Genomic DNA, 71,567 nt, shown 5'->3' with positions numbered 1-71,567 from the left:
TAGAGGTGCCTTCATGAAAAACGACTCTATTATTCTTCACCTCTCTTTTCCTCCTTGGTGGCCGGCCCTAGCTTCTTCCTCTTCTCTTCTTCTTGTGGCCGGCGGCAACCTCTCTTGGAGCTCTTGATGGTGGTCGGTTCAAGCTAGGAGAAGAATGAGAGAAAGGAGGTTTTTGTTTCTTGCATCCCTTGGAGCTTGGTGTTGGTGGCCGAACCTCTACTTCTCATGGAGAATTCTTGGTGGCCGAATCTAGCTTGAAGAAGAAGGAGTTTGGTGGTTCTCATCTCGGAAGATCATTGCCCACACAACGTCCGAGATAAGAAGAGGAATACGGTAGAAGATCAAGAGGTTATTTTGCTTTAAAAAAAAAAGTATAACTAGTAATTATTTTCCGCATCATACTAGTTTTTCTTTGTATAGTTATTTATGGAAATACCAAACACAAGAGGCATATGATTCTAGAGTTTTCGAAATAGTTTTTTTCGAGTTTGTGTTTTCTTCTTTTTTGAATTTGTGATTCGATTATTCTTTTTGGTTAACCTAGAGTTATTTAAGGAAATAAATATTAGCTTTCCTTAAAAGGCTTTGCCTAGGCGGTGGTGGTTGCTCCCATATCCAAGAAGGTCATGTGCCTCGCCATACAGTCCTGGAAGCCAATTTTGGAAATTAATATTTATGGAATTAATAACTTAGGTAGATTTGAATCAATAGTGTTAAGTTCCGCTTGCGATTCAAATCTAAACCATTAAGAACAGATAAGTTAAATTTGGAATCAATGATGTTAAGTTCCGTCTGCGATTCCTAATTTAACTTCTAAGGAACACAATAGGTTATTTATGTTGGTGCAATATTCCCTAGGTCAAGGTTGACCTGGTTAACCAAGCCTGAGTCTTGGTTTGGGTTTCGATATTTGACAATATATTGGGTTTAGATGATATGGACAATGCAGGTGCAGTTGTTCATTTAGGGAGATTGTTGATACAATTCCCGTTTGGTCAAAGTTGACCAGTTAAGATTGTGAAGGAAAGTCAAGTAGGTCAAGGTTGACTGGATACTTGACTGAAAGACCTAGTGAGTGAAGCTAGGCATTTGGGAAAATCTTGGTGAGTGAAGCCAGGTGAAAGACCTAGTGAGTGAAGCTAGGCAATTGGGAAGTCCTAGTGAATGAAGCTAGGCAGGAGGAAAATCCTGGTGAGTGAAGCCAGGTGAAAGACCTAGTGAGTGAAGCTAGGCAATTGGGAAGTCCTAGTGAGTGAAGCTAGGCAGGAGGAAAATCCTGGTGAGTGAAGCCAGGTGAAAGACCTAGTGAGTGAAGCTAGGCAATTGGGAAGTCCTAGTGAGTAAAGCTAGGCAGGAGGAAAATCCTGGTGAGTGAAGCCAGGTGAAAGACCTAGTGAGTGAAGCTAGGCATTTGGGAAAGTCCTGGTGAGTGAAGCCAGGCAGGAGAAATCCAGAGGGGTCAAGGTTAACCAAACATCTGGTGAGAGTCCAAGTATGTCAAAGGGATTGACCGGATACTTGGCACGAGGAAGAAAAGTCCAAGTAGGTCAGAGGGATTGACCGAATACTTGGCAAGAAGAGAAAAGTCCAGGTGGGTCAAAGGGATTGACCAGACACTTGGTGAGAGAGTCCTAGCTGGTCAAGGGTGACCGGATGCTAGGTCTTATGTACCAACAAGTCATGGTTGACTAGATGTTGGTTTAGGGGGCTTTGGACTTGGTTTTGGGCAAAAACCAAGATCTGGATTGATCAGCCGATTGATCCAGCAGACTTGGATTGATCAGCCGATTGATCCAGTAGATCTGGATCGATCAGTGGATCGATCCAGCAGATCTGGATCAATCAGTGGATCGATCCAGAAGATCTGGATCGATCGGCCGATCGATCCGGTGAGTCCCCGCGAACAGAACCCCTCTAGATCGATCGGTGGATCGATCCAGAGGTCCCAATCGATCAGTGGATCGATTGGGAGCTGCTGTTTATGCGCGATAAGCCCTGGATCGATCGGTCGATCGATCCAGGCTATTCCAGAGAGCACAGAGGCGCTCTGGATCGATCCTTGGATCGATCCAAAGCCTCCCCGATCGATTGGGAGCAATCCAATCGATCGGGATCCGACCGTTGGCGTCGATTTAAGCTGCAGGCATTCATTTCCTTCGGTAGAACTTCACGATTTCATCTCAAATCAACACAACGACTTCTCCACACTTCTCTCAAGCTCAGATCGCCAGTTCTTGAAGGTTTTTGGAGGTTTCCCAAGTCAAGAGGCGGATCAAAAACAAGAAGAAGAAGTTAGGGTTAGGGTTTTTATTGTACATCTTGTAAGCTTTTGCTTATCTTGTATTTCCCTTTCTTCTTCTTGTATTGAGAGTGTTGTAGGGCTTCTCCACCTTTAGTAGTTACCATAAAGGAGTGTTATTCATAGTGGAGGGTGCGTGAGTAGGTGTGGATCCTTGGACTAGTCACCTCTTGTGAGGTGGATACCAAGTAAATCATCCTTGTTAGCGTTGTATGCTTTTGTTTCTTATATTTCCGCTGCATACCATCAAAGAAACGAGCAACGCCAACGACGAGCACGCGAAGAGCTATTCACCCCCCCCCCCCTCTAGCTACTTTTCGGTCCCAACAAGTGGTATCAGAGCAAGGTCGCTCTTCACCGGAATCATCGCCGGAAGGGTCAAACAAAACAAGCAAAGCTAGAGGGTGAAGAAGTTGAAGCAAATTCATCAAAAGTCAAAGATTTCAAGAAGCTCAACTTCAAGATGCAATTCCAAGATGGACTTGGATTTGACACAAGGGTGGCTCCACCGTACACATCCACAAAATACTCCAAGGGCAAGCTTCTCAAGAAAAGCAAATGGAGCTTGGAGCAAATTCAAAGGAGCGAGGCAAATGATAAAGTGACCAAGCTTTTGGTCAACTTATTGCCTAGACACATTTTGGCTCAAATCGGAGAATTCAACGATGCCAAGGAGCTTTGGAACAAATTGGCAACAATCCATGAAAAACCCTCCACTGTACCGAATCAAGAGGAATCCAAAGAGGGCGACTCATTGGAGCAAGATCAAGAGGAGGACTCTGAAGTTGAGAGATGCTCAACTTCCGAAGAAGAGGAAGTCTAAGAAGCTTCATCCTCAAAGGAGTGCAATCAAAAGAGCAAGGAAGGAACATATTCCTTGTTTCATGTACAAGAGGATGAAAAAGAAGGTGAAGCCTCCACCTCTAGGATTGAGGGGGAGCAATCTTCATTGACACCGGAGCAAGAGCAAGAAGAATCCTCCACATCCGGTTCAAGAGAAGATGAGGATGAAGAAGCTTCCACCTCCGCAAGTCAAGCAAAATCGAATGGAGGAATATCTTCGGATCAAGAGGAAGTTTCTACCTCCGGATAAACATTTCAATTAATAATAAAAATCATATCATATGCTTTGAATGTAGGGAACATGGGCATTACAAAAGTAAATGCCCTAAATTGGTCAAGAAGAAGGGCCAAGTGGTACAAAAGGGCAAGGTGAAGCCCAAGGAGACCATCCCCAATACAAAGAAGAGCAAGGAGCATATTATATGCTTCTCTTGCAATCAAAAGGGGCATTACCGAAGTCAATGCCCCAAGGGGAAGAAGATGGTCAAGGCTCAAGGAGGAAGCTCAATTCAAGGGGGAGCCTCTAAGGTAAAAAAGAAAGATAACTTTCATTGAGCCTATTCGCTTGCATAATGGTAAAAAGCATGCTAATTCACGTTTATATCATTTTAATACTATTTACCATGAAAATAGGAGGCATGATAAAATTAAAGAAAATCATGTAGCTTATCATGCTAAGACTACCACACATAGGATTAGGAAGATAGATAAAAATCTAGGCAATCACACTAAGGACCATAGTTATAAGTCTAGAAACAAAAATGCTCATGGGTGTAATGAAAAATCAAAATCTAAGGATTTAATGATAGAAAATCAAGTCTTGAGGTCAAGGCTTGATAAAATGGAAAAGACCCTAAAAAGGATGGAAAATATCCTAAAAGGGCAAAATGAGCATAGCCTAGGTCTAGGAGCACAAAGGTCATCTAATGGCCATAGAGGTTTGGGATACAAACCCAAGGCTAAGAAGGATGTGCCCTCTTACCATAGGGGTCCATATAGTTATGGAACCAACCCTAGGTCTAGTGGTCAAGTCAAAAATACTAGGAAGGTTATTCCTAAGAGTATTTTTGCAATAAATGTGACTAAGACTTCTAAGAAGTCTAAGAAAGTCACTAACAAGGTCACAAGGGAAGCAATCCCTAGGGTTGATCTAGAAAAAGTGACCAAGGCTTCTAAGAAGCCAAACAAGGTCACTAGGAAGGTATCTAGGGAAGTTATCCCTAGTGAATACCTAGAGCATCCAAGGAACACCAATAGGTTTTGGGTTCCTAAGAGCATCTTCTCTACCCCATAGATGGGTTAGAGAGTGTCAACTCTAAGAAGAAGGGTAGTTAACCCAACTTTGAAGAAATTGACACTCAAGGAGCATTTTCAAAGTTATTATAAACTTTTGAAAATGAAATGGATTTATGATTTACTCCTTAAAAGAGTAAAATGTGCCAAATTTGAGAAGTTTTGGTTTTATTTTAAAATGACACATATTGGAAAATCATAAGACCTACCAAGTTGGGATTTTGGTATGTTCTTAGGAAATTAAAGGTAATTTGAGCCTTAATTTAAAGTGCTACTCTTGTGGGAAAATGAAATATGCCAACATTTGTGGAATAATCTTAATTTCAATTGGCATAAATTAATCAAGAGAATTAGAAATGCCCATTTAGGTTTTGGCATTTTCTTGAAGCACTTTTGGGCAATCTAAGTTTAATTTTTAAGTTAGCTAAGATTAAGGATACTTAGATAGGTAATCTAGATAATTTTATTTATGCTAAACCTTGCCATGTTATGTTTGTCCATCACATGTCATAACACCGTATTTAGTTTTATATTTTTCATTCATGACTTATTATGGAAAATACAAAAATACCATGTCATGTCATGCATACATCATGTAATTATAGGAATCTTTCTTTTGAAAGCTATTTCATTTTGATGTATGCCATAACATTATCATGCATTATGTTTAATTCCTTAAAAGCAAGGACAAATGGCATTTATCAACAAGTGTTGTCAACAAGTGGTATTAACAAGTAACATCCTAAGTGGATGTTCAATATCCACAAAATACCTAGATAGATATGCATGATCCCTAGATTAGGGCAAAACCAAACTTTATATCTCACAAAGACCAATAAGATGACTTGTATGTGTTTTAGTACACATTAGATACAAGTGAGATGTTAGGATGATGAACAAAACTCAAGATGTTGATTTAGTGCATTCTTTTGAGTTTTAAGTTCATCAAAACACATAGTTATGTGTTTTCCCATCATTGGGAAAGCTAATGTACAAGTAATGTGCATTAAGCCCAAGGAATATGGTGGGATATTGGTTTTGAAAATGTTTTTAAAATAATTTTGGAAAACCTTGGTGAAGGCTATCTTTTGATAGTAATCATCATTGAATAGTTAGACACAAACTTGAAGAAAACACTAAAGTTTTTGTAAGTTCTCAAGTTTGTGTCAATCTTTGAAAATATGATGTATTTTCATAGAAAACTATTTTTCCATGATAAATTATACCCTAAATAATGTCTACACAAATTTTTACGATTTTTGGAATTTTGTAGGGGTTTCTGAAATTGGCTGAAATTGAATTTAAGCAATTTCAGGCCTTCAATCGATCAGTGGATCAATTGGAGTGCCTCAATCGATCAGCCGATCGATTGAGAAGGCATTTCTCGCGAGCAGAAGCTCGCTGGATCGATCAGCCGATCGATCCAAGAAGACTGAATCGATCAGTGGATCGATTCAGCAGGGTTCAATCGATTGGAATCCAACTCTAATCGATCGAAGATGCTGATTTTGGCTGGGAAGGTCTGATTTCAGCATCTTTGAACCTATTTTAGTCTAGGTAACCATTCCAAACCCCTGAAAATACATTTATATACATAAAAAGGGTGTTTTCGTATGGAAAACAAGGATAAATTGGTTAAGGAAGGCTAAGTTGAAGTTTAGGTTGAGGTTTATTTCAAATTTTGAATATTTGAACCTCAAAACTTCTAAAATTGGGTTTCCTAAAGTTTTAGGGATTCCAAGTCATTGTTGGTGCAATAACAGAAGTTACCACCATGTCTTTAGGGGGAGGGACTCTTTAAAGACATGAAAATTATTTTTCATGAACCTTGGAAGGTGGTTAACCTTCCGTTAAGAACATGCTCAAGGTTGAGCGTTTGAACTTTAATGGGGAGTGGATATCCTCATTGTTCAAGTGGTTTCAAGTGGATAATGCTCAAGGATGGGCATTTGCCTACATTGGGGGAGAATGTAGGGTTAAGGATAATGAAGGGTATGGGATCTTCATTATCGTGTTGATCACAACGAGTGAAGTTGTGAACAACGATGAGCAACTCTTCAGGGAGAGAGTTTTCAACAAGTGAATTTGTTGATGTGTGCCCAAAAATGGGGCATGGTTTGATGTGTGCCAATAGGGGGAGAATAAAAGGGAGTAAGTTAGGATTTCATTACCTAGAGGGAGTTTGCCCTCTTAGGGGGAGAATGAAGAGCTTAACTTATGGATTCATATATTGACATGAAGGGAGTTGAGGCTATGGGAGTAGCCTAATTTCCTAACTTAACAAGAGGTATTGTCAAACATCAAAAAGGGAGAGATTATTGGTGCAATATTCCCTAGGTCAAGGTTGACCTGGTTAACCAAGCCTGAGTCTTGGTTTGAGTTTCGATGTTTGACAATATATTGGGTTTAGATGATATGGACAATGCAGGTACAGTTGTTCATTTAGGGAGATTGTTGATACAATTCCCGTTTGGTCAAAGTTGTCCAGTTAAGATTGTGAAGGAAAGTCAAGTAGGTAAAGGTTGACTGGATACTTGACTGAAAGACCTAGTGAGTGAAGCTAGGCATTTGGGAAAATCCTGGTGAGTGAAGCCAGGTGAAAGACCTAGTGAGTGAAGCTAGGCAATTGGGAAGTCCTAGTAAGTGAAGCTAGGCAGGAGGAAAATCCTGGTGAGTGAAGACAGGTGAAAGACCTAGTGAATGAAGCTAGGCAATTGGGAAGTCCTAGTGAGTGAAGCTAGGCAGGAGGAAAATCCTGGTGAGTGAAGCCAGGTGAAAGACCTAGTGAGTGAAGCTAGGCAGGAGGAAAATCTTGGTGAGTGAAGTCAGGTGAAAGACCTAGTGAGTGAAGCTAGGCATTTGGGAAAGTCCTGGTGAGTGAAGCCAGGCAGGAGAAATCCAGAGGGGTCAAGGTTGACCAGACATCTGGTGAGAGTCCAAGTAGGTCAAAGGGATTGACCGGATACTTGGCACGAGGAAGAAAAGTCCAAGTAGGTCAGAGGGATTGACCGGATACTTGGCAAGAAGAGAAAAGTCCAAGTGAGTCAAAGGGATTGACTAGACACTTGGTGAGAGAGTCCTAACTGGTCAAGGGTGACCGGATGCTAGGTCTTATGTACCAACAAGTCATGGTTGACTAGATGTTGGTTTAGGGGGCTTTGGACTTGGTTTTGGGCAAAAACCAAGATCTGGATTGATCAGCCGATTGATCCAGCAGACTTGGATTGATCAGCCGATTGATCCAGCAGATCTGGATCGATCAGTGGATCGATCCAGCAGATCTTGATCGATCAGTGGATCGATCGGCCGATCAATCCGGTGAGTCCCCGCGAACAGAACCCCTCTAGATCGATCGGTGGATCGATCCAGAGGTCCCAATCGATCAGTGGATCGATTGGGAGCTGCTGTTTATGCGCGATAAGCCCTGGATCGATCGGCCGATCGATCCAGGCTATTCCAGAGAGCACAGAGGCGCTCTGGATCGATCCGTGGATCGATCCAAAGCCTCCCCGATCGATTGGGAGCAATCCAATCGATCGGGATCCGACCGTTGGCGTCGATTTAAGCTGCAGGCGTTCATTTCCTTCGGTAGAACTTCACGATTTCATCTCAGATCAACACAGCGACTTCTCCACACTTCTCTCAAGCTCAGATCGCCAGTTCTTGAAGGTTCTTGGAGGTTTCCCAAGTCAAGAGGCGGATCAAAAACAAGAAGAAGAAGTTAGGGTTAGGGTTTTTATTGTACATCTTGTAAGCTTTTGCTTATCTTGTATTTCCCTTTCTTCTTCTTGTATTGAGAGTGTTGTAGAGCTTCTCCGCCTTTGGTAGTTACCATAAAGGAGTGTTATTCATAGTGGAGGGTGCGTGAGTAGGTGTGGATCCTTGGACTAGTCACCTTTTGTGAGGTGGATACCAAGTAAACCATCATTGTTAGCATTGTATGCTTTTGTTTCTTATATTTCCGCTGCATACCATCAAAGAAACGAGCAACGCCAACAACGAGCACGCGAAGAGCTATTCACCCCCCCCTCTAGCTACTTTTCGGTCCCAACAATTTAAGGAAAGGTTCGACACTTGTACAAAATATTTTTGTACAGTGGAACCGGTACGATTTTCTTAGGACTAACCAACAATTGGTCATCACAATGATAGTGTGAGCGAAGAAATAAGGATGGAGCCTCCGGGCAACGAGTACCAATGCAAATGTGAGCTTCTCAAGACCGGTTTAGCAAGATTTAACATCCTTTAATATATGACTCAAGAAGTACATGGGTTGTTCTTCGCCACCCAACCGAACCAGCGCCGAGCCGACATCGTGCTCGGTCGAAGACAGATAGATCCGGAGTGGTTCACCGGTAGTAGGCTTAGCTAGTATGGGTAGCGAGTTCAGATACGTCTTGAGTTCCTCGAAGGTCTGGTCACACTCTTCGTCCCACTGAAACTTGGTGGCTCGGCGTAGAATCTTGAAGAAAGGAAGGCTCCGGTCGGACGACTTGGAGATGAACCGCGATAATGCTGTTATCCGGCCGGTGAGGCGCTGATCTTCCTTCAAGTTTCTTGGTGGTGGTATATCTTGAAGTGCCTTCACCTTGTTGGGGTTTGCTTCAATGCCCCGTTCGGTGATGATATATCTCAGGAAGCGCCCACTTTTTGCGCCGAACAGACACTTCTGAGGATTTAACTTGATTCTGTACGCCCGGAAGGTCTGGCAGGTCTCCTTGATATCTGCAAAGAGATCGACGGCTCAGAGAGATTTAATTAGTATGTCATCGACATATACCTCCATGTTGCGGTCGATCTGCCGCCGGAACACTTTGTTCATCAGCCTTTGGTGGGTGGCTCCTGCATTCTTTAGGCCGGACGACATTACGTTGTAGCAGTACGTACCATCGGCAGTGATGAAGCTGACTTTCTCTTAGTCTTCATGGGCAAGCGACACTTGATGATACCCTTGATATGCATCCAGCATGCATATTAGCTCGCACTCGGCCGTGGAGTCTACCATCTGATCTATCCTGGGCAAGGGATAGAAGTTCTTTGGGCACACCTTGTTAAGATCCCGGAAGTCAATGCAGACCCTCCATTTATTGCCTGGCTTGGAGACCAGCACCACATTAGCGAGCCAGCTCGGGAACTGAACCTCGCGTATGTGGCCGACCTCCAGTAGCTTCTCAATCTTCGCCCGGATAATCAAATTCTGCTCAGCACTAAAGTCTCTCTTCCTTTGCTTCACCAGTCGAGCGTCCGGTCGGACGTGGAGCTCATGCTGCACGACGCTCGGGGAAATACCGAGCAACTCATGCGTTGCCCATGCAAAGGCATCGTGATTCTGCCGAAGGCATCTGATCAGCTCGGCCTTCTGCTCGACCTCCAGGTCAGACGCTATGAAGGGTGTCGCCTCTTCTCGGTCCGGATGTATCTGTACTTCTTCCTTTTCCTCACAAACTAAAGTAGGAGGCTTCTTGGTTATGACACATACTATTGGACCCCGTGGGTATTTTGATGTGATCAACCAAATTAGTTAGGTCCTACTTTGTTATTTGATCCATGTGTCTAAGTGTGCAGGAACTTAGGAGTGCAGGAAGTTGAGCGGAAGGCGCAGCTAGCGAGAAGGACGACACGGGAATGGAGCCGACCGGCTCGGTACGTCCAAAGGACGAGAGAGCTGCAAAAGAGTATATCGGTGGACGAGAAGAACGTGCACGGCGTTTGAGGAATGAGAAGCCGGGTCGGAAGCCTGCTCGAGGAGAAGGCTGAAAATTGGGTTCGGGTGAGCCCTATTTTGGTTGGCCGGAATCACCCAAGCGATCGGAGCTTTAGAAGAAGAAGAAAGAGAAGCTGGAAGCTATTTATACCATGCAGAAATTGGGTTATTTATACTATGTAGAAATTGGGCTATTTATACCATGCAGTCTTGGAGGCCCCTCCATCACACCTTGAAGGCGCCTTAGACTTGGAGGCACCTCCATCACCTTGAAGGTGCCTCAAACCAGTCCGAGGTGCCTTGAAGAACATTGGAGGCGCCTCAGACCCAATTTTCTGACCGTTTGCAATAGGATAGAGCTTTATCCGGTCAAACTGCTTGGAGGCACCCTCAACCCTCTTGGAGGCACCTTCAACACTCGGGATAAAATTTCTATGAGCTATATAAAGACCCCTGGAGCTAGGAAATTAAAGCAATCAACTCAGTATCAAATTCCTAACAACTTGTAAGAGCTTTAGTCTGTAAAAGACTTCTCCGCCTTCAGAGAAAGGAGACTTTTTTTTAGTACGCTTTCCACCGTCTTGGATTAACAACCTTCTTGGTTGTAATCAAGTTAAATTTCCTGTCTCTATTTATTTTCTATTATTTTAATCTTTTTAATTATTGCTATTATTTTTTGAGTTGAAAGTCTTGAGGAGGGTATCTTTTACTTGCAGACAATTCACCCCTCCCTTCTTGCCAGCTCCGCTGCACCAACACTTACCTCCAGCCGGGGCGTCTTCTGAGCAGACTTTGCTTCCATCTTGACCATTTCGACGTAGCAGCGTCGAGCGACCAACTAATCTCCTCTTACTTCTCTGACCTGATCCTCCACCGGGAACTTGATTTTCTGGCAGAAGGTTGAGACGACCGCTCGGAATTCATTGAGGACCGGTCGGCCTAGGATGACATTGTAGGCGGAGGGAGTGTTTACCACAATGAAGTTTGTGGTCCTCGTCCTTTTGAGTGGCTCCTCCCCAAGTGATATGACTAACTTGATTTGGCCGATCGGTTGGACCTCATTGCCTGTGAACCCATACAGTGGGGTTGTCATCGGCAGCAGCTCTTCGCGATCGATTTGGAGTTGATCGGACACTTTTTCGAAGATGATGTTGACCGAGTTACCAGTATCAATGAATACACGGTGAATGGTACAGTTGGCGATTACCGCTCGGATAATGAGGGTGTCGTCGTGCATCACTTCAACTCCTTCAAGGTCCTTGGGACCGAAGCTGATCTCTGGTTCGCTCGCCTTTTCCCTGTTGCAACCTACAGCATGGATCTCCAACCGTCAAGCATAAGACTTTCGGGTCCAGTTAGAGTCTCCGCTGGTCGGTCCACCAGCGATGATGTTGATTTCACCTCGTGTGGTGTTACTTCTATTTTCTTCCTCATGAGCGGACGGTCTGCTTTGGTCGCGTGTGGCTCTGGTCGGATCGGTGCTTCTCCGACGAGGTGGTTGCGGGGATCTTCTTGTGTCCTCTTGATGACCGGAACGATGGTGCTCGTGCCGCCGGTTAGGGAAGGGGGACCGGTGACGATAACTCTTAGGCGTTGGTTGGGCGACCGGGTTGAATCCGCGACAGTCGCGGGTATTGTGAGTTGTAGACTGATGGAATGAGCAGAACAAAGGGGTTCATACCTTCCCTTAGGGTCTCGGCCGCTCAGCGACAACATGCTGAATGGTGTGTGACCTTGCTTCCTGGTGTGGGCATACTCCTTCGGCTCGAGGCCCTCTCGGAGGTTGATCGTTGATCGGTGGCCTTCGTTCGGTTGCCGAGGGCGGCTCGGACGGTGCCTCCTTCCTTCTTGCTGCCTGAGCTTCCTCTACATTGATGTACTTGTTGGCCTTCTTCAGCATGTGGTTGTAATCATGGGGAGACTTCCTGACGAGCGATCGGAAGAAGTCTCCGCCACGAGCCTTTGCGTGAACGCATTCATCATGGTCTCGGACGAGACCGAGGGGATATCCATCACCACCTGGTTGAAGCACTGGATGTAGGCTTGGAGAGTCTCCCTCTGGCCTTGCTTCATGGAGAATAGGCTGAGCTTGTTTTCTGATAGTTTCTGCTGCTCGTGAAGTGGTGAAGGAACGTCGTTCAGAAGTCTTTAAAGCTTCTAATCGACCCGTCGGACAACTTCTGAAACCACCGTTGCGCCGAGCTGAAGAGAGTGGTGAGGAAAACTCGATACTTGACTCCATCTGTGTACTGATGAAGGGTAGCTGCATTATCGAACTTAGCAAGATGGTCGTCCGAGTCGATCGACCCGTTATATTCTCCGATCGTTAAGGGAGCATAGTGCCTCGACAGCGAATCCTGCAGAATAGCCTCAGAAAATTGTCGGTTGATCCGCTCGGGTTAAGAATCAGCTCGGGGCGCTTTGCCCTTTCATGCGTCCCAAACGGGAGCCTCGTCTGAAGAAGAGCCCCTGTCCTGGTTGACCTGAGCAATCTCTGAGGGCGTCTGAAATAATGCCCGGTGAAACGGAATGGACACTGGTGGAACCTCTCTTGGAGTGCCAGTCAACATCTTGTTCTGTCCCCATATGGAGAGTTGCTCTGACAGGTCTTCATGCGCCGCCCGACCTCCAGAGGCCGACGTCACTTGTTGCGCCAGCCGGTCGGCTAGTGCCTTTTGTTGCTGTTGCTCGGCTATCTTTGCCGCTCGTACTTGAATGAGCGCATCGAGCTCCTCTAGAGTGAGCGCCACGGTGTGGAGACATCTAGTTTCCTCCATCTCCTCGGCTCGGATTCAGGTGCATTCCCACAGACGACGACAAATTTGATCATGTCCAAGAGCAAGTCGACAGACGCTGGGGAGGTGGCGCTCACGCTGACTGAATGTTGACTGAAGATGACGTGGACCTCCAATGAGCTAAGCTTGCAACCATAAGTCGTTAGTGCCGAGCCGGGGAAGGGTTCCTAGGCGATAGCCCTCCGACGCTCAAGTTAGCTACCGGCGGCAAACGAACGAAGTAGAGAAGAAAGGAGCAGCAGCGTAACTGTATCTACAGTAGTGAACATACCTCCGTCGAAACTGGGGGGGTCCTTATATAGGGCTACTAGGAGTTGCGTGCACGCTTCCCGAGGCGTGTACGCTTCTCAAAGCATACTTGGAAAAGACGTGTCAGAAAAGCGTGTCTGACGCCATACCCGAACAGCCCGAGCATATCCCTGACGTGACAGTGGAAGCTTCCACTGTACGATTCTCTGCCCGACCATGTCGCGACCATGCAGCCCGTCGGTGACACCGATCCCTAGGAAGATATTGCCAACTGCTCATTTTGTCTGTTACTGGGCCGAGCAGGAGGGTCGCTCGGCCAGTTTGTCGTCTGGGTGGTACAATGGTTGGGTTGAGAGTCCGCTCGACCGATGACCTGCTACTCGGCTCTGCCCTGCCGAGCGAGGGAGCCCTGTCTGTCGAGTCGAGCTTGTGTCCACTGCTTAGCCGAGCGGGGAGGCCGCTCGACCTTCGTCCCTCCTTGCTGAGCTTTGTGAGCGTCGAAAGCTCGGTGTCTGACCGAGCTGTCGAAGTGTCAGACCAGCTACTCTTCCTGCTGATCGGGAAGGTAGTTCGCCCAATCGGGCGCCTGCCTAGGACTTTGTCCTCCTGCCGGGCGGGCCCCACCTTACCACCGGATCAAATTGATTAATCGAATTCAATCGATTGAAGAATCGATTAAATACTGGATTCACTATGCCGTGAATTTAATCGATTCAATTTCCTTATCAATTGATTCAAATGAATGAATTGATTGAGCAATCAATTAAAACAAAACAAATTGTGCACTGTTCTTCTTCTCGCAACAAACGCGAGGCTTTCCGCGGCTAACTTTCACCGGTATTTGAACACGGTTGCTGACGCTCTAATGCCACGATTTATGCTGCTGAGGACTACACGATTTCCATGTAGCCGGCGCGATCACGGATGAACCGAAAAGCTCTTCGAGTTTCACGAGCCAAATCCCTTTCCTCTCAGATGTTCTCATTTGCTCACTATCGCTTCCGCGCATACTGATCACCGTCGCCTCTTCCTTTTTTTCTTGTCGATTGTTCTTGAACGCCATTTTAAATAGTAAGCAAACATCGATTACTAACCGATGCTTTGATGACTTTCAATGGAGGAAGATGAAGGTGAATGGGCACCCCTTCATCTTCTTGATGTTGCAACTGATGCAACGCCCAACATTTATAGAACATTCTCTGCTCATGGTGTTGTCAATCCTAAGATGTGAGACTAAAGATAATATATATTTTTAATATAAAACAATAAGAGAAAATTACTATTAAATTTTAAAATTATTTTTAGTGTGAAAAGGAAAAAAATATTAACTTAATTTCATTTTAGCTTTATCAAAATTAATTATTAAAGCGTCCAAATTCTTAATAAAATAATAAGATATACAATTAAGCAGAGACAGAGACAGAGACAAAGACAAAGGGGGAGTAATGGCGACAATCACCTCTCCTCAATTTTTAAGTATAAGAAGTATATGTGGTATAGGAATAGGGGGTGAAAGAGAGGTAAATGGAAGACAATGATATGGTCGCCTCCCCTCAACGTAAACTTATACATTTCGTCCCCTCGATATAAAATTCCTGATTCAGTCTCTGCAACTAAGATAAAATTATAGAAATGACATCGTAATATTATGAAAATATTATTTTTCTAATCTCGATTACTTCGTAGAACTTTCTCAAAACACATTTATGGTAAAGGTGATGTACTCACCTAAGCATCCCTCCATGCCCTTTTCGAGACATTTAGGAGGAGATAATCATGATACTTAAATGACATTTCTTTATATAGGAGATATTTTATTCCCCTAAAAACTTAATTTTAATTTTAATTTTAATTTATATTTATATGACAATCTAGAGTACCAATTTAATTATGCCTCCATGTACTTCTCAAAGCACTTTTGAATATGTTAAGAGTTCATTTCTCCTTTCTTTCTAAAAACAGTTTATTGTGAGTTGCAAATGATTATTCATTATCAATGTTTTCAATTTGATTCGGTTCGATTTTTAATTGAACCGACCATGAACACCGATCCATCTAGACCGGAGAGATGCCTCGAAGCCCTGCCCTCTATAAGAGCCAAACCCTGTTTCGTTAGGAGTTCTAAAGTCCGCGACAGCGTTCCTGGTTCGGGAGGAAAACCTCAAGCCTCTTCTCTGGACGACTGGCGAGGATCTGCCGAGGTGGAGGCGGGATGGTGATGAGTTTGACTACCTACTCGATCCTGGTGCTCGTCCTCGTTCTCGCGGTCTGCGTGGAGCTCGGTGACGCCGCCACCGCCGTCGACGCGTACCGGCTGATCCAGTACGATCTCGATGGCGCACCCTACGGATCTCGGCTGGCGGCCCTGAATCATTTTGCCGGAGTGGCTCCCTTTGCTTCCGGTGTTGATCTCTCACGCACCGCCGTCATCCTGCCTCTCCGGGATCTCAATTTCACCCTTCTCCACGGTGAGCCGCAGTCGCTCTTGCTCCTAGATCTATTGGGGACGAACCCTTGTGTGGGAAAGTTAAGATATTTTCGTTGCTTGATTGTCTGTGCATCCCGCTCGAGACATGTTAGCGCAGTAAACCTGAATAAATCTCAAATTTCACAACGCGTTTTTGCATGATTAAGCAATGGTTTGGCGCACATGTATATTTCCTTTTCTAATTGACAACTGATTTGAACTAATTAGACCTTTAGTTTCTTTTCTTTTCTGCAGGTCTTTTGTATGCTCTTAATTGTTTCCCCTATTGACTTTTGTTTTTATTTTACTTGAAGAGTTCATAACCGGGAAGCAGCAATTAGGAGGATTGCTATTTTTGCTTCCTCGAGACACTGATAGCGCGAGAAAAGATACAGGGCCAATAAGAACCATATTGTCTAAGCTGGAACATTTGCTCATTCATGCCAACCTACCCGTAAGTGAAGCTTTAATTTCTTTTTTAATTTATCAATCAATTCTGAATTCCATTGTCATCTGTTCCTCGTAATTGCCCTTCACATTATGTGTTTTTCCATAAATCGGTCATTTTTGTTCTATTAATAATTTATTTGTTAATCCAAAACCTTGAAGTTTTATTGATCATTTTTGTTCTAGTAAAAATTTATTTGTTAATCCAAAACCTTGAAGTTTTTATTGGTCATAGTAGCATGAGATGACTGGCAAAATCATTCATTAGATGGTTTTTTGTTTTTTGTTGCTTCAGCAGTTTGGATGCTAATTGTCATATCTGCTATGTATTGATCTATGCCACTTTCCAAACTGTGGTCAACATCATATCTTCTAATTCTTGGACTGGATTTCATTTTGCAAGTTTTTTTTTTTTTGATCAAGTACCTATTTGTAAGGGTTACTGGAGGAGAATTGTTAGGTTTATGACTGTCTATAATCAAACTTAGCAAGAAGATCTTTGCATTTCGGTATGTTAATGGTATTAAAGTGATTGCCATTCAGAGAAAATTGCTTTGGTCCTTTTGTTGATTCAAGAGATTATAAACCTTCTTCACTATATATATAAATGTATATTTATTGACAATCTTAAACAATGTTCCTTCAAAGTCGTGGTTGGAAAAACTTGGCTAGGATTCTATATGATAAAAAGTCCAACAAAGAAAAGCAACGAACATTAAAGCTGCAAACAGTTTCCTGTTAGGCTAAGACGTGTTGCATTAATAAGGGTGCTGTCATTGCCTGTGCGAGTAAATAAGGTCGATCATGGTTATAGGATTAGCAAGTCAGAATATAAAAATTCTTTCAGAAAAAAATATTCTAACATGAAACAAGATAGGTTGGAGACAACCTAGAGTAGTAGGCATAATAGGTACAAGATTCTAGATTCTAGATTCTTAGATTCTAAGACACACAATATATGCACTGGAGTTTAGATTCTTAAATTATTGAAGATCCTCTCCATTGTAAATTTAGAAAACTAAAGTACAAGAAATCGGCGCATCTGTTTGGCCTTATGCCATAAGCCTTAATTTGGCTTAATTCATTGTATTGCCTAGAATAGTAGACAACTGTTCTCTGCCACATGTTCTGATGTGCCTATATCCTTGTATTCTTATCAACTATTTATGTCGATCCTTGCAGTATCCAGTTTACTTTGCTCACGAGGATGACAAGATAAATGAGGTGCTACCTGATGTTCAACGAGGTGATGGTACAGGTCAACCTGCTTCAGCAACCACTGGAGGGTCAGTTAATCTGTGACTGTTATAGCTAATCAAAACACCTGGACATTAGACATTTTAGGCTTGAATTGATGACCCATAGGTATTCTTCCCTTCATTCTGTGCCAAAACAAAAAAATTGAATAATTGACCAAATGGTGAAAAACATAGGCTATTATCAAAAAGAAATTTATTATACACTATCATTCATGTTTGAAATCTTTTATCTCTTACTATATTGAGTGGCACGATTGAAATGTATCATTTAATAGGATTATTGAAATATAATATTAATCAACATGAGTAATCTCTGTTGTGCCGTCTACGCGGATCATGATGACTATCGTATTTGGTTGACACTTGACACACCTTCACATGTTGTGACACGTGTCAACATAAATTGAAGTAATATTTGATAGTTCTTTTTTTCTAAAGTTTCTAATCCTTATAGATTTATAAATAAATAAGTTAAGTGGAATAAGATTGTATGAGTAAAACTTACATAATTTGTCTTGGCATGCATTAAAAAAATCATTTTTAATTCCGTTACTAATTCATATGTGTTAATAAAACTAAAATATTTAAATGTAAGTGAATCATATGAGTAAACTCGATTCAAATTCATCTCGATTTGCGTTAAATTTGTTGAAACATGTCAAATATTAATTGTCTGATTATTAATCTTATTTTGCAAGGAAATAAACTAAGTGAAAACTATTATAGAAATAAAATTCAACGAAATTACTCTCAATAATACTTTGATACATGCCAAAAATGTGCCAAGTGTTAGCACAACACAGTGCATCTCAGCCAAGGATGGAAAGTCCCTTGCCCTTGCCTTCTTTTTCTTTGTTTTTTTGTTCTTCCTAATTTTCTTACTCTCTCAACCTCTAATTTGTCATTAGCATCATACGTTGACACTTTGGCACAACACTAGTTGTCCTGTTTCTGTTGATGACTGAAACTCTGGCACATTTTGAGATTGCAAACCTTGCTTTATTTCCCCTTGCATATGGTTGTGATGACTGTACTAGTCTGACTGATAAATGAGGATAGCATTTTTAAAATCCATAGATGCCCCTGCCACTGTTATGTCATCATTTGATGAGAAATAAACGAAGTCAGATTCTATGTCTAGCAGACATGCAAAATGATCTTGATTTATTACTTTTTTTTTGTGAGATAAACTAACTGAACTCTTCTGCTCCTTAATTTGTTTTGGTGCTACTTTTTGGGTGGTAGTGGTAATTGTCTATGATTTTTTTTTTCACACTCTTAATTGTTGTTTCTTCTTTGGCGATACTTACATGTTGCAGCTTCAAGTTGGTTGTGTCAACGTCAGAACCTAAAAAACTATCATCTCCAACAATCACAAACATTCAGGTTTGCTCACATCCTGTTAGTTAGACTAATGAACATGATAATAATGCAGGGATTTCAATCACTCATATCATAATCCTCGAAAACAAGTTCTTCTCTTGGTTTCCTTGCTTAAGAAACTTGAACACAGATATGAAATACACCTGTACAATGTATGTCCAATTTGAAATTCCAGGAAAATAATTGTTCAAGGTCTTACATACTTGTTGCGGATGTTGATTCTTTCTAAACTGATGAGACTTGGACAACTGATATAGAGTCTACTGACTGATACACTTTGTGCCGGCAGTGGGTTGTAACATTCATCCAAGGAGAAGAGAAAGGATTAGAAGAGGAGAGAAGAGGAGGGGAGGAATAGGTGGTCGGGACGGAGACATCAGAACGAGGGTAGAGAAGAAAAATAAAGAGAATGATATGTGTAGGAGAGCTCATAGACGAAAGAGGGGAAGGGCATAAACAAGGGCAGATAGAATTTGGGTAAAAAGATCGAGGTGAAAGAAAAGATAGAGACTAAGGGAATGAAGAGAGCTGAGAAGGTATTAAACAAACTACAAGAACTGTGTTATAGCTGGTGCTGAATGCTATAGACTGATTCTGTGTCCTACTGACCATGACCACAATTGTTGTGGAGGAAAACTTTAACCTATGTAATCCTTTTTTGGTTAGATACATCTAAATTTGACAATGACCATGATAGTTCTTTCAATACTGAAATTCCTTAATAGGTTTTTGAATGTGAGCCTTTTGGTATATCCCATTTATGAGCTCCTTTGTTTTAGCAATCACCTTAAAAATCAATCCAGGAATATTTTCTATGTAACACTTAGGTGAACAGTGTTTGTATATAACAGGGGTGGTTGCCAGGCCTAAAAGGAGATGGTACTTCACAACTCCCAACTATTGCAGTGGTTGCTTCCTATGATACTTTTGGGGCTGCTCCTGTATGTGTTTCTATTTAACTAGTGCTTTTAGTTTTACTAAGTGTTGCTAAAGCTCTGCTACCTATATCTGAAGGAACTTTCCGTAGGAAGTGACAGCAATGGAAGTGGAGTGGTAGTTCTTTTGGAGATTGCAAGACTATTTTCACGACTATATTCAAATCCAAATACTCGCGGTAGATATAACCTTCTTTTTGGTTTGACATCAGGGGGACCTTATAACTACGATGGAACCATGAAGGTTAGTTTGAATCTTTCAAGCCATTGCATTCATAAGGATAACTTTTTTCTCTCTTTTTAGCTCTCAACTTTCTTTATTATTGTTGCGTTAAGCCTTCATGCCATGGTAAATTTGTTCCTCTTTAAACCTGGTGATTTGTGATTTGCAAGGTAATCTTTGTTTTCCATAGGTAGAGTACAAGTGTTGATTCTCCCCTACTTTGCATGTGTGGGAAGTCTTGTGCACTAGGCATCTTTAAGCATCTTTTTCTCTTGTTTTGATTATGTGATTTCAGTGGCTTAGGAATTTTGATCAACGTATACGTGAGAGCATTGAATTTGCTATTTGCTTGAATAGTGTTGGCTCTTGGGACAATGAGCTATGGCTTCATGTGTCCAAGCCTCCAGAGAATGTGTATATAAGACAAGTTTATGAGGTAAGTTATGCAATATTAAAAAATATAAAGATTTCTTATCAATTTTTCTAACAAACGAGTTACTCTCATGTCAGAGTCTAGCAGACGTTGCAAAGGAGCTTGATGTTACAATTGGCTTAAAGCACAAGAAGATTAATATCTCAAATTCACGTGTGAGTGTTGGATTTCTTATACACACAAAACTCTTTATCAGTTGTATGTTAAATTTGAAGTTGATTGAAATTAACTTCTGACTGGTATAATATTAGCTGCCTAAATGTTTAGAAATCGAATTTAGTACCTCCTCTTTCTTTAGATTGCAATTCCAATTGATTGATAGCTTAGCACAACAATGAGCATTCCATTATTCTCCACATTCTTTTGTAAAAGCACTAGTTAATATGTCCTCCACATCTTCTCTGCTTTATTTTCTTTCCTTCTTTTTCTTCAAAGAAAAATCCACATGTTTAAATTTGTTGCTTTGCAGCCAAGCTGCTAAGATTGTCATTAAATGTCAGCTAATTGCATGCTGATATGCATGGTTGAAAATAATTTTCATGCAGTTAACTAGACTATGCTATTTCAAGATCTTTTCTTCATATAAAGTGAAAACTTATGCTGTTTCAAACTGTCATAGGTTGCATGGGAGCATGAGCAATTTTCCAGGGTAAGAGTCACTGCTCTCACTCTTTCAGAACTTTCAGTTGCACCTGAATTACTACATAACACAGGAGGACTGTCTGATTCAAGGTAAGACCGTGATGTAACTTAAAAACTTTGTTTCACCTTATTTTGATCCCTCTTGCTGAAATCAATTCCCTTTAGGGATTCAGTGGATGATACAACAATCCAGAAGAGCATCAAGTTAGTTGCTGAGAGTCTTGGGGTAACTTTTTTTCAGTGGTTTAAGTTTATTGCTTATGGATAATACTTGCTGACTTGCATATTTATTTGTAACTATTTATGTGCTGCAACTTGAATTTCTTCAATGTGACTTAATATTGATTGTGCTGCAACCCATCCTTTTGTTCTCTTTCAAATGCATAATAGTTAGCTCATTGTATTCCTGGTTGTAGTTTAAATCATAGTTTCAAATCTCATTCTGAGTCTGGGTTTCAGTCCTCAGCTAGAATGAGATGGGCTGGTTGTACTGGTGCCAAGTGTTGGTGCCGGTGGTAGTGGTTGTGTTGAGCACCAATCTTAGGCGAGGGAGGAGGGATAGGGAAGCTTCGCATAAGTGATCACAAATAAGGGCTTTGTTCATCATGGAGAATTTAATTCACCGAAAACAAGGGATTTGTGTGCCGCAAAAGTTTTATTTGGGCCATTGTAGACAAGTCTTCATTCTTCGCAAAAGAAGGCTTGTTTCAGTTTGATAGGTTTTGTCATGTGAGGAAGATTTCATTGCTTAAGTCTTTGTCTCAATGCATAACTTGGACAGCTCCATGGTCTTAGATAGGTTATGCGGTCTCGCTAAAGCCTCCTATATCCTCTGGTTCTACAGTCTCGGATAGGTGTGCATGTTGGTCAGCGAATGGAACGAGATGTTTCACCGTTCTGATTGGTGAAGAATGATATTTAAATCATGGTTTAAATTTTGTGAACATACTAGCTAAGCACAATGCATTGGACAGTATAATAAATTATACCATTGAGTACAAAAGTGTGGAATTGGATGAAGAGAAAAAGAACTTAAATCTTTTTCATTATTTTATAATTTACAAGAAGTCCAACTTAAATAGGAGGATGCAAGAGACATTAGAAAGAAAGATTACAAACAAAAGGAAAATAAAAATCTCTCTTAATTACAAATTTAATTCCTTTCCTTCTATGTCAATCTCTATTAATCACAGATTTAATTCTTTTCCTTCTATGTCAATCTCTCTTAATTATCAAATCAAATCAAATCAGATCGGAATATTCTTTAATCTTGTCAAATCAAATCAGAATATTCCTTAGTAATGTCAACACTCCCCCTCAAATTGGTGCAAAGATATCTATCATGCCCAACTTGTTGACTTGAAATTCAAATGTTTGTTTCAACAAAGCCCTTAGTTAACACATCTGCCACTTGCTGTGAAGTTGGCACAAATGGCATGCAAATTATCCCTTCATTGAGTTTCTCCTTTATAAAGTGTCAGTCAATCTCAACATGCTTTGTTCTGTCATGTTGAACTGGATTTTGAGCAATGCTGATCGCTGCCTTGTTATCACAGTACAACTTCATAGAGAGATTAATTTCCTTAGTAAGATCTTCTAGGACCTTCTTAATCCAAAGAACCTCACAGATACCTTGAGCCATAGATCTAAATTCTGCCTCGGCACTGTTTCTTGCAACTACACTTTGTTTCTTGCTTCTCCAAGAAACTAAGTTACCCTAAAGAAATGTACAGTACCCCGAAGTTGACCTCCTATCAATGATTGATCTTGCCCAATCAGCATCAGTATACACCTCAATCTCTCTCTTATCAATTTTCCTAAAGAAGAGTCCTTTCCCTGGAGTCCCTTTCAAATATCGAAGAATTCGATATGCAGCTTCAAGGTGCTCTTTAAATGGAGAATGCATAAATTGACTTACCATACTCACAGCAAAAGCAATATCAGGGCGTGTGTGTGACAAGTAAATCAACCTTCCAACCAATCTTTGGTACCTTCCTACATTTGTGGGAGTTCCCTGTTTGACTTCTCCAAGCTTAACACTAACATCTATTGGCGTTTCTGATGGTCTGCAGTCATTCAATCCAGTTTCTTTTAAAAGATCCAGAATATACTTCCGTTAGGTAACCACAATGCCCTTCTTGGATCTTGCAACTTCAAAATATTTTAGTTGGCCCAAGTATTTAATCTCAAATTCTTTTGCTAAGCTTTGCTTTAATCTGCTCATTTCTTCAGCATCATCACCAGTCAATATTATATCGTCCACGTAAACAATCACCACTGAAATCTTGTTTTTGGTGGATCTTTTAGTAAATAGAGTATGATCAGATTGACCCTGAATATATCCTTGATCTTTAACAAACCTTGTAAACCTGTCAAACCAAGCTCTGGGGACTGCTTGAGTCCATATATAGACTTTCTCAGCTTGCACACTTTACCCCCAAATTTCTCAGTGAATCTAGGTGGAGGTTCCATATAAACCTCCTCTTCTAGGTTCCCATTTAAGAATGCATTCTTCACATCTAGCTGATTCAATGGCCAATCAAGGTTAGCAGCTATAGATAAAAGTATTCGTACTGTGTTTAATTTAGCAACAGGAGAAAAAGTCTCAGAGTAGTCTACTCTATAAGTCTGTGTGAACCCTTTAGCTACCAGGCAGGCCTTGTACCTCTCCAAGGATCCATCTGAGTTGTATTTCACAATAAATACCCACTTACAACCAACAACTGTCTTCCCATTAGGAAAATCCACTTCCTCCCAAGTAGAGTTTTTCTCCAAAGCTTTCATCTCTTCAAGAATAGCTTCTCTCCACTCAGGAACATTCAGGGCTTCCTGGGTGCTGTTAGGAATGGATACACTAGACAATTGTGAAATAAATGTACAATAGGAAGGTGAAATATTTTCATACGACACAAAGTTTGACAGGGGATATTTTGTACAAGATCTAACACCTTTCCTAAGAGCAATGGGAAGATCCAGTTGACTAGAAAACTCAGGATTACCTGGAAGATTGGGTCCTTGTGAATCATGAATTTCATGATTGAATCTCTGATTGGATTCTTGAGGATGCTGGGAACTGGGGCCTTCCTTCTTCTTTGAATAGACCATACCTTTATATCGTTTCCCATCCATTTCTGTTATTTCATATTGTTTATTTTGAGATGGCATTATCACAGAGTGTTCTTGTTTGTCGATAGACTCAATATTTTCCCCATTTTCTACCTCTTTTAGTGATAGAGCATCATTAGGAACAAGTGCAAAGGTTAAGTCAAATTTATCAACACATCCATCTTCATTAGGTTTGTTCTCCCCCTGAAGATGAGTGTTTTGGTATGAAGTTCCCTCAAGAAAAGTGACATCCATAGAGACAAATATTTTTTTTTTTTGAAATTGGATCAAAACATTTGTAACCCTTTTGATTGTTGGGGTATCCTACAAATATGCATTTATGTGCTTTTGGATCAAGTTTTGATTTTCTAGGATCAAAATTATGAACAAATCAACACTTCCAAAAATTTTTAAAGGGATGTTTGTCATTAAACGAGAATTAGGAAAGCATTCTGTGAAAACCTGGATTGGACTTCTAAACGACAAATTTCGGGTTGACATTCGATTAATCAAATAGGTTGCTGTCAGAACTGTTTCTCCCCAAAGATACTTAGGAACCTTAGTTGTAAAACTTAAGGCTCTAGCAACTTCAAGGAGATGTTTGTTTTTCCTTTTAGCAATCCCATTTTGTTGAGGTGTATAATTACATGAACTTTGGTGCACAATTCCTTTCTCATCAAAAAAATTTCCCAACATATTGTTAAAGAATTCCATTCCATTATCACTTTGAAAAATTTTAATTTGAGTCTGAAATTGAGTTTGAACCATGATATAAAAAATTTTGAACATCATTGCAGCCTCAGATTTTTCTTTTAGCAAAAAAACCCATGTGACCCTAGTATGATCGTCAATGAAAGTAATGTACCATCGTTTCCTAGAAAGAGTGGTAACCCTAGAAGGACCCCAAATATCACTATGAATCATAGTAAAAGGTGCTGATTTTTTGTATGGTTGAGGTTGAAAAACAGATCGATGATGTTTTGCTAATTCACAAAATTCACATTGAAAAGCTAACTGCTCTTTATTAATAAACAGCTTGGGAACCAACAACTTTAAATATTGAAAACTAGGATGACCCAATCTATAATGCCATAACAAAATTTCACTATTATTTGGAACAGAAATAGAGTTGAAACAAGTTTTACGGTCTGACCCTTCATTAAAGAGGTAAAGCCTACCATCCTGTTTAGCATCCCCAATCATCTTCCCCGAGGTTAAATCCTGAAATTCACAATGCGAGAAACAAAAATTAGCTCTACAATTATGATCATGGGTGAATTTACTTATGGATAGAAGGTTGTAGGAAAGGGTGGGAACATGTAGAACATCTTTCAATGTTATAGATTGAGAAATAGGTACTAGTCCTTTTCTTGCAACAGTAGCAAAAGAACCATATGCAATTTTGATTTTTTGATTCCCTGCACTTGGTGTATTAGAAGAGAAATATTATGAAATACTAGTCATATGATCAGTAGCACCTGAATCTAAGATCCAGAAGCCATTAGATTTGGTACATGCAAGGGTACCGATGGGAACAATACCTAAATCAGCAAGGGCATATGAAGGATTAGAATTTCCTAAGGATTGGGACTGAAATAGTTTTTGTAAGTGCTCCATTTGTTCCTTAGTGAAGGGAAAAGATTCTAAGGAAGATTGTTGCTTTGGATCAGAATGGTTCAGATGAAGGGCACGACTTTCATGTGCTCCCCCTAACTTGTTATCACTGCCCTGTTTCTTCTTTCCATATGCTGGTTTTCCATGCAACTTCCAGCAGTTTTCACGTGTGTGTCACGATTTTCTGCAATAGTCACACCAAGGCCTTTGCTTTTCTTCACCACGAACTGCAAGAGCGGACCCTTCCATTTCTGGTTTTGATTCAGGAATATTTTTTAGCATCACATATCGTCTTGCTTCTTCCCTACTTCCCTACGTACTTCTGAGAAAACTTCTCTTAGAGGAGGTAAAGGCTTTCGTCCCGGAATACGCCCTCGAACCTCATCGAGTTCCTTGTTCAAACCAGTCAGGAACACAAATACCCGACCTCTTTCTATTTTTTTTTATAGCGAGCACTATCATTTGGATTTTCCCAATCTTGTTCTTCAAACAAATCCAACTCCTGCCAAACAATCATCATTTCATTATAATAAGCTGTTAACTCACGATCTCCTTGCTCCATTTTCCACTATCGAGTGTTTAATTCGAACAATTGAGAATGATTGTCCAAATCTGAATATGTTTCTCTAACAGATTCCCACACATCTCGAGCTGTGGGTAAAAATATAAATGACTTTCCAATCACAGCATCCATAGAGTTTATTAGAATTTTGAAACTGCCATTGCTCGAATCTTGGATCCTTTGTGGTTGGAGGTTTGATTTCACCATTGAGATACCCAAGTTTTCCTTTGCCGTCTATTGCCAATCGTACTGTCTGAGACCACTCAAGATAATTTTTTCCATTCAGTTTATGAAGAGTAATCTGGAGAGATCTAGTGGAGTTGTCAAGAAGAAAATCCGCCATCGGCTGAGCATTTGCTTGGGCTTTTGCCTCCAAAGGCATCATCTCACTCCCAGCATCCGAAGATGTTGGACCAGAGCCAACCATGGTTGCCTTGAAATTCATCCTTACATCCTATTGCTCTGATACCATGTGGAATTGGATGAAAAGAAAAAGAACTTAAATCTTTTTCATTATTTTATAATTTACAAGAAGTCCAACTTAAATAGGAGGATGCAAGAGACATTAGAAAGAAAGATTACAAAAAAATAAAAATCTCTCTTAATTACAAATTTAATTCCTTTCCTTCTGTGTCAATCTCTATTAATCACAGATTTAATTCTTTTCCTTCTATGTCAATCTCTCTTAATTATCAAATGAAATCAGATCGGAATATTCTTTAATGTTGTCAAATCAAATCAGAATATTCCTTAGTAATGTCAACAAAAAGTAATAAAAACTAAATGCTGCCATCTATGTTCAATAGTCTTCTAAATTTTCATATTTTCACCTGTCCTGTGGCTATAGGTTGTGATTGGAATCATAAACATATGCATGACTAGATGCTCTTAAACAATTATTAAGAAGAGTAGATCTGCCCATGAATAATTATTTTAGAAAGTTCATGTATTAGTTTTTCCTCATTGAATTTTGGCATTTCACTGTAGTACGGAATTGACCTTTGGTAAAACGAACCATGCACCATGATTCAAATTTACCAAATGATGCACATTCCCCTTTTGACATTGCAATAATACTACTCATACTTCACCAAACATCTTTATAACTTCTAAAAATATTTGAATGGAAAATCAAGAAGGGTATGAATCAATTTTGGAAAGCATCACAAATGTGGCTGTCTCGTATATTGTCATTTTGACCATTGGACAATCATCAAAATGTTTTGGAAAAACACCAAACACCTGGAGGACACTCTAGTGGGAAAACACTTTGATGAACTTTCAGTGGTTAAGATCTAGAAGGGGCATCAAATGGCAAAATTAAGAAGGGCATTGATACATTCCTAGGAGTATTGCAAACATGGTCTCATATTGTCATTTTGACCTTCCCTTCTAATGGCCATAATCAAGAAGGGAACAAATAGACGTATGGAAACATTGTGAATCCATTGGTGGTCTATTATTGCATTCCGATCACAGGAAGACCATCAAGATATTTTTGTAAAAACACCTTGATGCCATCAAACTTTATAGCACCAAGGGGAGTTTATTTGCAACCTTAGTGGCATCTGTGGTTAGTTTCAGGGTTTAGATGTTGTTTCCATTCTTATTTTGTTATGCTCAAATTGCATGTCAACCTCATGTTGGATAGTGTGATAATGTCAATTGCAGCATTGGGGAGAACTGTCTTGCAAATAGTTGTTAAAACCATGAAATATTATAGGGTTGCTGCAAAGTGTTGGAGGCGCTTGCACTAAGCCAGATAAACACAGTACACTTAGAGGATTCCTGCAATATAGCACCTACTGCACAACCACTCATTTCCATGTCAATTCCCGTTCCTATTGGCGTTGTTTCTTTTAGTAAAAAAAATTGTGGCTGACTGGTTCTCTCCACTGTTGTCCAAATCTTCATTCCATTATATCCATGGAAGATATGTTGTCAGCAGGTGAAACTGTTGACAATCGATTTAGAGATATTTGAAATAGTCTCAGCCAAAATGTCTTGGAAGATGGGGCAGGGATCAAAGCTTATTTTCCATGTTCTTAGTCATATTCTTAAGATGTTTACACCGCAGCCTGAAAAAATTCTAGCTGCGGATTGAAATAATTTCCTTTGGATATATTTAAGGTATTATCTTTATTCATGCACAAACTTGACTCTTCTTGAGATAATTATTGCTTTATTTTGTGTATGCAGAGGCATATCTATGGGTATCAAGGGAGAAATGTTCAAATTTTTGCCGACAATAGTAGTTTGGCATTGAATCCATTCTATGTTAAATCGTGGTTGGATCTTTTATCCCAAACACCTCGAGTAGCACCCTTTCTCTCAAAGAATGATGCAATTGTCTCTGCTTTGAAAAAGGTGTGTTTTTACTGTACTTGTAGTACCTTATTATATTCTAACAAATTATTAGGCACTAAAACTATCCATTGTTCTTTGTGAACCATTTTGTTATTTTTTGGCATGGTCTTAATTTTATAATGTTTTCCTACTAACAAATTTTCCAGTTTAGAGTAGCGGCATTATAAAAGATCTGGACAATTTTTTTTCATTTGCCATAATATTGAGATTTGACCATCATATTTTTAATATGTGAATAGTGACAAAAAACCAAGAAATTTTTTTTTTGGTCTCCCTTCACTGCAGGGTTTGTCTTGCCATTCTCCTCTTTCATTGTGGTTACCCCAGATCTCCCATAAGCACATTCAATTTAACACGTTTTAAACTGGTTCTGGTCGTAGACCTCCATTCCCAACTTTCTTTATTTCAAACCCAGAAGTAGCAGATAATAAAGTGGCAGAAGATTTAAAGTGCCTAATTTTAAATCTTCTGCAATAGTAATACTTGTTAATTACCTAGATAAGAGTTGGGCCAGATCATGGAAGTATCTTCTCCGAGTGGAGTTCTTGTTTACATTGAGGATACATTCTCGTTTATATTCTGAAGTCTATTATTATTAATCCTGACAGGAATTGGCTGATCATACGGATGAAGTGAATGTGTATCATGAGACTATTGATGGGATGTTCACTTTCTATGATTCTACGCGCTCCACACTTAGCATATACCAGGTGTCTAATACTGTTGGTTTTATAACTATTTTCTTAAAAGTTGATACGTGGGTTTATTTGCTATTGAATTCTTGTATGTTTCTATTTTCTTAAGTACCTCTTAGGTTCCGCTTGTTTTGCTGCAAATATGTTCACTTTTTCCCACTCTATGTAGTATTAGGGCAAAAATGAAAGGGCGCTCCACCTTATTTTTTCCTCAACCCTTGTCTGGTAAAAAATATTTGATGTAAAAGTACTTTATGGGTAGCAATTTTTATCAAGTTAGGGCAATTTGATCAAAATTGAGTACTACATGTTATAGAAGCTACGGGTCATAGCCGTTACAACTTGTAGCAGTTATGCCTCGTAATTGCTACAATAGTGGCGGAGTAATTGTTTTCTATGTTGTATCAGCTATATGTTGTATAGCCGCTACAATAAATAGAACTGAAACAAGATTATTCTCGGAATAAAATATAGGATGGAGTGTCCTTTTGATGATTCCAAAAAAAAAACACCCTAATGATTTTTGCGAGAATTGTTGTGTTTAGCTGGCCTTCCTATTTCCATTTGTCAGATTTAGTGTTAGAAATTTGATCTGTATAACTAGAACGGCTACGTATGAAGTTGGTGGCCATACATTGTAATCAACCTTTTTTTGGCATAACATGATTTTACCAGCTTCTGCCTCTGTTCAACAAACATCTATCGCAAACATTTTATTTATTGTCTGCCAAATGGCTGCAACCTAAGCAAGATCAAATGCAAGCCTTTTTCCTTTTTCTTTTTCAATTTTTGCCCTTTGTCAAAATGACTAACCATTCATTTTATGCTTTGGCCATTTGGGCTAACAGGTAACTTTGATGTTAAATTGCAGGTCACAAGTGTTGGTTTCGATTTTGTTATGCTCGCGATAATTGGCCTTTATCTGATCGTCCTTTTTACTGTTCTGGTCATCGCTACGCGAGTATGTATCTCTCCAGCAAGGTTCTATAGACAAATACAATGCAAGATGCTAACGGTAACTAATTGCTTTGCAGGGTTTCGATGAACTCCTACTTATGATTCGACGTCCTCCGACTCGCAAGTCCAAAGCAGCATGAGCATGAGTCACATTTTGTTAACTTATCAGCAAGACTAACACAGCCGAAGAGAATTAATCTCTCAATGGACGATGTATTGTTATTGAATTATTTTAGCCGTGTACGAGTTTATGTTATTTTTAGCGATCGAATTCAGTTGGAAATTTTGGTGTTATTGTTTTAATTATGTTTCCTTAATAAGATCGATTAGCTGTAAAAGCTTCAATTATCAGCAAGGTTATTGGAAAAGTGCTCTTGTTAATAAATTTGGCCACGCAAATGAGCGTGTGGTGGCTCCAAATTCACCCACGCCAGCATGGAATCACACGTTTACTCTCCGCTCTCCGCGTGTCTACGTAGCGGCCATCGACGGTGGCCCCACAGATCGCCTGAGGCAGAGACACCGACCCACTAAATCCCGCACGGCCTCCGAATTCCAACCCACCTCTTCTCAATTCGATCATGGACTCCGCTTCGCCCTCTCCAACGACTTGGCCTTCCGGCTACGGCATGTTGGAGGGGATGGAGCTGGACGCCACCGTGGCCCTGGCGAACCTGGCTGGTCAGGCGGCCTCCGGCGAAAGAAGAAAGCAGAGTGTCTTCTCGCCTGCTCAGGACGACCTCGCTTGAGCAGTACGAAAGCGAGATCACATTCTCTTAAACTTGTCTTATTTTCAGCTTTTTCGTCGTTCACCTCGGTTCTCAGCTCGGACATATTCCTCAAGGGGTCTCTTCTCTTCTTTCTCTGTTGACGACAGAGAAACAGAAGAGAGATTCAAACATTGCTCTGCAATTGCTGGCTCAAGCAGCGTCAAGCTTTCTGCCGGAAGAGGAACTAAACAGGGCTTGACAGAGGTGATAGTCAATCTCGTCTTTTATGATCACGAATTCACGATGCTTTTCATGGAAGATGTAAGCGCGTTGCGTCGATGGTTGAGGGCAGGACGAGAAGGAAGAGAGGAGAATACGCAGGGTACTGGCCAACAGGGAGTCGGCGCGGCGGACCATTCGCCGGCGTCAGGTGAGCTCTGCTAAACCAGCCTCAACCACCACTCTTCATCGACTACTCTGTGGGTTTCCATTTGCCTTAGGCCCTCAGATATGAGCTCACCAAGAAGGTTGCCTACTTACGACTGGAAAACCATACCATGAAGCTGGTAAGCCTTAACCAAAATCTACCAAATTGCAGACGTCTTTGGGAATTTGAGTTTTCTGCTAATTTTTATGCCCATGCTGATCGATCATTGGAAAAGGAGTCGGCAATGGAAGAGTACCTTTCTCTTAGGAACGCAAACGCGCAACTAAAAGAGCAGGTCCAACCTAGCTCTACCAAATTCTGTAGGAAAAGGAATTGGCAATTAATAAATGAACACGTTACTTCTCTTCTTCTGTAGATCGCCGACACTGCGAGAGGTGAAATCGACATGAACAGTGTAGCCACAGAGGTGGAATCATCAGCATGCCCTACCATTGCATTCTTCGATCAGACCACGACTCTATCTGTGAGGCCACTTCATGTGCCACCTTGTGCTTTGGTACCGTGCCGTGCCGTTCAGTGGCTGGAGCTGAGAAGGAAGCAAGAGGCATTCACAGGTGAAAGCAGCAGCAGTAGTCGATGACAAAGGTAAGCAGACTGGTTGCCATCAGACCCTGATGAAGTCCTTCCTACACCAGCGGCTGTGGCAGCGGCAAGGAAGAGGAGGATCGTCTCAATCGCTCCCGTTAACTTGTCCCAGGGTTAATATGGACTTTTAGAATAATGATTAGCACATAAAAGAGATATTTATCTTGATTTTTCAAAATTCGAATCTCAAATATCATGATGACAACATCTCATACGCTAATTATTAGACCGTCCGAAAAAAAACAAGTTTCAACTGTCAAGTGCCATAGTGTCTTAACTTATTTAAGATGTTTATGTGGTAGGATGATATCTTTTATTTCTCTTGTATACAAACTAGTAGCTTGCTCATAACCATTGATTGCTAGGGCTGTAAACGAAACTAGCCTAAACTTTATGTTAATCAAGCTTATTTGATAAGCTAAGTCGAGAATTTAAAATTAATCAATCTCTTAAAATAGTTGTTCGAGTTTTCATTTGATTTTTTATGAGTTATATATTGGTTTTAAATTTGACTTGAGTTTAATTTATTTAGATGTTATTAACCTCTAAATTCGAACTTATTTGAAAATTTTACATTGTTAAACTAATTTAGTTGATAACAAATGAGTTTGACGTAATGATAAAGTTGTTATCGTATGATCTAGACATTATATGTTTGAATTACAAAAACAATACCTTGTAATACAAGACAAGATGATGTACAATAGATTTAATATGATCCGAATCTTTTTCAGAATTTAATATTATCAAAGCTTCATGCACTATATTACTTTTAAACTTATTTAGTTGATTAGTAAGTTTGACTTAATAAATTTATTTATTTCTTTTGGGAGTTTTTTTACCTATTTTATAAACTTGATAGTAGTTGTATTGATGAATATGATTTATAAATTTTATTTCTAAATGTTATTTATGAATAATTCATAATCTTTGATTAACATTGATGAACTAAATAGATAAGTGTTTAAATTTATTTATTTATTTTAATAAATTATTTAAATATATCAACTTAATTGATTTTGTGAATATTAATTGAAGGATTATAAATAATCTTTTACAAGTCAGCTTATGAACATTTAATTTATGAATAATACTAAATGACTAAAATTTGATCAACAGAATATATTTTATAAATCATTATTAAGGATATTTTAGTAATATCATTTCTATTTATTAATTATATATATGTATTATAATTTAATTTTAACCTGTCAGATGATTTTGGTTTGATAGATTTACCGTTAATTTATTTACAACCCTATTACTGAATGCACTAATTGTGAGGGTAATGAGTCCATAATTCTATTAAAAATTAAAATTGTATTAGCTATTAAAAATATTAGTTTTAATAAATGAGATCCTAGCTCATTTATTATATTTAATATTTTGTTAGATATTTATCTAAAATCTATCTTTTTTAAATTAATAAAGATTTACAATATTATATTATATTTTTAATATATAATAGAAAATTATTAAATATTTTAACAATTCACATACTTTTTTTAAAACATAAATAAGTATTTTTTTTTCTTTCTCTTTCTAAATAACAAGATAAATCAAAATATCACATTGAAAAACAAATTACTCAAATTAATATCTTTATTATGATTTTATCAAATTATATATATATATATATATATATATATATATATATATATATATATATATATATATATATATATATATATATATATATATTTTCAGTTTTGAAACATATTAAAAATTGAATTAGATTCTACTAATTACACTAAATTTAAATGACAATTTGCTTGTTTTTATAAACTTTTGCAAGGAAATAATTATTTTATTTATATTTTTTAAAGAGGTATTGGTAATTGGTTCCCTAACCTGATAAATTAGGTCTCCCACCGCCGCCGCCCACTGCCAGGCATCCTCTTCCAGGCGAAGTCGCCGGAAAAAGCTCCTCTTTGGTATCTACTCCTTCGCCGGAAAATTGGTACTCTAATCTGGCCTCCAAGATCAGGGCAAGGAAGATAAGCTTGATTCGACTGCCCCCTTTCGTCCGCTGCAGCCGCCTCGCGGCTGTCACTGCCGTACGTTTCATCATTACACCATTGTAATCACCATCCTCGGAGATGAAGCTCGACGTAAACTCTCTGAGGTATTTGTCCAAGGACGATTTTAGGGTTCTCACGGCTGTCGAGATGGGCATGAGAAACGTACGTTATTTTTTTTTCGCTTTACCTTCTCGTTCTATTTAAATCATGGAGATTTTTTTTCCCAGCTGAGAACTATTTTTAAGGAATAAAAAGAATCCAGCTTTACTTAAATCTAACATAAATTTTCTTATTCTCAGCATGAACTTGTTCCAGCTGAGCTCGTTGATCGCATTGCGGGCCTCAGGTAATCTCATTCTCGTCATTATAAGATCGAAAAAGCAGTGTGAAGATTATTGAGTTTATTTTCTGCTCGATATTGAGTTCGCTGCTGATTATTTAGGCATGGTGGGACGTATAAAGTGTTGAAAAATTTGTTGAAGCATAAGCTAGTGCATCACGATTCTTCCAAGTGTAAGTATATGGAGTGTTTGAGATCTTCAATCTACTGTCTCAATTATGATTCAATACACTTTACTGGATTATTGTTCTCTTTGCAGATGATGGTTTCCGTCTCACATATCTTGGATATGATTTCCTTGCTATTAAAACTCTTGTCAATCGTGGTGTGTTTAACGCTGTAGGTCGTCAAATTGGCGTGGGAAAGGAATCAGGTATTTTGATGATTAGTTCCTTCTTCTCTTGATGGTAATCATGATTAGTATTTCATTTTGTGAAAAGACATATTTGAGGTTGCTACCGAAGATGGAACAATTTTGGTGATGAAGTTGCATAGGCTCGGGAGAATGTCTTTTAGAGCTGTGAAGTCTAAGCGTGACTATTTGAAGCACCGAAGTAGTTACAATTGGCTCTATTTATCACGACTTGCAGCCCTTAAGGAGTTTGCTTTTATGAAGGTAGGATTATTTTAGTATTGCCTCCTTTCATATTTATGAATGCTTGATGCATTTTACATTCTTTCTTTTTCGGATGAAGGCACTAGGAGAACATGAATTTCCAGTTCCAGATGCTATTGATTGTAACCGACATTGTGTAGTCATGTCACTTGTTCAAGGTTATCCACTGTAAGGATCCTTTGGGGAGTGATGAGTGTAGTTTTATTATGTTATTTTTTTATTTTTAATTAATTATTATTGTTTATAGGTAACATTTATTTAATATGATATCTTTTTCAGTGTCCAAGTTCAACAGTTGCAGAACACAGATGAAGTATTGGAGACAATTGTTGGTCTTGTTGTTCGCTTGGCAGAACATGGTCTTATACATTGTGACTTCAATGAGTTCAATATCATGGTATGAATTCATCTTGATTGACTTGCAAAGCTAATTTGATATCTACTCTTGAAAAGTGAGTACGAATGCAGCAAACATGATAACACATCTTATTATAATCATGCACAAATGCAATTGTAGAAATATCCAGAAAGAACAAAACAATTTACTATCTGTGTTAATGTGAAACTCACATTTTAGTTACCACTAATTAAGTGTTCAAACATGACATGCCATTGACCTATTTGTATAGCTACTAAAATCCATATAATCACTTAACTACAAACCAACATACAAACGTTTATATGATGCACCTCATATCAATGAGCCGACCATGGACCTATTAATTGTGCTTGCACAAATGTGCAATTTAGAGTGGTACCATGTGTACGTTCTAACATGACTATAATGGTAGTTCCAGCCCGTTGTGTTCAACACCTTACCTTCACTGAAATATGATCGCAAAAATTATAAAGACAATTTATGGTTTGAATCCATACATGCTTCACTATGAGGGTCCATATATATATATATATAATTATAATTATAAAGACAATTTATGGTTTGAATCCATACATGCTTCACTATGAGGGTATATATATATATATATATATATATATATATATCATCTAGCATAAATAGGCTGAACATTTCATCCAAAAAATAGGTCAATTTGCCATCATGAAAACTCCTATGCGTATGGCTGGTCATGTGTTAGGTGGAGTTAAGTTGGGTTTTAAATCCCATCCGACTTAGACGGATTCAGGGTATAGAAATTCCCATGCCTGATTTTTTTGGTTTGGATTCCTTGAGGTTTTTCCTAGTGCTAGGTTATATAAGACATAAGTTATAACCTGACTAATAGGTAATTATTTAATCTAGTATATAAAATATAGTAATCACTTTGATCAGTAATTTACTTATAAGTGATTAAGTTACAATCAATTCTGATTACCTATATATACATACAAAACTGGATGACTCGTTGCTTAACACACTATTTTACATTCAACACCTGAATGACCATGTCAAGATCAATTCCACACAAACATCAAACACAGTTAGAGTTGCATAATTCATCACATGCAAACAAAGCATAGATACAGAAGGGAAACAAATTATTGTTTTCTTTGGTGAATGGTTGTTGATGCTACTACACATTGCTTGCTCAAAGCCCCCAATTGAAACTAACAAACTGTCCTTCCTTGTTTTTGTTATCACTCAGTCTTCACCTTCAAACATCACTTCCTACATCTGATGCACTCTTCTTCCTGATAATTACCCAAACACTGTTAGAAATGAACTGTAAAGCATATGACTAAACCTCAAAGTTACTGTCATGAGATATGCCATTAACGTCTTCATAGATAATTAGAGCAATGGAGTTGTTGACCAAGGTTGTTATCATCAGCATTAGTTCAATGGATATAGGAACAAGAAGTGGAATAAGGATGAGTCACGAGTTGTATTTGCTCAGGTCACTGAGGAATGCAAAGGGCTTGCTTGCTTGCTTTTGGTTGAAGAGGAAAAGGTTAGGGGTGGAGGTGGGTAGAGGTCTATGGGTTGAAAGAAATGTTAGGATCTGGGAAAGGAATAGGGAAAGGCGGATAAGGAAGAGGAGAGCTACATGATTTTATCTATAGCGGAAGGGAGTGGATGGATCATACAGCATGGCTAGTGCATCTCATAAGGAAGGGGACGGGCTGGTTGAGATGCATCAAATAGTGGGAATGAAGGGGAAAAGAAAAGTTGTCCTACAAATCAACATTTTTTTTATATTTAGACTACACATTTATGGTATGACCTTATTTAACCTTGATTTCATGTATCCCAATATCAAATTTGAAGTCTGGTTCTTGGTGTTTGAGTTTTCTCTTGGCAACATGGGAAATTCACATGTGAATAATATTTCTGCAAGCGTTCAAAGACGTGCTCTCCAATTTGAGTCCTAGAAAAATTATTGGCAGGGCTTAAAATGGTGAAACTGTGGAAGCTCATGCTAATTTACTTGTTCAAGATTCATTCTATCTTTAACAATTTTGTGGACATCTATATTATCTTCAACAAATGTACGCGCCCTTGTTGTCACACCATTTTTCTACCAAAGTTGTTTCAGTATTTCTGATAAGCTATACGTGATGGTGTTTTGTATTCTACTTAATTATTAATCTCACACATCTATGTTGATACCTACATGTTGACAGAATTTAATTTCTTTTACACTGCACAACTTTCATACGATTTGATACAAACAACATGATTGGCCTTGAAAGTGATTGACATTCATTATACTAGTGTATTGTTTATGTTTTACAAATCTCAGCTCCCAAATCTTTGTTCATATATAATACATTCTTTCCTGAACTTGTGGTTGTATATTAAAACAAATTTATGTGTTCTTTTCTCACTCGTTTGCGTCTCTTCTAATTTGGTTCTGTTGTCCATTTAGATAGATGATAATGAAAAGGTCACCATGATTGACTTTCCACAGATGGTATCAGTTTCTCATCGCAATGCAAAAATGTATTGACTATCTCATCATTATCTATCCTTATGTTGTAAAGTTTTTTGATAAGTTAGTCTTGTGACTATTCAGAAATAAAATTCCAGGTACTTTGATCGCGATATTGAGTGCATTTTCAAGTTCTTTGCCAAAAGGTATGTAGTTAACCTAAATATTAGAAAAAAATATACTTTCTATTTACTAACTGATTTTGTCGGATCTTCTCTTTTGATTGCTCGAATATCAATATTCCTAATGTTATTGGTCTTGTTCGGAATTATGTGATAATAGGCCTAAAGTAAAAAGATCATGGATATAACAGAAAAGACAGATTTAACACTGAATTTTATTGGCATGCTTGATTTCAGGTCTTATTGCCTTAATGTCTCTACCTTTTTGTAATTAGTGGGTTCATGGTTGGAAGTCATTTTTGTGCTGGATTGTTGGTCCCTAATTAGAAAAAGATTTGCTGATGGTGCAAAGTGTGACCTTCTTTGTTAACTGTTTAGTGGTATTATTGTTGATTTATAAATCGTTAGTGTCCTGTTAGTTGAGTTTTGATGCTGAGTCTTGTGTTGAAATATCAACTACTAAGCATAAGATGGATATGATATTTGAGTTTGAATATTGGAGCTCATTTCCAAAAACTATGGCACCCATATTTTATAAGGCTTTTTATGTTGTGTGTTTTTTGCTTTTTCCCTCTTTTCTTGAGGAGGAATTTCACAATTTTCAATAGTGAGCAAATATTCAAGGTCAGACTAAGATGGCCGTGCTTGGAATAATTTTGTCCCTACTTGGTATAGTAATTACAAACATTGTAGAAAAAGATCCATGCAGCTAATAACAATGATGAAACACCAAGGCTTCTTTCTTTGAAAAGTCTTGCAAAGAAATAAGAGACTGAATATGGTGTTGCCTGCTCAAGATATGAATGTTATTTCAGATGTTCTGTAATGTATACCCAGTTGTTTCTTGACAATATTCACCAAATCTCTCTTGTTAGGTTCAAACTTGTGTATGAAGATGATGAGTGTGACGGGGCAGAAGCTGATGAGGAGGAAAATGGAAGGCCATCTTTCTCTTCTATAGCTAAATCTGTTGGTTTCTTGGACAGGGAACTTTCTGCCAGCGGTTTTACACGAAAAGATCAAGATGACATAGAGAAGGTATGCATACATGTCATAGCTTATATTCTTTTGCATTTACTTTATATCAACGGAAACCTTGCAGCGTGCGCCTAGTTTCTTATACTTGCCAATCTTTTAATCAATATTGTGTTGATGGTTTCTACACAGTTTTTCCTGCACATATAAATCTGACTAAGTAAACCTACACTTTGCCTACTACTTATATGTTCAGGAAATGCAACCCAGTTGTCTTGTCATCTTCTCACGGAGAGCTTGGCAATTTTTCCCCTAACTCTCTAGTATCATTCTTCTTAGTAACTGTATTAATTTTTAGTTGTAATGCTTATATTTTAGTCGACAGAGTTTTACTAATTTTTAATTTCCATGCAACAAATTCCTAGGTCATGAATTGTGTTCAATAACATACTGTTTTGAGGATGGCCCTGTCTATAAAATTGTTTAAATGGCCACGATTTTATCATGTGCTTGAATATCCTGTCCTATGGAAGTCACTTTTTCTTTATTTAGATCATTCTGCTCTTAGATGGACTAGTTTTAGCATATTTATTTACCTTGTCGTCTCTTTATAGTTTATTGAAGGAGGAACAGAGCAAACTGACATTACAAGTTCTGAGGATGAACTTGAGGAGCAAGTGCAAGCAGAAACTGAAACAGATGCTTCTATTGTACAAAATATGGATTTATTAAAGTTAGAAGATCAGGTACTTCCTAGTTTGGCAATCATTGAAACTGCAAATGTGTTAAATGATAAGAAACAGTTTTGACAATCATCATGGTCACTGTGTTATTTAACAGATTTAGTTTTGGATTATAAGGTTTGATGAGGATATTTTATATGCACTATTAAAAATTTCAGAGTTCTTTTGCGTGATTCTGCTTATGTGCATTACTAAGGACTCAATTAAATCTAGTCGCACAACTTTCTTCTCTTGTTCAGCATCTAAGTATTTTGAAGGAATATGTTTTGTAGGTGTTTTGAAGTAATAGGGTAACACCTTTTGATTGGAATATGTAGCTAAATTCTAGTATCACGGTCTAGTTGTCACCTCACCCCACCCCACCCCACCCAACCATTTCTTTCATGGACAGAGTCTCTAGTTGTTTTTACTGTAACCTTCAATTTGTTTTTGACCATTGTATCATTGCAAGAGTTACGACAGATATGTCTACATGGACATGGACATGGCCTCTTCATGTCTAGGTGAGGTCTATGGATATTAAGCAATGTTTATTCTGCAATGTTCAATTTGGTTGCTTCTCAAATAATTTCATGGTTTTTAAAATCAATCAGGAAAGGATGGGTGATTACTGTCAATATCACGATGCTATGTTATAAGTGAGAAAATTGCCATGATCATTTAGTTTCTTTAGTATATGAACCATTACAATATGAGATTATTCATATACATTCATTCTCATGAGTTTGAAGTCAACTTACTACGTCCATGATGGAATTCATGACTTAGTATTTATTCACATTTTTCAGAATGATGAGAAGAAATCTGAGGATGATACTTCATGTAATGAAAATGGAGAAAATGATGATGGAATATTGCAACCAGGGCAAAGCTCAGAAAAGGTACATTATTTATCTCTATGGCAACTGTTATGCATAGATTAGATGCTCCAATTTTTTTTTTTTAATATTTTGAACGTTCAATTATTCTCTTCATTTTGATTTGTCAAATTCATGTCATTGTTAGATAGCTAATCCAGTGCTTTTATAATGTTTTGCAGCAGTTCTTGATTTGTAGCTTCATTTACTTGTTGACATTTAAACCTTGTTTATAACATGCCTTCCGTGCCGGCAATTAAAGTGCTTCAGTGGTGTTTTATAAATTATAATATTCTGATAGTTCACATTATTGTTATCTGCACGGCTGAGTTTACTTGGTCGGAAAAGTAGGAGGGGGGAAGGAGGGTGGGTGGGAAATAACATATGATGCAATAAGTTATTCCAGCTTCATGTACAATTTTTACTCTTTCCCTCTCCCTTCCCCACCTATCTTTACATTGGATAAATTCAGTTGAAGATAAATGTATTAGATAAACCCAACTGAAGGTAAATGTGTTAGATCTTTAATGCGAAGTCAAAAGAGTAATAATCTAAAAACAGTGAGATGTTCTCTCAAATTTGTGAGGCTCTCTCCAGAGAGGATTTTGTTGAAATTCCTGAGTTATCTGTCATTCATCTGACATTATTGATGTCATGTTATATTCAGTTCCTTATATGGTAGATAAAGTAACTCTTTTAATCTTGGGCCCTCTTTTCTCTCTAAGTTTGTTTAGATGTACCGATGACCTGCAAAAGATAGATTTAGCAACACTTAGTGCACCTTGTCACTAGTATTAAAGTAATTGTGATGTTAATATGATTTCACTCCTACAATGTTATTTTAATTATCACTATATACACAAAATAAAAAATGAATTCGTACCAAGGATATCTTCACAAAGTTCTTCAATTTACTAGAAAAGATGACTCTAGCAGTAAAGATCTTAATGATCCATTTCAGAATTTTGGACAATGTGCCTGGTTGACACCATTGTTTGTTGGGTTCTTTAAATGCATCCAAATTTTAGCGTCTTTGTTAGGTCTCATGTTCAACTCTAATGCTCAGTTGCTGCATTTCAACAAACTCCATCTCCAAGTAACTGGAAAATGTAAAGGATAAATTATGAATGATTGTTCTTCTAATTTTATTTGTAGTAAATATCTTGTTTGCCTTTGTATCCTTGCTAGTAATCAACTACTGCCTAAATCTTTGAATGAGCCAATTCTGTCTTACAGGACAGTGATAATGAATCTGATGATGGAGATGATGATGAACTAACAAAGCGACTATACAGACAGAGGCGGCGAGCCATAGCAGCAGCTCAAGGCACAAGGAGGACAGGATCAAGAAATGCTTACAAGGACAAGGGAGGCAAGTCTGGGCACAATTCGAAGGTTCAGAGACAATTTTGCAAGTGGTGATGCAAGTATACTTGCCCACTTCTCGGTTTTCTTTATCAATATTCCCACTTGAATCTATTGTTCCCAGAGTAAAAGATAAGATAGTTACAACTGGGGGCTTGTGTGTTTTGCCCTCTCATATAGTTGTAAATCCTCCATAAACTTTGTTGCATTTCATGTTCGAGGTGTGGATTTTCTGATGTCAAGTAGGCCTAACTTATTTCTTTTTAAAACTCTATGCTAGCAGAATTTAGAAGGATAAAATGGAATGAGAATTGAGAATTAAGGTCAATGATAAAATGGAATGGTCCAATCTTTTTCTCTGTTCTTCTGCATGAATGGAGTGTGCACCGAGTATATGATTCCATTTAATTTGCAAATATCACTGATTTTATTCATAGCATTTTAGATTATTTTTGATAGTTAAAGTGGAAGGAAATATTCCATTATTATTTTTTATATCTACGCATGTTATGTTTTTGGATTTGCAATTACACATTAATTCAGTGTTCATATTTTTGGATTTTTTTTATATGAATTTGGTAGCTATGTTCTTCAACCGCCTTAATTTTTGTCTACTTTTAAATCAAGAAATGTTTTGGTATGCACTATAAATTAACTTACTATATTTTAGAAAAAGAAAAGCGCCTTTATAAGATGAGATATCTGGTTCATGATTCCAATAAAAAAATCGCTCTCATTTATTTTTATCCAATATTTTTTAAAATTTATTTAAATCAAACATAATTATTAGACTGTAATCACATGTAGAAAAATGAACCCGATTCCTTTTTTTAAAGTACTTGAGTTATTCAGTTTTTTCCAACCTATTAATTTTAAAGATGATTGATTTGATCATATAAATTTTTTTTATCGATTAACAAGATATATCAGGATGCATATAGATAGTTAACATTTTTAGACTCATTTTTCATTGGAAAAAAAAAATCTACATGGATTGCAATTAATATTTAAATCTCAGATCGATTATCGATGGTAGATCTACTAATAAAATCATTGCTCCGGACTAACACGATTAAGCTTACTAGAACTGTTAGTAAAATCGAACTCAAATTGATTTTTTTTAAAATTATTTTAAAAAAAAAACTCAAAACCAAACACAAACCGAAGCGGTTTTGATTAAAACCCAACTAACGATATCTGTTAAATAAAATTTTAATTATAAAAAAAATCACAAATCAAGTATCTGAGTCAGTTAACTCGGACGGGTCCAGTCGGGCCATATTTAGATCGCTTCGTCCGATCCTGCGCCATTTCCTTCCCCGACGAAGAGAGGGGGAAAATGGCGATGACCATGGAAGGTAGCTAATTCTCTCTCTGATTTATTAACTTGGTATTTTTCTTTTGTTCTTTGATCCGAGTGGCTCTATAGACTTCATTCTGTGGCAAAGAATTTATACTGGAGATTTGATTGTATTCATGGCCGATTAGGGTTTTTCTAATATGGAGTTTAGGGTTCATGGTCGTTTGGGGTTTTCTAACATGTTGTTTGTTCTCGGTAATCGGAGAGGGGTTAGTAGGAGAAACAAAGATGGAGTTTTGGAGCGTCTTGCTGTTTCTCTATTCTTGATCTCGTTGACTTTATTTTTTTTCTCTTGTTCACTCCTCGATGACACGATCGAACTGCCCTTGTGTTTCCCTATTATCTTTCTTTTGATTGTGCACTCGCCATGGATTTTGTAGTTTCGCTTTAATGAGGTATTCTTTGATTTGTGAACTACTTCCGTAGGAATTCTAGTGGTAACTCAGTAGGCCATTTTGCTAATGGATTTTAGACTGAATGGCGAGATTAGATGGAAAATGGGAATTGATTTGTAATTATTAAATGAAAACTGAAAGCAGTATGTTCCGACCAATTATTATTATTATTATTATTATTATTATTATTATTATTATTATAGTTTGTTAATATCTTTAAAGGATTTGGATTGAGCTATTGTGTGGATGTTACTTCACATACTTGGACAATATCGCTAGAAATATGTAAAGCATTTAAATCACTTTTGATTGCATTGACTACTGTTTTATGGCCTCCCTCAGTTTCTCTCACTTACAATTCTTATAAATTCAACTTATCTAACTATGAAATTAATTGGTGCTTTGATCATGCTTGATATCCCATTAACGTACTTTCTCATTTTATCATCCATTGGCTCTGTGCATCATAACTTTAGGTATTAGTATTTTTGATATTATATTTTTTTGTAACCTTACACATCGTTCGCAGCATTAACATCTTGGTTAAAAGATGTTACCGGAGAAGATCCTCTCCATTTTAATTATCTTCTAATTGAAATCATGAAGGGGAGCCTTGGCGCAATGGTAAAGTTGATGCTGTGTGACCTTAGAGGTCACGGGTTCAAGTTTTGGAAACAACCTCTTGTAAAGTAAGGCTACGTACAATAGACCCTTCCTGGGACTCCGTATTGGCGGGAGTTTTGTGCACCAAACTGCCCTTTTTTTTTAATTGGAATTATATTTCATTCAAAGATTATTCATTTTATTATTGAAATAATTGTTGGAGACTCAAACGTCTTGTGAGTGCAAGTGGCCTTAGTGCTTGATTTCGTAAGGAATGGTGTACAGCTTCAAATATTTGTAAGGTTACTAGAGAATCTTTATGTACAAAATAAGTGTCGGTATAATTATGTAGGGCCAACATCCTATCACAATCTCAACAGTACTGGTGATTGTGGGCATAAGTTCAGTCACGATGTCTGATACTTGTATCTTGTGCTGTATAAGGACAGCAGACAAACTGATAAGAAACACGAAGAATTGATAAAAATCTCAAGCAGTGGTGAAATTCTATGTTTAATCGATATAATAGGAAGCTTTATGTGGAAAATATGTTTACCCTGATAAGCTTTTTGACCAAATGAGTTAGTACTTTCTCCATTGATAATTGCTAGTAACTTGTAAAACAGTGTGCTTATGTTCAGAATGAGGAGCAGTTCTTTGACTTCTAGTTCAAAATTTTACATGTTCTATATAATGTGTCAGTGATTGACTGTCAGATTTATGGTTATGTTTCAAATTTGTTATTTATTCACATTACATACTTGGTCTAACTGTTGTCTTCTTTCGCTCCCAATTTCATGCTGCTGTGATCATTTTTCTGACATGGATATTTTTCTACAGTGTAAGTTCTAAATTTTATCCTACACTTTTTCTTCTTATGTTGGGGAAAGTATTATATGCCATTGTTACTGAATGCAGGCTTGCTGGACTTGCTTTTATGTTTTCGTCTAGCATACTGTTACAGATCCTGGTATACTTTTCTTATCTAATTGGTTTCTTAATTTCAGTTTGTGGGGTTGTTTAAGTTTGTTATTCTCTATATACATGAATTACATTTGTAGTTAAAGTTATTACTGAGAAATGAGTTAGTTTCCTCAGCTTACCTTCTATTCTTTGTTAAAGTTTGGATTAATTCTTTTCCTGAATTTTCAACCAATCAAGAACTAAAGTCCTATCTTCCAAAGCTATTTGTGGGTTTTCAATCCTTAAAGTCTAGTGTTTTTGCCTGGCAATTAACCTGGAATTAGACTGAATGACAGGATTTCTGTCATAATAGAAGTATGGGGTTGTTAGGTGAAGAATTGTCTCGATATTGGATTGATACTGTAATTAGTCCATTCCAGAGTTGAGATTGTGCTATGTTCCTTTTTATTAAAAAAGATATGATCGGTATGGAAGAAAACCCTAATTTATGCCAGTGCGGAGTTTGAATGTAGGACCTTGGCAACAAAGTAGTGGGCATTTTTTTTACCTATTTTGATGAACTGACATCTTCCATGCTTTTGCTACATTTAATTTTATCACATAATTTATACAAACTGTCTAATTGACATATTCTGAACCTAGAATGCTTGATAGAGGCTATCTGCTAAATGTTTCTCATATGAGTTAATTTTGATTGTCATAAAGATCCTCTGTTATCTCATGACTGGTGTTTTTTTGATAAAATGACTATATGTTGCAGGCTTGTGCTTTATACAACAACTGGTGGCCAATGTTATCTGGTGAGAAATTATTGAAAAAGAACTGATTGGTGTTTGTTTATTTGATATCATTAAGTTTTGTTTTTTTTCATTACCTTGCAGCGCTCATGTATGTTCTGATACCCATGCCATGTCTTTTCTTTGGAGATGGTTCGACACGGTTCTTGACAAGCAGAGAAGGTGGCGGGTAAGTTACGTTATGTATAATCTGGTCGACACTTTTTTAGTTGCAGCTTTGAGCTTTCTGAACCATAAAACCTGTGTTTATTTGCTCGAACCAGTTTATTTATCATATGTTGTAGCTCTCTATTGGTTGCATGAACTAGGTCCTGTAAATATGTTTCTAAATACCTATACATAACTATGACTCGGCAATTACCGAGATATCTAGATTCCTTCTTTTGGATCGGATTATCTTGACATAGTCTCTCTTTTCCTGAAGTTGGATCAGTGCTGCCAAGTTTTTGACTGGGGCTTCAGCCGTGGGGAGCATAGCGATTCCAGCAATTTTAAGGCATGCCAACTTGATCGAGACAGGGGCTATGCTAATAGAGTTCACGTCGTTCTTCATCCTCGTTTGCACAATTCTTTGTTTCCATCGAGTAACTCTCGAGGAAGATTGGTGAATGCCATTGCCTGAAGAAACTGAGCTCTCCGGTACAGCCAGATACATATTTGCTGTGTAGAAAAAAGGTTGACATCATATTTGCAAGCTTTTTTAGCATGGTTCAGAAAAAGAAAATGGCAAGTAATGCTGTGCAGTTCACGTTTGAATTGGGTAGACGAAAATTAAAGCTACTTCATCCTTGTCAAAAACATAGTCAGCTGAGTCATGAAAAAGCAAGAAATTACTAAATTTCTTATGACAAGATATTCATATAGATGGTTAGTAATAGTTGGATTTGGTTTGGATTGGAGCATCTTTCTACACTCCACTAGTAGTGCTCATAAAATTCCATGTGCCTGTGGTGTTTTCACATCTCAAAAGTAGTACTAGATCTAAAATGCTTTTCGTTCACTTGCACTCAATTCATACCCATGTTTTCTGTCCATCAGGCTGAAGCAAACCTGACCTGTCGTGAACATCAAGTTGTAGTCAAGAGTTCTATCATCAGCCACTACCAGTTGTCACTAGAAAAATATTTCCTTTTCGTGGTGGGAATTCTAGAGAAAAACCCATGGAGAATGCAACAACTGAATCGATCAATCAAAATCTCCGCTGTGAAAATTAAGAAATCTGTATAAAATGAGACCTTAAGATAATAATATGGGAAAACAATTTGCAACATATCCTAAAACCATGTAAACGGCGCCAGGGCCCCACGGGGTTATCTCGGCTGGTAAAGGCGTGGAAGTTTGCCACTGAGAACATGGGTTCGAGTCCGCAGGGCAACGGGGATTTATTCCCTATCCCTGTGCAAAAAGTCTCGGCCCACTGTGTACTTGCCACCGAGCTACCGTGATTTACCTCCCTCGTGATGACCCTGGGCAGGGTGCGGCGGGGGCCCTGAGGGCGAGGGTTTCGCCTTTTGCCAATGTAAACGGCGCCAGGAACTCATGCATCATTCATAGTTTGTCACATTCCAACTCATGGATCATTCATAAAATTTCATAGCGGAAGACACACCCATAAACTGTAAGAAAACAAGTTGTTAATTACTGAGATACCAGTTATCATGGAAATGCATCACTATAAACTATCCCTAGTCTGCAAAGTTGGTCTTGCAAAAGACTGGATGTGATGTTTTCGTAACCACCAAGACAATAATTGCTATCAGCTTGCCATTTTACCACCAAAGCAGAACATGGAATCTGCATTTAAATATACGGAAAAGGAAGCAAATTGAGGGAGTGAATATGTTTAGCAAGAAAAAGGAATGGTCCCATTATTTTTAATGCATGATATAATGACAATGACCTAACAGAAGAAAGCGAAAGGCTGAAATAGAGACCTAACTGCTAGTTGATAATATTTTTAAAAAGAAAGATGCCTGCAACAAAGAAGTGTCATGCAAAGGGTAAAGTCAGTCATTAATATAGAGTTCAGATATAGTAGCTCTTGAATACCCAGTTTTGCATGTCAGATATGCATGAAAGCTTATTTGCATACTTCCAGTGATTTAAAAATTAAAATTATTGGAGGCTAGGAAATAGTTACCTAGCAAACTGCAGTTCCCTTTTAGAGGGGAAACAAACTGTAGCTCGTGTTATATAACAAAGGAATAAAAGGATTCCAGGTCTATTCCTCCATATTGGGTAGCAACAATCAGTCAGAAAATAACGTGGTCTTTTCAACTAAAATTTCAAGGTGCAAACAACCTTCAAAGCTTAACTAGAAAAGAGGATCATATAGCTTGAAGAAACCATCTTCAGTAGTTTTTTGCAATTAGCTGAGAATTGATCCTCCACACAATCAGTTCTGCAGAAAATAAAAATTGTGATCTTTTTTATTGAGGCAACTCATTATATAGATTGACAACACATTGCATATTTCTTTATGCTTAGAACCACTAAAGCATGGCAATTTTACATTTGACACATCATATCTTAATTTCCTAGTTATCACTATAATTGGTTACGTACAGGGTATAAAACTTACATTTTTATATCCTCATCACAATTGAGGAATTTGGTAGCCATTTCATATTACCTGTCAAGAGCACACGAGATCACACTAGAACAACTGAGCATGTAGGCCAGAATTGTCAATCACAATGACATGATGATAGGGGAAGAATGCAGTAGGATCTAAGGCTAAGCGTTATTCTTATGTAAAATATACAGGGAAAATGGAATGCAAATAACAGAACCGTATCATGACCTAGAATCCAACAATCAAGTACTTAAGAAGATTTCCCTAACAACTTCCAAGTAAAAAAGGCAACATAACTCCATTTACAATTTGCCAACAAATAAATCGTCAAGCGACTCAAACACTGTAATGGTTCAAGGAATTTCCTGATTTCTGTGCCACCGATCCCAATATGATATGTATTGTGCAAATTGATGATAACCTATTCTAGGAAAGCCAGGGACTTTGACCATAGTCTAAAATTAAACAACTTTGTTAGATGGCATATGTTCATTGTTCATGAGAATGCTTATGGAAGGACCATTGCTTAAGAGTAACAAATACAGTAGAAATTTAGGGCACAAATTACGTACAACTAAAACGACACTCAATAACACAAAGTTGATTTTTGAACCATATAAAACAGTTCAAATCAGTTGTGATCAGGTGATAATTATACACACACACACAAAAAAAAAAAAAAACTAACCAAAGTATCATTGATTTAAACAAAAAAGTATGGCACAGATAGAAGGAAAGTGGTAGAAGATATTGGCTGTCCAAATATTGAGTACAACAAAGGAAAGAAATGCATTACAAATAAGAAAGCATTTCTTTAACAAAGTCATCAAACATATCAGTGTCACCAGCAATCTCTCCACCTGAAAGGAAACAGTATTTGATGATTTCAGTCTTGATTAGAAATTTAACATGCTTTGGCCTTTGACTTGGAAGGAAACAAATCCTTAGAATAGGTAGGCTTCTTCTATCCACCCAAATGGCATAATATCTTACTGCACAGTTTCTAAGAAAAAGTAACTATAGATGGGTAATAACTGTGGAAAAAAAGGAATTTACCTGTTAAAATTTCAGTAATCTAGCCATATCAAACGATCTGGACCATGGCAGTGCTACTTTGATTCCCAACTTCTGAACTTTAAGAAAATACCAAGTCTAGAATTCCCATTTGGCAAAGTTTCCAATTGGTCTATAGACGATTTAAGAACAGAAGAGATTTATACAAAGGCAAGTACAATCCATATGAATATGATAGATAGTTTGGCGACATCAATAATAGGTAAGAACAAAAAACCAAAAAAAGTAAAACAAGAAGAAGAGGCACGGCGTTATTTATTTTAGTAGATCGCGTAAACATACTGGGATTCTCTTGTAACATCTCATAATTAGGCAAAATTTTAAAGCAATTCATTCTTGCTCGGAACTCAATCAAGGAAACCTGTCTTCTCGAGCACAGCATTGCGAACTCGGCGCAGATCCCTCCCTTTGAGCGTCCTCCCAGCGCCCTCTAGCACGGAGAAGGTGAACATGGGCGACCTGTTCCCGGAAGCCCTCGCCACAATCTCGTGCGGTGGAAGCATCTCGTGCCCATCCCGGTCGCCGTCGCCTCCCTCCATGTCGAGCTCCTCCCACCATTTCTTCAGCTTGGGCGCCACCGACGTCGACATCGCAGGCACATTGACTGGCGCTGACTGCTGGTAGATCTTCCCGGCGGGCATCGACCTTGAGTAATCCAATTTCGGCTTGGACATCACGGGTATCATCCGGGCGGAAAGCACCGGGGACGACTCCGCGCGCGCGGCGGGTGGGGACGCAACGAAGGTAACCCTCCTGTAGATGAAAGCGTGCGGCTTCTTGTCATCGTCCGATAGAGCGTCTAGGATGCCGTAACTCCGGCGGTAGACGAGGCGAGGTCCCTCGTCGGTGACCACGGAGGTGGGAGGCGCGGGTCCAAGGGAGGTGGTGCGGATTGGGTCAAGGTGGCTGGATTCCGAACCAAACCAGAAGGCATCGTCGTCCTCGTGGAGCTCATCCCCCACGGCGTGGATGGTGGACCGCGGGGATGCAGCGAAGAGGCCCAGGAAGCGATCCGCGATGGGGCCTCTCTGGCGGCGAGAGGTCTCCATGGCTCTCGCCTCGCTGTCGCCTTCCGGCGTCAGAAGCAGCGCTGCTTCCTAATTGCCTTCCGGTTGCGCTCCACCACCATCAGAGACACTGAAGAGGAGCGAGAGGGAGGGAGAGAGAGAGAGAACGAAGACGGGAAACGGGGAAAAGGTACGCGACTGGCGAGGCGCAAGGGATTAAATTAGCCGGCGATCGTCCTACGTGGCGAGAAAATAATAGGGCCCGGTGCGGGGACCGCGCGTTTCCCCTGAGCACCATCTGGCCCGCGTATTCTAAGCGTAGGACACCGAATCATCTCCTTCGCTCCCTGGCACCCGATGGAATCAACGGCACAAGAATCACCCGTATATAATTATATGTGCGGACGTGCATCCCTCCTGGGAACCCATGGCGCTGCCATGCGGAACTGGTCTCAGGTATATATCTCGAGGCATGCAGCGTTCCCGTTCATCCCACGACGCGACCAATAACATCGAAACACGTAGCCATCTTTAACACGGCGAGAATGATTTACGTCACCCGAGTGTTTGTCTCCTAGTTGATCCTTACCGTCTCCGTCCGATCATGATCCAACGGCCTTGACATCGTCCAAATGGACTCGGATCCTATAAGAGCTTAAGGATCCGACTAGCATAAAGTCCAATTGGTGCTATGGAACAACTTACTTGGATCAACTAGATACAATTAGTCTAATTTTTTTCTATGAATAGCATTTGAGCTAGTTGAACCTATGTAACCAGTTGTAATTAGTCTGAAATAGCTAATCATTTTATGATGTCAACCCGATAATTACTTATTGAATTCTTATCTTTAATTTGCTCAGTGTGGACCAAGAAAGTGGTATTTGCTCTTACTTTTGACTTGACCCCTAGTGAGCATAGAACAAAACTCAAGGAGGGAGGAATGAAAGAGGGAAAGGAGGGTTAATGCAGAGATGTATCTTGCTTAGGGTTGTCCTGAGCTCTAGTACAATTTATTTTTTTTCATTGCCTATGTAAGTTTTTTATTTTGTCTATTAAAGTTTACTCCTTCCACATCCAAAGCTCAATCATCATTAAGTTCAAGCATTCCCAAACTCTAATTCTTAAATTCCACCCTAGGTTAACAATCACTCTTGACATGCTCAATAATTTACTAAAATTCTCAATTCTAGAAGCACACAATCCATTTTCCTAACGAGAGTGGCCAAGTTACACTTTTGAAATCACTCACACCTCTCAAGTTAGTCTTGTAGTTGTGTGTGAGTTTTTTTAGTTGTGTTATAATGATATTGAAGTAGATGATTCTACAACAATATTGAAAAATCAATATTATTTTCTCTTATTGAAAAAGAAGATGGAGAAGAATAAAGTGTGGGATGACAAAATGCCATCTATTTTCTCTTATTATTTTGATTTAATTAACTATAAAAACTTGCTATTTTACTAGAAAAAACAATAAGATAATGTTCATGCCTTGTGGAAAAATCTCAATCCTGCAAATTGACATCATCCCTAATCTCAACCATTAATTATCTTAGCTGTTCCTTGCTAAAATAATTAATTGATTTGGCCTTTCACCTACTATAACTTTCTTAACACTAATCTCCCCTAGCCACCTCAACCATCATCTTAATTATAAAATCAACCATTTGATTTATTTTAGCAAATAAAAAAGGGTATAGAATACTTAATTCACCTTTATATTTAATTATGAGGCATCTCTATCATGCACTAATGTACACGAGAGCATAAAGAAAGAAAATTATTACATGAAGAATACTTTGAGAGATGGAGGACATGAAATGGTGGTCATAAGTTAACCTTCGAGTGGAGTTGATTAATGCTATGTAGTGTATACCATAGTTTGTAGAATCGTGATCTTACGCAGGATCGATTTAGGGTCAGGATCGGATCGGTCAGGATCGGATCGTAGAATCGTACGATCCTACCAAAAACCCTTAAAATCTTATCATACATGATTAATAATTAGAAAAATATCTAAAAATATCATTTACATATAAATAAATAACTAATTTTGTATATATATGCAATCATTTACACTCAACATCTCAAATTACATTACTACATGTACAAATTTAAATTAATTTGTAATTCAACTAACATTCTCTTATAGTAATAATATTTATATTTTCATATCATAAAATGAAAAAAATATAAAATTTCTATTAATACAATAATAATAACACATTCAATGTAATAAATATTTCCTTGGTTTATAAGATAATTCAATTTACAGGCTGATCCTGTCCGAACCAGAAGTCAACAGACGCTGGGCACGTGGCGCTCTCCGACTCGCTGATGTAGATCTCCAACTGGTGGCGTGATGCTCCGGCTAACCTGCACAAAAGTCGGGCCGGGAAGGGGGTTCCCGGCGGCGACCCTCCGACGCTCAAGTCAGGTAAATTACGATGAACAAGGTGGCTCCCAAAGTCTCAGAATACCTGGAAAATCCTCCTTCCGGCGAAGTCTGAGGCTCTTTATATAGAGCTGTGAAGGGTTTGGGCACGTGTACCGAGGTGCATACGTGTCCTCTGTCCTTTCCTAGGTATGCGGCTGTTAGAAAGCTTACCTGACCCATATCGCTACAGTCAAAGCATGCCCTTGATGGGACAACAGAATCCCCTGTCACAAGATTTGGAGCATGGCACACACGTGAAACCTACCGGTTGTCAGAGAAAGAAGTCCCCTGTCCTTTTCCCTTGCTCCAAACTTGTCGTCCGGGCGGACAGCTCCCTCAACATCCGGCCGGACATCCGCAGTGGTTTACTTGTGCTTTGTGGAGACTAATAAACAGGGGTGCTTTATGACTTTGGTCGGTCAAAAGGTCAGCTCGGTCCATGACCTTTTCAACTGAGCGTCGGAACCCCGATTCGATAGGGTGCCTTCCAACCATAAGTGCGAGCCGGCCGGCAGCCCGGTCGGACCACACTCTCCCCGGATGGGCGGCTGCTCCGGTGACTTCCACTTGGCATTGACTTTGCAAAAGGGGGGGGGGGCGCTCTTACTACCGGATCACTTGCCTCCCCTTCAAGTCTAGTCGAAGGAGGCGAATAGTCCGACTGACTGGACTGTGAGTCTAGCCGAACGGCTCCTCCATGCTAATACTCTCCGCCCGGTCAGCCGTAGAGATATCCTTGAATGAATCAATGATGGCCTTCACCGGATCTCCTCGCGTTCTGCGCCAATCTTCGACGTCAAGGTTGATCATACCTTCATTAAATGCTCCGAATGATTGACTGCCACGTGGAGCAATGCCATCAGAGTACGGAGGCGGTGGCATGATATTTTGATGTGATCGAAGCAATTCGAAATAAACGGCTAGATGCATGCTTTGATTCCCGTGACCTGGATCCGACGGTGGAGGCCGCCCGGCCCTCACCCTATAAATTCTTCGTTTCCTTCTCACCTTCAATCGCCTCCGTTACCTCTACTGTTGCCCTTTGCGCTTTGGAGCTCCGGCGATCTTGTTTCTGCCCTTTGACGCTCTTCGACGCCTTTCCTCGATCCCTCTCCTCTCAGTAAGGTTTTAGATCTTTCCTTCTTCCTTTCCGGTATCTAATTCGCATTTCTTCCCCTAGCTCCAGTCTTTGAAACTCCTTTTCTTCGTCTTTGAAACTTCTTTTTTGATTTCTTCTGTCCGGATCATGGCCAGTTCTTCTCATCCCGAAGAACAATCCCTAGGCCCATGGTATACTACCATGCGGTCCCGTTTCGAACAACGGGATTTTGATATTTTGGCTGAGAATTTCGAAATCCCCGAGGATTTCGAAGTTCGCCTAGCTGGTCCCGCCGCTCGGCCACACAGACCGCCACGCGGCGGTTTTTGTGTCTTTCGTGACCAATTTACCGCCGGTCTGCGGTTCCCCGTGCATCCTTTTATAGTAGACGTCTGTAATTATTTTGGCGTGCCGCTCGGAAGTTTAGTACCAAATACCTTCCGTCTCCTCTGCGGTGTTGTCGTTTTGTTTAAGATTCACAACATTCCCCTCCGACCGGAGGTCTTCTTTTATTTCTATTACCCTAAGCAAGCTGAGCCGGGCACCTTTATGTTCCAAGCTCGGCCCGGTCTGGTCTTCTTCAATAAACTACCCACTTCCAATAAACATTGGAAGGACTATTATTTCTACCTCCGCATGCCCAGTCAGCCAAACTTTCCGACCCAGTGGCAGGTTAGTCTACCTCCTACTCCCGAGTTGAAGAAATTCAAGACCCGATCGGATTATCTTCACGTCGTAAATGTACTAGCCGGTCTGCGGCTTGACATCAACAAACTTCTTCACGAGGGAGTGATGTACATTTTTGGGCTGAGTCCTATACGGACCCCACTTCCGACCGGCTTCGGTAAGAATTTTGCTTGGGCATTTGCTTTAATTGCTAACTGATTTCTTCTTCTTTTCATGCAGCTGACATCGTCATGGACTCGGTGATGGCCGGCGTTCTGAAGAGAAAGGCAGCGGCGTTGGAGGCCGCGGCGGCCAAGGAAATGGAGGCGCGGGGTATTCAGCCGGTCGGTTCTCACGAAGGAGAGAGCGGCACCCAGGCTGAATCGGCCGCTCAGGCCTCTCTACCCCCTCCAGGGAACCAACGGCCCCCGAGGAAGGGTCCGTTCGGGAGGAGGAACAACCACTGCAAAAGAGGCGCCGGGTGGAGACTTCGCTGCGCTTGGCTACCTCCGCGGTCCAACCCTCCGACCGGGCCGCCGTGACTGCTAAAGGCAAGGCGCCTGTGCCCGAGACCATTTCGTCCGACCGGACTCCTTCTGACTGGGACGAGCTGACTACTCCGGTTGAGGCCACTCCGGTCGACACTCTCCCCCCTGCTCACCGTTCAGTCCAACACTCGACCATCCATTCGCGATTTTCTGCGCCAGCTTCTGATCCCGGTCGGGCGATCCCTGGTCACGGCCGCACAATACGGGTTACTCTTCATCTTCCAACTGAAGAGTTGCTACCAGAAGCCGACCGGCCAACCGTGCCCGAGCACACCATTACTTTGAAAGGGCCCCTCGCCGAGATGTGGGCCGACGCTCGGGCGCGCGTAGCAATGATCCCCCTCCGGAACTTAGCCAACAGCCACATGTAAGCGGCTACGGGGGTAAGTTTGTTGTTGTTTTTTTGTTTTTTGAAGTTTTGCCTGAATATTTCCGCTCGGCTTTTAACAACTGCGCCTTCTTGCTTCAGAGATGGGTGGAAGAGATAGCAGTTTCCAGCCGCCTGGCTATGGCGGACGAGGAGATAAGGCAACTGCAGGCGGCAGGCGGTCCGAGCGGCTCCCAAGGCCCTTCCTACTCCGAGCTGCAAAAAGAGCTGAAGAAAGCTCAAACTCTGCTGGCTGCTGAGCAGAAGAAAACAGCTGACCAGGCCCACCCCCTAGCCGAGTTTGAGCGACAAGTCAAGTCGCTTGACACAAAGATAACTCTGGCCACCACTCGGAAGAACACAGCCATCTCCGATCTGGAGAAGAAGGCCCGGGGCCTGGAGTTGAAGATAAAGGAGCTGACGGAGCAGCTCGACCGGGAGAAGGCAGGCCGCTCGGCCGATGCGGAGAAGATGGAACATCTGAATGAGGCCCTCACAAGCTCCCAGGCGACCTTCAAAGAATACCAGGATGCCGAGCCGAGCTGAGTTGCCGCTCTCCGACAAAGCCATATCCGATCGCCCGAGTTCTCGGAGAAAATTTGCGAGCAGATGTACTCAGCTTTCGACTTGGCCATTACGGCCACTATGACCTATCTGAAGTCGAAGGGCCTTCTTCCGGAGTCCACCAATATTCCAGCCGGCGATCAGGTGGAGCTCCTGAGCAACATTCCGAGGGACCTCTATGACTACATCGAGTAATTCTTGTAATTTCGCCGCTCGGCTGAACATGAATCTTTTTGTACTTAGGCCACTCGGCCTAAGGTTTTAATTTCAATAAAATGCTTTCCTTTCGTGTACTCTATCTTTTTGCACTGTCCCCTTGCTAATTCTTGTGCTGCCCGCTCGTCTACTATCACACCTTTGGCATTCGAGGTGCATTCTTCCAAGTGTTTTCCCCAGCCCTTCCGTTCGGCCGAATATCATTCTGTGTTGCTAGCAAGAATCGCTCGTCATAAGTCGATCAGAACCTTTATACCTCGAGTCTGAGCGGAACTTAGCGTCGGTCTAACAATATCGGCGGAGAATACGGATAATTGCAGTGTCGACGATATTCCGCTCGGATTATTCATAGACGCCGACGCGTCTCTCGATGTTTAACGTCGGAGCTCGACGGCACGGATATTTATAGCCGGACGGCGTGACTCTCGATCTTTAACGACGGAGCTCGTCTATTCGTCCGCTCGAATTATTCATAGACGCCGGCTCGTCTCTCGATGTTTAACGTCGGAGCTCGACGGCACGGATATTTATAGCCGGACGGCGCGGCTCTCGATCTTTAACGACGGAGCTCGTCGGTTCGTCCGCTCGGATCATTTATAGATGCCGGCTCGTCTCTCGATATTTAACGTCGGAGCTCGTCGGCGCGGATATTTATAGCCGGTCGGCGCGGCTCTACGGTTTAACGTCTGGGCTAGACGGTATTCCGCTCGGAGGGTTTATAGACGCCGGCTCGTCTCTCGATCTTTAACGACGGAGCTCGTCGGCGCGGATATTTATAGCCGGTCGGCGCGACTCGTCTCCCGGTTTCCCGGCCGGAGGGTTTATAGACGCCGGCTCGTCTCTCGATCTTTAACGTCGGAGCTCGACGGCGCGGATATTTATAGCCGGTCGGCGCGGCTCTCGATCTTTAACGACGGGGCTCGTCGACCTTCCGCTCGGAGGGTTTATAGACGCCGGCTCGTCTCTCGATCTTTAACGACGGAGCTCGTCGGCGCGGATATTTATAGCCGGTCGGCGCGGCTCTACGGTTTAACGTCTGGGCTAGACGGTCTTCCGCTCGGAGGGTTTATAGACGCCGGCTCGTCTCTCGATCTTTAACGACGGAGCTCGTCGGCGCGGATATTTATAGCCGGTCGGCGCGGCTCTACGGTTTAACGTCTGGGCTAGACGGTCTTCCGCTCGGAGGGTTTATAGACGCCGGCTCGTCTCTCGATCTTTAACGACGGAGCTCGTCGGCGCGGATATTTATAGCCGGTCGGCGCGGCTCTACGGTTTAACGTCTGGGCTAGACGGTCTTCCGCTCGGAGGGTTTATAGACGCCGGCTCGTCTCTCGATCTTTAACGACGGAGCTCGTCGGCGCGGATATTTATAGTCGGTCGGCGCGGCTCTACGGTTTAACGTCTGGGCTAGACGGTCTTCCGCTCGGAGGGTTTATAGACGCCGGCTCATCTCTCGATCTTTAACGACGGAGCTCGTCGGCGCGGATATTTATAGCCGGTCGGCGCGGCTCTACGGTTTAACGTCTGGGCTAGACGGCCTTCAAGGCTAACTCCTTACCAGGTCGAGCGACCTTGGCCTTCATAACTTATCTCGCGCTTGAACAGTTTTTATGCCCGGCCGAACAGCACGGGTCATTTGCTTGCGAATCTAATCGGCTAGGAGGCCTTCACTATTCGGGCGCTTGGCTCGGATAATGCATGCGCCCCTGCCGAACGGTAAGCCGCTCAGCGGAGAATACTCAATGTGTTTTCATCTTTTTGCTTCCTGCATCGCAAGTACATAGGCGACCAAAAAGTATATAAATTTATATTTAGCGCACCTTTCACCCAACTTGGAGAATGTACTCCTGGCCGAACGGCTCAGGGTCTGCTTCGTCGAGCATTTTGGCTCGGATAATTTACCTCCGGCCGAACGACGCGGGGCCTTCGTTTCTTGTTGACAATGCCTTATATTTGTTCTCTTGATTCTTCATTTCTGCATTTCCAGTATTCAGTCGAAAAAAGTACACAGGATGATTTACAGTGGTACACCTTTCATCCCGCCCGGTAAGGTTGGAGGTGGTTCGCGCTCCACGGCCTATCCAACTGCCGACCGTCCTTATCCTCCAAATAATACGCACCCGAGCGGAGCTTTTCAATGATTTTGAAGGGACCTGCCCACGGAGCTTCAAGCTTGCCGACGTCGCCGACCGGTTTGACTTTCTTCCAGACAAGGTCGCCAACCTGGAATGATCGGGGAATGACGCGGCGGTTGTAGTTTTGCTTCATTCGTTGACGGTATGCCATCAGCCGAACGGATGCCTTGGCTCGCTCCTCGTCAATCAAATTCAGCTCCATGTTCCTCCGATCGGCGTTGCCTTCATCGTACAATTGGACCCGGACGGACTCGACGCCGACTTCAACCGGAATGACTGCTTCGCCGCCGTACACCAGATGAAAAGGTGTGACGCCCGTTGCTTCCTTAGGAGTCGTCCGGATGGCCCATAAAACGCCCGGCACTTCATCCGGCCAACTTCCTCCCACGTGGTCGAGAATACGGAGAATTTTCCGGTTGGCTACTTCGGCTTGACCGTTGCTTTGGGGGTAAGCCACGGACGTGAAATGTTGCTCGATGCCGTAGCTTTTGCACCAATCTTCTAGCACCTTCCCTGTGATTGCCGCCCATTGTCGGAAACCAATCGGCGAGGGATACCGAACCTACAGATGATGTGTTGCCAGATGAATTTTTTGACCATCTGCTCGGTGATCCTAGCTAGTGGCTCGGCCTCCACCCACTTGGAAAAATAATCGACCGCCACCAGCAAAAATTTCCTCTGCCCGGTCGCCATCAGAAATGGACCCACAATATCCATTCCCCATTGATCGAAAGGACATGAAACGGCTGATGTCTTCATCTCCTCTGCCGGTCGGTGCGAGAAGTTGTGATACTTCTGGCATGAAAGGCACGTAGATACTGTCCGAGCGGCGTCCATTTGTAAGGTCGGCCAAAAGTATCCAGCTAGCAAAATCTTCTTGGCTAGTGATCGTCCGCCCGGATGTCCTCCGCACGATCCTTGATGTACCTCTTGGAGGATGTAAGCCGAGTCTTCCGAGCTCACACACTTCAACAGCGGGCGAGAGAAAGCCTTCTTGTAGAGCTGATCGCCGATGAGTGTGAACCGACCGGCCCTCCTCCTGAGCAGCTGGGCCTCTTCCCGATCGGCAGAAGTGGTGCCCGAGCGCAAAAACTCCATGATGGGTGTCCTCCAGTCGTCCGGAAACATGAGGCCTTCCATCCGGTCAACATGTGCCACCAAAGATACTTGTTCAATTGGCTTCGGGATAATGACCGGCGTTATAGAACTTGCTAGTTTGGCCAACTCATCGGCTGCCTGGTTCTCCGTTCGGGGAATCTTCTGAATAAGAACCTCGCGGAAATTAGCTTTGAGTTTTTCAAAGGCCTCAGCGTAGAGTTTAAGCCGAGCGCTGTTGATTTCAAAGGTGCCAGACAGTTGCTGAGCGGCCAACTGTGAATCTGAATAAAGTGTCACCCGACCGGCTCCCACATGCCGTGCTGCCTGCAATCCGGCTATGAGGGCCTCATACTCTGCTTCATTGTTGGTAGCTTTGTAATCCAGCCGGACGGATAAGTGCATCTTTTCTTCTTGAGGCGAGAGCAGCAATATTCCAATCCCACTTCCGAGCCGAGTGGAAGACCCATCCACATATATTCTCCACAGAGCTTCCGGCTCTGGCTTTTGCACTTCGGTCACAAAATCAGCCAAGGATTGCGCTTTGATCGCCGAGCGGGGCTGGTATTGGATGTCAAATTCACTTAGTTCTGTCGTCCATTTGATGAGCCGTCCGGACGCTTCTGGATTCAACAGCACTCTTCCTAGTGGGCTGTTCGTCCGGACAATGATGGTGTGAGCCAAGAAATATGGTCGAAGGCGCCGAGCGGCTAGAACCAAAGCAAAGGCCAACTTCTCGAGCCCGGTGTAACGAGATTCAGCATCTTTTAAAATGTGGCTCAGAAAATACACCGGCTGCTCTTCACCGCTCGCCCTCACAAGTGCTGAGCCTACAGCATGTTCAGTTGACGACAGATAAATATAAAGTGACTCACCCCCGATCGGCTTGGCAAGTACAGGCAGAGAATTGAGATATGTTTTCAATTCTTCGAACGCTCAGTCACATTCTTCATCCCACTGGAACTTAGTAGCCTTGCGCAGGATCTTGAAGAATGGTAGGCTCCGGTCGGCGGTTTTGGAGATGAATCTGGACAAAGCAGTTATCCGACCGGTCAACCGCTGCACTTCCCTTGTATTTCTGGGAGGCGGCATGTCTTGTAGAGCTTTCACTTTGCTGGGATTTGCTTCAATTCCCCGCTCGGTCACTATGTACCCCAAGAAACGCCCTCCTTTTGCTCCGAACAGGCACTTCTGGGGATTTAGCTTGACTCCATATTTGCGTAGCGTTCGGAAGGTTTCTTCCATGTCCTTGAAGAGATCGGCCGCTCGGACTGATTTGATAAGAATGTCGTCCACATAGACTTCCAGATTCCGCCCGATCTGCTCCCTGAACACTTTGTTCATCAAGCGTTGATAGGTGGCCCCGGCATTCTTCAATCCGAACGGCATCACATTGTAGCAATATGTGCCGTCGGCAGTCACGAAGCTAACTTTTTCTTGATCTTCACGGGCGAGCGGCACTTGATGATAGCCTTGGTAGGCGTCGAGCATACATATTAACTCGCAGCCGGCCGTAGAGTCCACCAGCTGATCTATCCGGGGCAGGGGATAAAAATCTTTGGGGCATGCTTTGTTTAAGTCCCCAAAGTCGATGCAGACTCTCCACTTGCCGCCCGGCTTGGAGACTAATACTACGTTAGCCAGCCAGCTCGGGAACTGCACCTCGCGTATGTGGTCGGCCTCCAGAAGTTTCTCTACTTCCGCCCGGATGATGGCATTCTGCTCGGCACTGAAATCCCTTTTTCTCTGCTTCACTGGCCGAGCGTTCGGTCGGACATGCAACTCATGCTGCGCTATGCTCGGCGAAATTCCGGGAAACTCATGTGTCGACCAGACGAAGACATCATGATTTCGTTGGAGGCATTGGATCAGCTCCTCCTTCTGCTCCTCCTCCAGATCAGAGGCGATAAAAGTCGTGGCCTCCGATCGGGTCGGATGGATCTGAACCTCCTCCTTTTCATCATAAATTAAAGCAGGAGGTTTCTCGGTTATGGCGTGTACCTCGATCCGGGGCGCCTTTCGAGCGGAACAGGCTCTATATAGCACCGCCGAGCTGCTAGCTGATCTCCACGTACTTCTCCTACTTTGTCCTCCACGGGGAACTTGATCTTCTGATGGAAGGTTGAGACGACTGCTCGGAATTTGCTGAGCGCCGGTCGTCCCAAAATGACGTTGTAGGACGAAGGAGAGTCGACCACCACGAAGTTTATTGTCCTGGTCCTCCTGAGCGGCTCTTCTCCCAGTGAGGTAGCCAACCGAATCTGTCCGACCGGCTGCACTTCGTTACCCGTGAACCCGTAGAGCGGCGTTGTCATGGGCAACAGCTCGGCTCGATCAATTTGCAGCTGATCGAACGCCTACTTGAATATAATGTTGACCGAGCTCCCTGTGTCAACAAATATACGGTGAATAGTGTAATTTGCTATTACCGCTTTAACGAGCAGAGCGTCGTCGTGGGGGCACTTCTACTCCTTCTAAGTCTCCGGGCCCGAAAGTGATTTCCGGTCCACTTGCCCGCTCTTGGCTACAACCGACTGCGTGGATCTGTAGCTGCCGGACGCCCGCCTTTCTGGCTCGGTTGGAGTCTCCTCCGGTCGGCCCACCAGCAATAACGTTGATCTCGCCTCGGGAAGTATTGCTTCTATTTTCCTCTTCCCGAGCGGACGCCCGAGATCGTTCTCTTGACGCTCGGCGATTCTCCTGCCCTGGAGATCGATGCTGATCGGGCGTCTGTTGATGTCGCCTCTCGGTGCGGGTCCGGTCGGCTTCATGGGTCCTTTGCCTCCTGTCGATGGAAGGAGACCGTCGTTCGGCCTTCCTGGGAACGGGATTAGCCACGAAGGGAAGACTTCGACAATCCCTTGTGTTGTGCGTATCCGTCCGGTGGAAGGAGCAGAACATAGGGGTCTATTTCTTCTTTGGCTTGCTTCGAGCGGCAGCTACTTCTTGTACTTGGGACCTTACACGAGGGGAGCGGATTGCTTCGGCCCTTGGTCCCCTCGGCGGTTGATGAGCGGAGAAGGGTTTCCGCTTGGCAGGAGGTGCCCGTTCGGTTGATGTTTCTTTTTTCCTGGCCGCTTGCGCTTCTTCCACGTTGATGTATTTATTGGCTCGGTGTAGCATGTGATCATAATCTCGGGGCAGTTTCCGAATGAGTGATCGGAAAAAATCGCCATCCACAAGGCCTTGCGTGAAGGCATTCATCATCGTCTCCGAGGTAGCCGTTGGAATATCCATTGCCACCTTGTTGAACCGCTGGATGTAAGCTCGGAGCGATTCTCTCGGCTCTTGCTTGATGGCGAACAAGCTGACGCTTGTCTTCTGATAACGCCGACTGCTGGCGAAGTGGTGGAGGAAGGTCGTTCGGAAGTCCTTGAAGCTTGTGATGGATCCGTCGGCAGCCTCCGAAACCACCGTTGAGCCGATCCCGAGAGAGTGGTAAGAAAGACTCGGCACTTTACTCCATCTGTATATTGATGGAGCATAGCTGTGTTATCGAACTTACCCAGATGATCATCCGGGTCTGTTGTTCCATTGTACTCGCCGATCGTCGGAGGCACGTTGTGCTTGGGCAGAGGGTCTCGTAGAATAGCCTCCGAAAATTGGCGATTGATCCGCTCGGGAGATGAGTCCGCTCGGGGAGCTTTCCCCTTTCTGTCGTCTCGCCTAGGCATTTCGTCGGAAGAAGATCCTCTATCTCTCCGAGCTGGTACGACTTCAGGGGTGTGGAATAAGGCCCGATGGAATGCGACGGTGGCTTGAGGTGCTTCCGCTCGGCCACCCGACGCAGATGTTGCTTGTTGCTCCGGCCGCTCGGCTGCTGCTTTCTGTTTTTGCTCCACAAGTTTGGCGGCCCTCATCTCGACCAGAGCATTGAGTTCTTCTGTTGAAAGCGCCACCGTGTGTTGTCGTCCAGCCTCGTCCATTGTTCCTGCTCGGATGCAGGTGCGTTCTCACAGACGGCGCCAAATTGATCCTGTCCGAACCAAAAGTCAACAGACGCTGGGCACGTGGCGCTCTCCGGCTCGCTGATGTAGATCTCCAACCGGTGGCACGATGCTCCGGCTAACCTGCACAGAAGTCGGGCCGGGAAAGGGGTTCCCGGCGGCGACCCTCCGACGCTCAAGTCAGGTAAATTACGATGAACAAGGTGGCGCCCAAAGTCTCAGAATACCTGAAAAAATCCTCCTCTCCGGCGAAGTCTGAGGCTCTTTATATAGAGCTGTGAAGGGCTTGGGCACGTGTACCGAGGTGCATACGTGTCCTCTGTCCTTTCCTAGGTATGCGGCTGTCAGAAAGCTTACCTGACCCATATCGCTACAGTCAAAGCATGCCCTTGATGGGACAGCAGAATCCCCTGTCACAAGATTTGGATCATGGCACACACGTGAAACCTACCGGTTGTCAGAGAAAGGAGTCCCCTGTCCTTTTCCCTTGCTCCAAACTTGTCGTCCGGGCGGACAACTCCCTCAACATCCGGCCGGACATCCGCAGTGGTTTACTTGTGCTTTGTGGAGACTAATAAACAGGGGTGCTTTATGACTTTGGTCGGTCAAAAGGTCAGCTCGGTCCATGACCTTTTCAACTGAGCGTCGGAACCCCGATTCGACAGGGTGCCTTCCAACCATAAGTGCGAGCCGACCGGCAGTCCGGTCGGACCGGCCATCTACGGTCCGGTCGGACCACACTCTCCCTGGATGGGCGGCTGCTCCGGTGACTTCCACTTGGCGTTAACTTTGCAAAAGGGGGGGGCCCGCTCTTACTACCGGATCACAGGCCAACAAAGCACCTAACGTATATAATAGAAGCTATTGAATCCTTTGATTCAAATATGAACATCGGAAATAATCTTCTAAAGACTGGTTGATGTCACACAATACTAGATAATAGGCATCCAAAAACTTATTATTTTGAGGAAAATAAATGACAGAATATTATTGAATAAAAACTAACTCAAAAATAGTTAAACATATGTTTAAATAATTTAAACCCCTAATAAGATGAGAAAAATATAATAAAAAAAAAAAGATAAAATCTCCTAGACATCTGAAAAGGATTTAAATGATATTTTTTGGCTTTGAAATAGGGTGGTTAAGGATAAATTTTGAAATTTATTAAAGATCTCTGAACGAGCTTTGATTTGATATATTATAGGCCCCATGGTTCAATCCGAGTCAAAAGTTATGACCTCTCAAAGCTTCCACCGATCCTGCTCCGATTCTGCTCCGATCCTACCGATTCTGTTCCGATCCTACCGATCCTATCGATCCTGCTACGATTCTGCTGCAAAACTCGATTCTGCACGATCCTGGATCGATTTTGGGTTTCCGGATCATAGAATCGTACGATCCTACGATCCGAATCGTGATTTTACAAACTATGGTGTATACCACTACAGTTGGTCCAACTTATAAAAAGTGTATTTAAATGAAATTTCTATAAAATAGTTGAAAATTTTAAAAGTGCTATTACCAAATTAGAGGAAATATTGAGATATTAAGTAATGAAGAACCTAACGATCAAATAAATATATTTGCATCAATCATGGTGCTAACCCAAGATGTACAAACAGGGGCGTAGCTATATAAGGCTTGCACCCTCTGGAATTAAAGAAAAATATTAATATAGTGGGAAAATTTTTTTTAAAAAAATGTATAGTTATAAACTTTGAAACTTTCTCGTCTTTTTAGTAAAAAATTCTAATTAAAGCCCTTTAAACCTAATCTATTTTCCTCTTCTTTAAAGTCAATTTTTTTCTTTATCCATTTTTCTTCTTCCTCCTCTAATCCCGAACTTTTATTTTCCTCTTTTCATTTTTTTTCTTCCTATAATTTCTTTCATATTCTTTTTTTTCTAATTCTAATTTTGTCCACAAAATCTTTAACGACATGTCGCTGTCGTTATAGCCCAAATCGCTATCACCGGACACCGATTGCTATCATCATCACTGCCATTTGTTGCATGGTCGTTGTCTTCACTTGGCCAACGTCGTTGTTTCGCCGATGCTCCATAAAAAAAACATCTTGAGATGAAATTTACTTAATTGATTTCTTTCGCTTAGTCGACACTATTGTTTGCTGTCAGCATCATCGTTATCGTTCGCCGACTCTGTCGCTTTGCCCCTTCTGAGTGAAAATCCTAGCTACGTCACTGTGTACAAACCATTGGAGTTGTTATGTGCATTGTGTGTTCTAGGAAGGAAATAGATAATTGAGATGGATCGTGTAAGAAAAGAAGTAGATGGTAATAAAATAATTTGTATCTTTTATTGTCTCATTTCCTCTTTCAATTTTTTTTCCTTGAGGTCTGACTCTTTTTTTTATCGTAATGTTTGCAAATAGGTTGAGCAATCGGTTTAAAACTAAATCGGCTGAACTGATTTAATCAAAATTGAACAAATAAAAAAAATCAAACAAACTAAATCAATTGATTTTTTTTAAAAAAATTGAATAAATCAAATCGATAAAATATCAGTTAATTAATTTTTTGACTGAATTAATTGAACTTTTCAACAATTATGTATCTCTATCTGGTTAACTTGTTAGTTGGTGACTTTGAGAATGTGTATTTGTTTATCATTAGTGCCAACTTTGAAAATGTATTATCATTGAAGATCATACAAAATCACAAGTCGGATATTATCTTTCATCCAAATTGCTAACAATTGTGATAGTTGCAAAAGGGGAATAAAATACAATGATTTATTCAGTTTAATTAAATTAGAGACCGAATCAAATTAACTAAAATAATCAATATTTTTTTAAAAAAAATCAGAATTTCTGAAATAATCAAACTAAACTTTTAAATTCAATCTGTCGGTCAGTTAATTCGATTTAATCGAACTTTTACTCACATCTAACTCCATCTATTTTTCTTATTACTAATAGATTATTAGTAATAAGAAAAATAATGTCAATCCTACTCTAAACTCAAAATTTCCCACTCTTCCCACCCCTACTCTTATTTATCCCTCTCTCCCTGTGTTTCAAATAAAGGTGAGTAAAAGTTTGGTTAAATCGAATTACCAACCGAATCAACTGAATTTAAATTTCAATTCGGTTAATTTTGAAATTTAATTTTTTTTCTAAATATCGATTATATCAGTGTAATCGATTCGGTTTCAATTTTGAAAGTTGAAATTCGGTTAAATCGAATTAATTTATTTTTTCCCAATCGAATAAATTTGTAAAGGTAATAAAAATCTGGTTCTCTCCTGACACAAAGCCTCTCTTGACACAAAGCCTCCTCACATGAGTTCCCTAATCATGCAACTTCTCCTCGCTTTCGGATCGGGCGTGAAGTTTCTTCTCCTCGCTTATGCCCTAATCCCCACAACTTCCCTAATCGAGTGGCATCGAAGGACGGTGGATCAGGCTGGAAGAACTTCCACGATTGGAGAGGAAGTCGGGTGATCCTCCCACTGGGAGTCCTAGTGGGCTCCTTGGCCTTGTCTTCAGCGCCGTGTACGCACGACCTCCCTCCCCAGCTCGGTCTACCGATGCCTCCACCTCTCATTGGGAGCCCTAGTTGGCTCCTTAGCCTCATCTCTGGCATAGGGAAGCCCATCTCTGTTGAGTCTTCCACCTCCTATTCCTCCTCTTCGGATTACTATTCCAACCAAGATCGTAGCCCTCAATTTTGTGAGTTGTTTCTTGCTTGTTTTGATAGCGATTCTGAAATTGATTTGTGCAGTTAGATCTATCCCATGAAGAAACAAAGGCACGGGGGAGCCAGACATAATCTTACTCAGGTTGTAGCCCGGGGGCCCAACTGATGATTATATTAATTTTACCTGTTAACAACATTAATTTTTAATTTTCAAATAAAAAACAAGGGCTTTTAGCCCGGGGACCCATTCCAACGTCAATTTTAGCCTAGCTCCACCGTTGAACAAAGGTATTGGAGTCCTTGTTTGGAAATTGTAACGCTCTTCGGTACCACTCCAGTTTGTTTGCCTTATGCTATGGATATTAGTAAACCATCTTTTCTTTGATGACTAGCAATTAAATAGGAACCGTGCATTGATCTTTAACTTTGAACCAAGACATTGATTCTGCATTGCCAGGACGAGGCATAACTCCTGTCTTTGATTTCTATTTTGCTCATAACCAATGAACTTACAATTTGTCCGATGCCTTTGTTCCTGTGGATTTGAAAACCAAACATTACTAGGCAAATGGTATAAAAGTTTGGTTAATTTGATTTTTAACCAAATTAATTGATATTTTCTCAGTTCGGTTTAATCGGCACTACAATAAAATTATATATTAGTGATGGTTTTAGCGACAGAATAAATAATCCATCGCTATTAACGACGTATAACTTATTCATCGTTGCTATTAACTAGAGTAAATACTCAGTCGCTAATTATATAATAAAATTTTAAAAATCATCCAATTATAGCGATGGAGTAAATATTAGCCGTCGCTAATCACTACTATTTTGCGACGGAATTAATACTTTGTCGCTAATGTGACGGAATATTAAACTTTCGTCGTTAAAAATCAGAAAAATATAGGATTTCCGGTCTGATCTCGCATTCACGTGATCGATCTCTCCTCTCTTTCACCCTATGTCGATCATGTTCGATGACCGTCCACGGCATCTCTGACACGCTTCCTCTTCGGCGCGTCATCCCCGGCTAGTTCTTCATGAGTTCTCCGGCATTCCTTCGCATGTTCTCGGCAATAGCGTCCTTAGCCTCGTGTACAACGACCACAATCTCATCTTCGCCCTCCTCAACACTCTCTTTAGCGTTCCCGAGTCATTGGTGCTCTCTGGCATTTGTGAGTCAGTATGCCCGAGCTCCTTCTCCTCTCCGAAATCTAGTATAAGTTATTTGATTGCTCAATTATAATTTTCTAGTATCATCCATGCTAATTGTGATGTTTGATAATTAGACTAAGTTAGAGATACAATGATTCCTATTCAATTGTAATTAGCTTCATGAGATAAAAAGAGCTGGTCTTCTAATCCATTCATAGGAGAATCTGTTACAAGATACTAAGGTTTTCAACATTTATCTTAGAAAAATAATTATCTAAAAAATTTATCACTTATAAGATACTTGGGTAATATGAATGCATGTTATTCTAAAAGTTATAGCTTTTTTAATTTTCTTTTCCTAATTATCTAGTTAATTATTGTTGTAGAGCCGAGTTTAGTATCAAAACTAAGAATTAGATACCAGTAGTTTTGGCATTAGATCAAGGCAGCAGTAAGCCGAGTAAGCGAAAAACTTGAAGTACAAAAGTGGTAAGAATGTCAACTGTAGTTGGTGAACGCATGTTTTCTTATTATATATTAATAACAAGTCTTTGTATTCACAAGTATGAGAATATCATTGATTAAGATAGAGATATAATCTTAACCTAACCAAAGATGATCAAATTAATTTAAATATAAGCATGCTTAGTTGGATAAGATTAATTATGTTGGAAATTTTACAATAGGTTAGACAATAGATTTATTAATCAAAAAATTTTTACTAGGTTAAAGAATTTGTGAAAATGTATGACATGTCAAGGGCCATTGTAAGAGAATTATGGGAAGACATTCCTTCAAACCATTCTCAACTATCAGATATTGTAAGATTACTGAATATGAAAGTAGAACATCATTTTTTTGAACGATGTTATGATGACATGTGTCAATTGATGTTAGAGTTGCTCTCCGCTGATAATTGCATGACTGATAGCTTTTACAATAAAAAAAATTGATTAGAGATTTGAATTTATCAGTAGAGAAGATTCATTATTGGTTTAATAACTGTATGATCTTTTGGAATGAAGAAAGTAAAATGATGCATGATAAGCAGAGTAGTTGCATGCCTGAGAAGAAGAAGAAAAATATTCTCTTGAATGTCATGTATTACTTCCCATTAACTACTAGACTCTAACGCTTGTATACATCTATTGCAACAATAAGCCACATGAGGTGACATCAAATCATGTACACGAAGGTGATATAATGTGTCATTCTTGTGATTTTCCTATATGTAAACATCTTGATATATATTTTTCTCCTTTATAATGAAACCACGTAATGAACAACAATATTAACACCATTTAGAAGCTATGGAAACATCTTAACAACAATATTACAATGTTTTCCTATATGTAAACATCTTGACTTGGACTTTCGCATATGAATTTTAATCATTTAGAAGCTATGGATAACAATATTCATCTTGGTCAGTTATATTAACACCATATAACTTACCTCCATGGATGTGAATAAAAAGTGAATTCATGTTTCTTACTGTGCTTATTCCAGGTTAGAATCCAAAAGGCAAATAGATATTTTTTTTATAACTTTTGATTGTAGAGTTGAATCATTTATGGAATGTAGAGTCAAAGACTTATGACATTACAAGTAAATCAAATTTTATAATGCATGATGCTTTGTTATGGATGATTAGTGATTTTTCAGTATAATCAATGTTGTTAGGATGGAGAACAACTAACAAGGTAGTATGTCCACATTACATGAGGGAGTCTGATGCATTTTCATTAACTTGCAGTAGAAAGATATCGTAGTTTGATAATCAACATAAATTTTTACTAGTTGATCACCTATTTAGGTTAAATATTTTTTTTTTAAAGGAACGAAATAGTTAGGAAACTTCCCCCTATATAGAAGTCAGATGAAGGAGTTCTTGATGAAATTGATAGCTGTGGATTTCTACTAGTATATCAGGATGATTTTGATGACATAAATAAGTACATTGTTAGAGTAAACAAGTGTGGTTGGAGGAAAAGAAATATATTTTGGGAGCTATGATATTAGAAATATTTACTCATTCGACATAATTCAGATGTGATACATGTTGAGAAAAATTTCTTCGATAACATCTTCAATATTATGATGAATGTTCATAGTAAAACTAAAGATACAGCAAAATCATATGAAGAATTAAAAGAATTAGTGCATAGACTTAAGTTGCATCAGAACGAAACAACTGATAAATATCTGAAGACTTATTATATTGGACAAAAGAAGGTAAACAAACATTATGTACTTGGTTGAAATCAATCAAATATCCTGATAGATATGCTTTAAATATGTCTCATTGTATGGATATAAGCAAATTAAAAATATTTAGAATTAAGAGTCATGATTGTCACATGTTCATGTAAAGACTAATTCTAATAGCTTTTCATGACCAACCTCCTAATAATGTTTGACAAATACTTACAGAATTTAGTCTATTTTTCAGATATTTGACTTTAAGGGTTATTATTATAAGTATCACGGGCTAGTTTTGATGTTGATCAACCGAGTTAAGTTAAGTTCTGTGTGTATTTGATATCTTGTGTCTAAGTGTATAGGAACTTAGGGGTACAAGAAGTTGACTGGAAGACTCAGTGAGTGAAAATGATGACACGGGAAGAGAGATGACGAGATTAGTGCATTCGAGGGACGCCGAGCTGCGGAAGATTACACCGGTGGAATGAGAAGGATGCGTACAGTGCATCCGAGGATGGAAAGTAGGGAGGAAATCTGTTCGAGGAGAAGGTCAGAGTTAGGTTCGGGTGAACTAAACTCCAGACGACCAGAGCATCACCCAAGCGAGTGGAATGAAGAATGGTCAATGCTGAAATTAATCATTCAAGGTGTCTCATATTGGACTGGAGGAGTCTCTCATGAATAGTGGTCGAGGCTCCTTAGTTGGGGCTGGAGGCACATCTAGTGCCCAAGAGACATTGTAGCGCGGATAAGAGCAGAGATTCATCTCAGCCTAAACGAGACGCCTCCATG

At 40.6% G+C, this 71,567-nt stretch overlaps 4 protein-coding genes across 4 annotated transcripts; 3 read left to right on the top strand and 1 right to left on the bottom strand.

The window, feature by feature from the left end:
• The first annotated feature begins 15,304 nt into the window (after positions 1-15,304).
• On the top strand, positions 15,305-30,623 carry LOC121971652 (nicalin-like). The gene is made up of 14 exons (XM_042523010.1): positions 15,305-15,651; positions 15,965-16,104; positions 17,280-17,383; positions 18,676-18,742; positions 19,591-19,680; positions 19,754-19,918; positions 20,193-20,333; positions 20,408-20,485; positions 20,950-21,062; positions 21,138-21,198; positions 28,453-28,620; positions 29,229-29,330; positions 30,187-30,276; positions 30,350-30,623. Exons 1-14 carry the CDS (start codon positions 15,396-15,398, stop codon positions 30,410-30,412), a joined length of 1,638 nt encoding a protein of 545 aa, XP_042378944.1. The 5' UTR covers positions 15,305-15,395; the 3' UTR covers positions 30,413-30,623.
• A 3,237-nt stretch (positions 30,624-33,860) lies between these two features.
• On the top strand, positions 33,861-42,302 carry LOC121971650 (serine/threonine-protein kinase rio2-like). The gene is made up of 13 exons (XM_042523008.1): positions 33,861-34,198; positions 34,336-34,382; positions 34,479-34,549; positions 34,636-34,749; positions 34,817-34,992; positions 35,072-35,160; positions 35,272-35,389; positions 37,818-37,891; positions 37,979-38,026; positions 38,878-39,040; positions 39,592-39,723; positions 40,509-40,601; positions 41,814-42,302. Exons 1-13 carry the CDS (start codon positions 34,115-34,117, stop codon positions 41,997-41,999), a joined length of 1,395 nt encoding a protein of 464 aa, XP_042378942.1. The 5' UTR covers positions 33,861-34,114; the 3' UTR covers positions 42,000-42,302.
• Positions 42,303-43,170: 868 nt separating this feature from the next.
• LOC121971651 (vacuolar protein sorting-associated protein 55 homolog) lies at positions 43,171-46,923 on the top strand. The gene is made up of 5 exons (XM_042523009.1): positions 43,171-43,300; positions 45,219-45,270; positions 45,985-46,024; positions 46,106-46,190; positions 46,446-46,923. The coding sequence occupies exons 2-5, from the start codon at positions 45,238-45,240 to the stop codon at positions 46,627-46,629; spliced, it is 342 nt and encodes a 113-aa protein (XP_042378943.1). The 5' UTR covers positions 43,171-43,300; positions 45,219-45,237; the 3' UTR covers positions 46,630-46,923.
• Positions 46,924-49,388: 2,465 nt separating this feature from the next.
• Positions 49,389-50,719, bottom strand: LOC121972925. Its single transcript, XM_042524538.1, has 2 exons — positions 50,032-50,719; positions 49,389-49,456 (listed from the first exon to the last, which is right to left on the bottom strand). The coding sequence occupies exons 1-2, from the start codon at positions 50,717-50,719 to the stop codon at positions 49,389-49,391; spliced, it is 756 nt and encodes a 251-aa protein (XP_042380472.1).
• Positions 50,720-71,567: the final 20,848 nt, after the last annotated feature.

This window comes from Zingiber officinale, chromosome 4A (genome assembly GCF_018446385.1).
Source record: "Zingiber officinale cultivar Zhangliang chromosome 4A, Zo_v1.1, whole genome shotgun sequence".
Taxonomy (NCBI): domain Eukaryota; kingdom Viridiplantae; phylum Streptophyta; class Magnoliopsida; order Zingiberales; family Zingiberaceae; genus Zingiber; species Zingiber officinale.
The sequence above is the reverse complement of the archived record's forward strand: the minus strand, read 5'-3'. Positions and strand labels throughout refer to the sequence as shown.

Excerpts from the sequence above, each read along its gene's own strand:
- LOC121972925 (XM_042524538.1), bottom strand. The coding sequence starts at position 50,719 with ATGGAGACCTCTCGCCGCCAGAGAGGCCCCATCGCGGATCGCTTCCTG. Across the intron at positions 49,457-50,031 it reads TGCTGTGCTCGAGAAGACAG|GTGGAGAGATTGCTGGTGAC; the intron begins GTTTCCTTGATT and ends GTTTCCTTTCAG.
- LOC121971652 (XM_042523010.1), top strand. The coding sequence starts at position 15,396 with ATGGTGATGAGTTTGACTACCTACTCGATCCTGGTGCTCGTCCTCGTT. Across the intron at positions 17,384-18,675 it reads GCTTCAGCAACCACTGGAGG|CTTCAAGTTGGTTGTGTCAA; the intron begins GTCAGTTAATCT and ends TACATGTTGCAG. Across the intron at positions 20,486-20,949 it reads TTAATATCTCAAATTCACGT|GTTGCATGGGAGCATGAGCA; the intron begins GTGAGTGTTGGA and ends AAACTGTCATAG.
- LOC121971650 (XM_042523008.1), top strand. The coding sequence starts at position 34,115 with ATGAAGCTCGACGTAAACTCTCTGAGGTATTTGTCCAAGGACGATTTT. Across the intron at positions 35,390-37,817 it reads TCAATGAGTTCAATATCATG|ATAGATGATAATGAAAAGGT; the intron begins GTATGAATTCAT and ends TTGTCCATTTAG. Across the intron at positions 40,602-41,813 it reads CAGGGCAAAGCTCAGAAAAG|GACAGTGATAATGAATCTGA; the intron begins GTACATTATTTA and ends TCTGTCTTACAG.
- LOC121971651 (XM_042523009.1), top strand. The coding sequence starts at position 45,238 with ATGTTTTCGTCTAGCATACTGTTACAGATCCTG. Across the intron at positions 46,025-46,105 it reads CTGGTGGCCAATGTTATCTG|CGCTCATGTATGTTCTGATA; the intron begins GTGAGAAATTAT and ends ATTACCTTGCAG. Across the intron at positions 46,191-46,445 it reads ACAAGCAGAGAAGGTGGCGG|TTGGATCAGTGCTGCCAAGT; the intron begins GTAAGTTACGTT and ends CTTTTCCTGAAG.